Source organism: Haliotis cracherodii, unplaced genomic scaffold (assembly GCF_022045235.1).
Source record: "Haliotis cracherodii isolate W230 unplaced genomic scaffold, xgHalCrac1.p SCAF_5, whole genome shotgun sequence".
NCBI lineage: Eukaryota > Metazoa > Mollusca > Gastropoda > Lepetellida > Haliotidae > Haliotis > Haliotis cracherodii.
The window spans coordinates 23,255,722-23,327,810 of NW_027266308.1; the positions used below are offsets into that span (position 1 = coordinate 23,255,722).

The window sequence follows — 72,089 nt, forward strand, 5'->3', positions numbered from 1 at the left end:
CCTGCATTAACAGTTGCCCTTTCTCCTCCCCATATTTCCAGTAGCCCTTTCTCCTCCCCTGCATTTCCAGTGGCCCTTTCTCCTCCTCTGCATTAACAGTGGCCCTTTCTCCTCCCCTATATTTCCAGTGGCCCTTTCTCCTCTCCTGCATTTCCAGTGGCCCTTTCTCCTCCCCTGCATTAACAGTTGCCCTTTCTCCTCCCCATATTTCCAGTAGCCCTTTCTCCTCCCCTGCATTTCCAGTGGCCCTTTCTCCTCCTCTGCATTAACAGTGGCCCTTTCTCCTCCCCTATATTTCCAGTGGCCCTTTCTCCTCCCTTGTATTTACAGTGGCCCTTTCTCCTCCCCTATATTTCCAGTAGCCCTTTCTCCTCCCCTATATTTCCAGTGGCCCTTTCTCTTCCCCTATATTTCCAGTGGCCCTTTCTCTTCCCCTGTATTTTCAGTGGCCCTTTCTCCTCCTCTGCATTAACAGTGGCCCTTTCTCTTCCCCTATATTTCCAGTGGCCCTTTCTCCTCCCCTGTATTTACAGTGGCCCTTTCTCCTCCCCTATTTTTCCAGTGGCCCTTTTTCTTCCCCTGTATTTTCAGTGGCCCTTTCTCCTCCCCTGTATTTCCAGTGACCCTTTCTTCTCCTCTGCATGTCCAGTAGCCCTTTCTCCTCCCCTGCATTTCCAGTGATCCTTTCTCCTCCCATGCATTTCCAGTGATCCTTTCTCCTCCCCTATATTTCCAGTAGCCCTTTCTCCTCCCCTGCATTTCCACTAGCCCTTTCTCCTCCCCTGCATTTTCAGTAGCCCTTTCTCCTCCTCTGCGCTTACAGTGACCCTTTCCCCCTCCGCCAATCTGGATCTCCTCCCCAGTAACGCGTTAGTTAACTAAGAGCGTCAATTAATCCGTGTTTACACCCGTCAAAAAGCTCTATGTCAGTAACAAGAGGTTTGCACCCATCATATCGTTTATAATTCAACTATTTTTTTTCGGGTTTGTACTGGCACAACTGCGTCAATAGCCTATTACTCATATATATCAAACAATAAGCATATTGGGGAGTTGAACATCAAATAATAAAGGCAGTCATCTATTTCAAATTACTAATGGAATTTCTGGAGTTAAATACTTAAGTTGATTTTAATTTAAATTTTATGACTGAACGATAGAGAAGCAAAGGGCGTGTGTTTCTTTGGCATGACGAAACGACAATACTTCAGAGGATAACGTATGCTTTATCGTTTTCGGGAGAAAACACGTCGTGTTGGTATGTCATAAAGAAATGCCTTTATACATCTATTTTAATAGACAAATGGGAGATATGATCATATTGTCCGCATTCTGTTTCGTGTCAAAAGCGCATCCTTTTCAATGTTTTTGTTTTACCGAGCCTAATGACTGGAGAATGGCTGACAAGCATACAACTGTCCGATTTAACATTGCGCGTGTTTCTGTGTGCGTTTCTCTGTGTGTGGTGTTTCAGTATTTGTGCGTGCGTTTCTGTGTGTGCATGTGTTTGTTTGCGTGTTTGTGTGTGCGTGCGTGCGTGCGTGCGTGTGGGTGCGTATGTTACTGTGTGCATGCGTGTCTGCGTGCGTGTGTGCATGTATGTGCATGCATCTGTGAGTGTATGCTACAAGTCTGCATGAGAAAGGACGCAAGTTTTCAGACGTCCTTAATGAATAAATTTTAACTTCCATACTTTTTCTTACAGTCTTCCAAATTTCATACAAGATTTATTCAGACCGTATAAGGTTATAAATGCAATACAATCTGTCGTTAAAGCTTATCGTTACTAACTCCCCGGAGGCAAGTTATGATGATGATTTCTGACGATATTGTTATTCCTGCTGCTCCCAAATTCACCCTGTCGTTCAATTAATAAGCATTACACCTTTCAATGATTGACACATGTATCCCGGTCACGTATAAGTGGAAAAATGCATTGGGAAAAAGCATGCTGAAAAGACATTATTTTATGTGCCTTCAGGCGGTATACCCCGGTGAATACAGTATGATATTAATCATATCAATGCATGGTGACATAAACCCGTGAAGACCTTATCATATTCACCATAGTAATGCATGGTTACATATATCGGTGAATACAGTATGATATTTATCATTTTAATGCATGGTTACATAAACTGGTGAAGACCGTATGATATTCACCATAGAAATGCATGGTTACATAAATCGGTGAATACAGTATGATATTCATCATTTTAATGCATGGTTACATAAACTGGTGAAGACCGTATGATATTCACCATAGAAATGCATGGTTACATATATCGGTGAATACAGTATGATATTCATAATTTTAATGCATGGTAACATAAACCTGTGAAGACCGTATGATATTTACCATAGTAATGCATGGTTACATATACCGGTGAATACAGTATGATATTCATCATTTTAATGCATGGTTACAAACGCCGGTAAATACAGTATGATATTCATCATAATAATGCAAGGTTATATCTCAGTAAAACAGTATGATATTCATATCAGTAATGTATGGTTACATACACTGGTGCATACAGTATTATTTTCACCACAGTAATGCATGGTTACATACAGTGAATACAGTAAGATATCCACCATAGGTATGCATGATCATACCTTCTGGTGACTACAGTGTGATGTCCACTATATTAATGCATGTTCATACCAGTATCAAGTATGACCCTTCTCGTGGCTATCGTAGGTAGGCGTAGCGGCTGCTAAATGCGGCTTGTCAAACTTTCCTCGCACGTTGAGCTGACACGCAGTGCTGTAATTGAAATGATTTTTTCAGCGACGTGAGACCACTTCATCAAATCTAACAATTTTTGACAGATTACAAACGTGTACTGTGAAGTCAGTAATCTACTGTTTCGTTGCTTACAATGCATTAACAATACATTTATCGTCTCCATATAGTTTTCTCAGATTATAATGTCGGCTCACTCGTGTGTATGAGATTACTTGGATACAAGGATATTTGCCTTGCACCTTTATTTTTCAGTTGTCGAATTGGGAAGAAGTCAGGATTGGACTGACACGAATTTAGGAAACAAACTCGAAAATATTGTGAAATTCAGAAACAAATACCTCAACAAGACGACCGTCACATACATCAACTTTATCGCAATTGTCAATCTTTAGACTCGAATCATAAACGCATATTGCAACATACTGCAAAAAAAGACTATTTCACAAATTAGTACAAGGAATGTTTCAATTCAACAGCGTTTCACAGATAATAACTCAATGCTTCAGGAAAAAACACATAATTTCGCCTTGGCGCTTTATGACTTGTTCGGAATTAGTTAGGATGATATCTTTGAAATTCCAATACATTCCTCGTGCGATATGACTAAAAAAGTGATTACAGTGACACATCAAAGAAACCGCATTTCTCAGAAGCTGCCGCTGAACAGGTAAATCTCCTGTAATCAAATGACCACTAAATGAGTTAAAACAAGGCTGTCGAGCGAGATGAGCTTGATACAGACCGCCATAAACCATACATCGTCATTTTCCTGTGCTTACAAGCCCCTTTGGGGATATGGCGCTCATCTCGACAAGCGGCATCTTAAGATGACCAGATAACTACAGGTAGCCACAGGTGTTCTTGATATCGGCGGCAACAACATCCCTAAATTTACCCACCAACCGTACTCTTTGCACCACTAATTGTTTCGTCACCCGCGGCGTGGCATTGTGATATCTATAGAACAGGTATGTTTACCTGTGTTAACAAGCTATTGTTTTATCGGAACACTATGTCACCCCAGGCAGGTAAATCACGGCATTCTCACCTGATCGTACCTTCTCATTGCCGTCCTGGGACTCGCACAGATACCTACCCCCTCATTAACCTGAGTGTCCAGGTAACTCCTTTGATCATTGCCGGAATTGCCATCTAATTACCTATAAGTGTAATTACTATCAATTTAGCAGTCAATTGAAGACCAATATTGTATTTATTATTTATTTACAGTTCTGATGAGAAACTTCCAATTCTGGAAATCGCCAGATGAAAACAATAATTGTCTGCCGAAATGACATGCAATCCGCTAACATAAGTGGGCTTTAGTTGTTGGTTTTGGTGTGGAATTATAGTGCATGGAACGCGACTGGGTTCATCGTATCGCGATAGTACGGGCATGCATTTTAAACACTGATATACAACTGTGTTATCATAAAGACTATGATCCACGCGGCTACAGTCAAACCTTGTCAGACCGGAAACTCTTCTATCCGAACGAATTATTAAAACATGTACATTTATACAAACGACATTAACAATGTTTTGCTTTCACATTAGATTTTACTCATGAGGATTCTGTTACATACTATATGCGTGCTACACGAATCGGTTACCTTTCTGGAATATGGTCGTGTACTAAACAACTGTGCACCAGAATTGTAGGCACAGAGTTTACTCAATGAGGTCACAGGGCCATAGGGGTGTTTACAAGACACCGTCATGAGACAGGAGTACTGCTGTGCGGCGTCATGCCCCCCCCCCCCCCCCCCCTCCCCCTTTCTTCACTACGACCACGAATATCCCGAATCACCCCGAATCGGAAACTTTCGAAATTCGTTATGATTCGGCCAATAATCCAAACTTTCGTAGAGAATCGGTAGGAGGTACGAAGCAGTTACAACAAACTACGACGGGGTTACGAAAACTCCTGGCTAATCGGGATGAAAAATATGAAGAATGCCGGGAATGGGTTAAGAAACATGTGCGAATTACAAGATTCATGTACGGATCATGCACGAATTGTAAGAATCACCTATGACTAAGTCACGAATATGCCGAATGCATGTACGAATGCAGGACGATCGCAAGGATATTCGTGGTCGAAATTAGGGCATTGGGCAAGAACCAAATACATGTACTTACCCTTTTATGCAAAATTTGTTCGATGCGGGTGCTACCCGTAAAACAGAACGTTTTACCCTTTTCGCGAACACCTGGTGTCATCACTGGTTTCATATGATTTACATCACTTGCCTTTTACGCCCAATGGAATCTGTTTCGGCGTAAACGTATTATGTTGACGTTTTACAATACAGGGAAAACTGTACCGGGTTGTACCACAGTCATACATATGTACCGGGTTGTACCACAGTCATATATATGTACCGGGTTGTACCACAGTCTTATATATGTACCGGGTTGTACCACAGTCATATATAAACCGGGTTGTACCACAGTCATATATATGTATCGGGTTGTACCACAGGCAAATATATGTACCTGGTTGTACCACAGTCATATATATGTACCGGGTTGAACCACAGTCATATATATATGTACCGGGTTGTACCACAGTCATATATATGTACCTGGTTGTACCACAATCATATATATGTCCCGGGTTGTACCACAGTCATATATATGTACCTGGTTGTACCACAGGCATATATATGTATCGGGTTGTACCACAGTCATATATATGTCCCGGGTTGTACCACAAGCACAAACATGTACCGGGTTGTACCACAGTCATATATATGTCCACATATGTGTATAGTACAGACATACACATTCCAGGGGTACTACACGAGGTACAGTGATAGAATGTTTGCATTCGAAACGATGCTGTGGATTTGAAAGTGTCTATTTGATTGCAGAAAATTATATTTAATGTTTGTAGTCACTGTGTACTGATAACATATCATACTCACCTTTGTCAATCTGTACTGGTGAGATTGATCATAAATTACTCACCTCTCAAGATTCACAATTTCTACAGAAAAAAATTATAATCTACCATTTAAAATAAGTGGATATTCAGGCCAAGTTTGTCTTAATTATTATTATTATTTACAGATTAAAATTAAAAATGCAGCAAAAAGGTTTGTGTCATCCTGGCACAGTCAGGCTGGTTAGGCTTATCATCAGCTCAGGGCCCTTGCCCCCTCTACACGCAGCCAAGACAGCGAATGGGACTTCTCCCAGGAAGCGCTGCCTAGTCAAACTCACCCAGAACTTTTCGGAGAATGTGACGACTCCCCAACACTACAGCCTTCTGCATTAACCCGATTATCAGAAGGGCTGTATTCCTGGTAGCCAACCTGATACTCTCCCGATGTCAGTCAACCGATTGGAAGATACCAAACCTAAGGCACCGAGAACAATGGGGAGTCGGACAACTTGGTACTTTGGATGTAAGCGTGACATTTCGAAAGCGAGGTCCGCATATTTGCCATGTTTTTCCTCAATCTTGTCAATCCCATTAGTGTCAAAGGGGACAGAAAATTCAATGATGGCACTAGAGTTGCGTCCATTGGTTTCGAATCTCGGTTTGCCCGATTATGTTTCTAGGTTTGTCACCACCATACCCGCGTTTGTAGGTTTCACCAAAACATCTGAAACCTGCATCACTTCGGACTTTCCTCCCACATTAAGCAGACATGCCGTGATATAACTGGAATACTGTTTGGTGGCGGTAAATCAAACTCACTCACTCACTCATTCATTTTCCTAATCTCAGCTCACTCACCCCAACGGCCATTTGTTGTATATATGCTGTATATATGCTTATAACGAACTACGGTTATAACGAACTAAACTAAGTGGTCCCTTTTAGTTCGTTAAAACCGTAGTTTACTGTATGTGGAATCTTTTGGACATTACTTCTGGATTCGTTGACTTTATGAGACATTTTATTTATATCTATTTACATGATCAGGTAGGGTGAATGCTTATGGAGTTTTAGAATGGACAATTGAACAACAAATGAAATTCATTTTGGGCTCCTTGTGTACAAAGTATAGCCATCTTTCTCATTATATCCATGAAAACCGCTTCTCCCTTTGCGTTAAATATACACCACTGGTGTTGAAACAAGAGGTACCTTTGGCAGTATAAAACACACGTACCAATAGCCAGATGCAGGCTTAACTTGACAGCCTTCATTGAGAGAAGGATAATCCACAATTTCTATATACGAATATAATTTTAAAGTCATAATACACAAAATATACATGAGATTAAAATGGCATCATCGGCAAAAACGACTAGAAAAATAAAACTGTATTCACTTGTTAGCTATAGTAAAATGTGAAGATCCAGCATAAAGCATTGGCGTAGACCCTTTGAATACTCTCCCCTATGAGAGTCTTTAGATGACGAATACACAGATATAACACGTCAACGACAAAGAATAACCACTCTTGAGTACGCGATTGGGCCTAACATAAACAATAGCGATGAAACTTATCAAATGGATCTCTGAAAATCAGTAATGGCATTTACATTAATTATATGGATCAAATATTCCTAATAATAAGTTCATATGGAGCGGAACATCTTGCATGTTTTACACAAAGTCCATAAGCACATGTTGATGGATTCCTTGTATGTCAAATGTGCGAAACGATATTCTTTTACCTGTACCTGGCGTATTCGATTTCCCTTCAACCAACTGATAATTTGTCATATGTCAAAACCTTTGTCTAGTAAGGTACCCGTGACATATTTATTATGTGCGACAGACGATACTATAACAATTATGAAATTGTGTTCATTGTTTATGATAAACGTGAATGAATATCATGAAATAGCAATGATTATTACATTTGTCGAGATTATCAATCACCACGTGAGCATATAGTATGTGGCGTTCAGAAAAAAATATTCTCACCATCTGTTACATAATTACATTATTTTCTACGGCGATGAACAATATAATTAACATATTACAAGGTGTTTTCTTACTTGATGGTTAAGCATTGAGTTACACGATAAATTTTTATACTCATCAGCCACATCGCTTATACACTTTGAAAAGAAAAGCCGATGTTGTGGGGCTTCCATCATTATATAGTTGGGGTACTTGGATGATCGCTGAATGTACATACACATATATAGTCTGGAGATGATACTGATGTATTGCTGGGACAGGTATTGAACGCACACTCATTTTCTTCTCAGGGAACGTATGGCACAGGCATCGAACATCCCGTAATTTGCTTTGCAGAGTTGCGTCCCTGAGCGAACATAAAACTATAATCGTGGGTTCGAATCTCAGATCACTATGATTATTTTGTAGTATCGCGCTGTGCTTGTAAGTTTCTCCAAAGCGGTAAACGTCTGAGACTTGCATCACTGTGGGCTTTCCTTCCACATTAATGTGACACTGGAATACTGTTCAAAGTGGCCTTAAACCCAACTCACTCACTCATCCATTTTGCTAATCTAGACATAGTCGACCGAGGCCATACAAGACCTTCATATTTTACCCCAGTATGTAGTCTGAAACACGTCTACTGAGTACTGGTGTGTTGCTGTGTCACCCCAGAAAGTAGTCTGATACACGTCCCCTGGGTAACCATGTGTTACCCCAGTATGTAGTCTGAAACCCGTTCCCTGGGTACCCGTATGTCACCCCAGTATGTAGTCTGAAACACGTCCTCTGGGTTACCGAGCGTCACCACAGTGTGTAGTCTGAAACTCGTCCCCTGGGTTACCGAGTGTCACCCTAGTAAGTAGTCTGAAACACGTCCCCGGGGGTAACATGTGTCACCACAGTGTGTAGTCTGAAACACGTCCCCTGGGTTACCGAGTGTCACCCCAGTGTTTAGTCTGAAACACGTTCCATGGGTTACCAAGTGTCACCACAGTATGTAGTCTGAAACACCTTCCCTGGGTTACCGAGTGTCACCCCAGTATGTAGTCTGAAACACCTCCCCTGGGTTACCGAGTGTCACCCCAGTGTGTAGTCTGAAACACCTTCGCTGGGTTACCGAGTGTCACCCCAGTATGTAGTCTGAAACACCTCCCCTGGGTTACCGAGTGTCACCACAGTGTGTAGTCTGAAACACGTCCCCTGGGTAACCATGTGTTACCCCAGTATGTAGTCTGAAACACCTCCCCTGGGTTACCGAGTGTCACCCCAGTATGTAGTCTGAAACACGTCCCCTGGGTAACCATGTGTTACCCCAGTATGTAGTCTGAAACCCGTTCCCTGGGTACCCGTATGTCACCCCAGTATGTAGTCTGAAACACGTCCTCTGGGTTACCGAGCGTCACCACAGTGTGTAGTCTGAAACTCGTCCCCTGGGTTACCGAGTGTCACCCTAGTAAGTAGTCTGAAACACGTCCCCGGGGGTAACATGTGTCACCACAGTGTGTAGTCTGAAACACGTCCCCTGGGTTACCGAGTGTCACCCCAGTGTTTAGTCTGAAACACGTTCCATGGGTTACCAAGTGTCACCACAGTATGTAGTCTGAAACACCTTCCCTGGGTTACCGAGTGTCACCCCAGTATGTAGTCTGAAACACCTCCCCTGGGTTACCGAGTGTCACCCCAGTGTGTAGTCTGAAACACCTTCGCTGGGTTACCGAGTGTCACCCCAGTATGTAGTCTGATACACGTCCCCTGGGTTACCGAGTGTCACCCCAGTATGTAGTCTGAAACACCTCCCCTGGGTTACCGAGTGTCACCCCAGTATGTAGTCTGAAACACCTCCCCTGGGTTACCGAGTGTCACCCCAGTATGTAGTCTGATACACGTCCCCTGGGTAACCATGTGTTACCCCAGTATGTAGTCTGAAACCCGTTCCCTGGGTACCCGTATGTCACCCCAGTATGTAGTCTGAAACACGTCTACTGAGTACTGGTGTGTGGCTGTGTCTCTTCAGTATGTAGTCTGAAACACGTCCTCTTGGTTACCGAGTGTCACCCCAGTATGTAGTCTGAAACATGTCCCCTGAGTTACCGATTGTCACCACAGTAAGTAGTCTGAAACATGTCCTCTGGGTTACCGAGTGTCACCCCAGTATGTAGTCTGAAACACGTCCCCTGGGTTACCGAGTGTCACCCCAGTATGTAGTCTGAAACACGTCCCGTGGGTTACCGAGTGTCACCCCAGTATGTAGTCTGAAACACGTCCCCTGGGTTACCGAGTGTCACACCAGTATGTAGTCTGAAACACGTCCACTGAGTACTGGTGTGTTGCTGTGTCACCCCAGTAAGTAGTCTGAAACACGTCCCCTGGGTAACCATGTGACACCCCAGTATGTAGTCTGAAACACGTCCCCTAGGTTACCGAGTGTCACCCCAGTAAGTAGTCTGAAACACGTCCCCTGGGTAACCATGTGTCACCCCAGTATGTAGTCTGAAACACGTCCCCTGGGTAACCATGTGTCACCCCAGTATGTAGTCTGAAACACGTCCCCTGGGTACCCGTATGTCGATCTGTGACCCCAGTATGTAGTCTGAAACACGTCCCCTGGGTTACCGAGAGTCACCACAGTGTGTAGTCTGAAAAACGTCCCCTTGGTTACCGAGTGTCACCACAGTGTGTAGTCTGAAACACGTCCCCTGGGTTACCGAGTGTCACCCCAGTATGTAGTCTGATACACGTCCCCGGGGGTAACATGTGTCACCACAGTGTGTAGTCTGAAACACGTCCTCTGGGTTACCGAGTGTCACCCCAGTATGTAGTCCGAAACACGTCTTATGAGTACTGGTGTGTTGCTGTGTCACTTCAGTATGTAGTCTGAAACACGTCCTCTGGGTTACCGAGTGTCACCCCAGTATGTAGTCCGAAACACGTCTTATGAGTACTGATGTGTGGCTGTGTCACTTCAGTATGTAGTCTGAAACACGTCCTCTGGGTTACCGAGCGTCACCACAGTGTGTAGTCTGAAACTCGTCCCCTGGGTTACCGAGTGTCACCCTAGTAAGTAGTCTGAAACACGTCCCCGGGGGTAACATGTGTCACCACAGTGTGTAGTCTGAAACACGTCCCCTGGGTTACCGAGTGTCACCCCAGTGTTTAGTCTGAAACACGTTCCATGGGTTACCAAGTGTCACCACAGTATGTAGTCTGAAACACCTTCCCTGGGTTACCGAGTGTCACCCCAGTATGTAGTCTGAAACACCTCCCCTGGGTTACCGAGTGTCACCCCAGTGTGTAGTCTGAAACACCTTCGCTGGGTTACCGAGTGTCACCCCAGTATGTAGTCTGAAACACCTCCCCTGGGTTACCGAGTGTCACCACAGTGTGTAGTCTGAAACACGTCCCCTGGGTTACCGAGTGTCACCCCAGTATGTAGTCTGATACACGTCCCCGGGGGTAACATGTGTCACCACAGTGTGTAGTCTGAAACACGTCCCCTGGGTTACCGAGTGTCACCCCAGTAAGTAGTCTGATACACGTCCCCTGGGTACCCGTATGTCACCCCAGTATGTTGTCTGAAACACGTCCCCTGGGTTACCGAGTGTCAGCACAGTGTGTAGTCTGAAACACGTCCCCTGGGAAACAGTGTGTCAACCCAGTATGTACACTGAAACAAGCCCACCGAGTACTGGTGCGTGACTGTGTCACCCCAGTATGTAGTATGAAACACGTCTACTGAATACTGGTGTGTGGCTGTGTCACTTCAGTATGTAGTCTGAAACACGTCCGCTGGGTTACCGATTGTCAACCCAGTATGTAGTCTGAAACACGTCCCCTAGGTTACCGAGTGTCACCCCAGTATGTAGTCTGAAACACGTCCTCTGGGTTACCGAGTGTCACCCCAGTATGTAGTCTGAAACACGTCCCCTGGGTTACCGAGTGTCACCACAGTGTGTAGTCTGAAACACCTTCCCTGGGTAACTATGTGTCATCCCAGTATGTAGTCTGAAACACGTCCCCTGGGTTACCGAGTGTCACCCCAGTATGTAGTCTAAAACACGTCTACTGAGTACTGGTGTGTGGCTGTGTCACTTCAGTATGTAGTCTGAAACAAGTACTCTGGGTTACCGAGTGTCACCACAGAATGTACTCTGTAACACGCCCACTGAGTACTGGTGCGTGACTGTGTCACCCCAGTATGTAGTATGAAACACGTCTACTGAATACTGGTGTTTAGCTGTGTCACTTTAGTATGTAGTCTGAAACACGTCCCCTGGGAAACAGTGTGTCAACCCAGTATCTACTCTGAAACACGCCCACTGAGTACTGGTGCGTGACTGTGTCACCCCAGTATGTAGTCTGAAACACGTCCCTTAGGTTACCGAGTGTCACCCCAGTATGTAGTCTGAAACACGTCCCCTGGGTTACCGAGTGTCACCCCAGTATGTAGTCTGAAACACGTCTACTGAGTACTGGTGTGTGACTGTGTCACCCCAGTATGTAGTCTGAAACACGTCCCCTAGGTTACCGAGTGTCACCCCAGTATGTAGTCTGAAACACGTCCCGTGGGTTACCGAGTGTCACCCCAGTATGTAGTCTGAAACACGTCTACTGAATACTGGTGTGTGGCTGTGTCACTTCAGTATGTAGTCTGAAACACGTCCCCTAGGTTACCGAGTGTCACCCCAGTATGAAGTCTGAAACACGTACCCTGGGTTACCGAGTGTCACCCCAGTATGTAGTCTGAAACATGTCTACTGAGTACTGGTGTGTGACTGTGTCACCACAGTATGTAGTATGAAACACGTCTACTGAATACTGGTGTGTGGCTGTGTCACTTCAGTATGTAGTCTGAAACACGTCCCCTAGGTTACCGAGTGTCACCCCAGTATGTAGTCTGAAACACGTCCCCTAGGTTACCGAGTGTCACCCCAGTATGTAGTCTGAAACACGTCCTCTGGGTTACCGAGTGTCACCCCAGTATGTAGTCTGAAACACGTCCTCTGGGTTACCGAGTGTCACCACAGTGTGTAGTCTGAAACACGTACCCTGGGTAACCGAGTGTCACCCCAGTAAGTAGTCTGAAACACGTCCCCTGGGTTACCGAGTGTCACCTCAGTATGTAGTCTGAAACACGTCCCCTGGGTTACCGAGTGTCACCTCAGTATGTAGTCTGAAACACGTCCCCTGGGTTACCGAGTGTCACCTCAGTATGTAGTCTGAAACACGTCCCCTGGGTTACCGAGTGTCACCTCAGTATGTAGTCTGAAACACGTCCTCTGGGTTACCGAGTGTCACCCCAGTATGTAGCCCGAAACACGTCCACTGAGTACTGGTGTGTTGCTGTGTCACCCCAGTAAGTAGTCTGAAACACGTCCCCTGGGTAACCATGTGTCACCCCAGTATGTAGTCTGAAACACGTCCCCTGGGTTACAGAGAGTCACCCCAGTATGTAGTCTGAAACACGTCTACTGAATACTGGTGTGTGGCTGTGTCACTTCAGTATGTAGTCTGAAACACGTCCGCTGGGTAACCGAATGTCAACCCAGTGTGTAGTCTGACACACGTCCCCTGGGTTAACGAGTGTCACCCCAGTATGCAGCCCGAAACACGTCCCCTGGGTTACCGAGTGTCACCCCAGTATGTAGTCTGAAACACGTCCCCTGGGTTACCGAGTGTCACCCCAGTGTGTAGTCTGAAACACGTCCCCTGGGTTACCGAGTGTCACCCCAGTATGTAGTCTGAAACACGTCCCCTGGGTTACCGAGTGTCACCCCAGTATGTAGTCTGAAACACGTCCCCTGGGTTACCGAGTGTCACCCCAGTATGTAGTCTGAAACACGTCCCCTGGGTTACCGAGTGTCACCCCAGTGTGTAGTCTGAAACACCTTCGCTGGGTAACTATGTGTCGCCCCAGTATGTAGTCTGATACACGTCCCCTGGGTTACCGAGTGTCACCCCAGTATGTAGTCTGAAACACGTCTACTGAATACTGGTGTGTGGCTGTGTCACCACAGTATGTAGTCTGAAACACGTCCCCTAGGTTACCGAGTGTCACCCCAGTATGTAGTCTGAAACACGTCCCCTAGGTTACCGAGCGTCACCACAGTATGTAGTCTGAAACACGTTCCCTGGGTTACCGAGTGTCACCCCAGTATGTAGTCTGACACACGTCCCCTGGGTTACCGAGTGTCACCCCAGTATGTAGTCTGAAACACGTCCCCTGGGTTACCGAGTGTCACCCCAGTATGTAGTCTGAAACACGTCCTCTGGGTTACCGAGTGTCACCCCAGTATGTAGTCTGAAACACGTCCCCTGGGTTACCGAGTGTCACCCCAGTATGTAGTCTGAAACACCTTCCCTGGGTAACTATGTGTCACCCCAGTATGTAGTCTGATACACGTCCCCTGGGTTACCGAGTGTCACCCCAGTATGTAGTCTGAAACACGTCCCCTGGGTTACCGAGTGTCACCCCAGTGTGTAGTCTGAAACACCTTCCCTGGGTAACTATGTGTCACCCCAGTATGTAGTCTGAAACACGTCCCCTGGGTTACCGAGTGTCACCCCAGTATGTAGTCTGAAACACGTCTACTGAATACTGGTGTGTGGCTGTGTCACCACAGTATGTAGTCTGAAACACGTCCCCTAGGTTACCGAGTGTCACCCCAGTATGTAGTCTGAAACACGTCCCCTGAGTTACCGAGTGTCACCCCAGTATGTAGTCTGAAACACGTCCCCTGGGTTACCGAGTGTCACCCCAGTATGTAGTCTGAAACACGTCCCCTGGGTTACCGAGTGTCACCCCAGTATGTAGTCTGAAACAAGTCCTCTGGGTAACCGAGTGTCATCCCAGTTTCTAGTCTGAAACATGTCTACTGAGTAACGGTGTGTGGCTGTGTCACTTCAGTATGTAGCAAGGGTATAAAGGAAAGACATATTTCAGAAGAAACCAAAAAAAACCAAAACGCTTTCATAGTTTTATCAGATTTTATCACAAACAATTGGATCACTCTCCACACAAAGATATAATTACATCAGTAAATAGAAGTAAAGATCTACTGTGTTCCTGCCCGTCTGCTGAGTCTGATCATCACAGAAAACCAGTCGATAATCTCAACACAGTGTCATATGAAGCAAAATCTCCTAAAGTTGCAAGTTGAAAGTGGTGCATTGGAGTTTCCGTATCACCACGCGACCGCCAATGTTTCGTGACAGCTGCCCATCAAGCACATTGGTCACTTTCCATGGTCAAACACACAGTCTCCGTGAAAGACGGTCAGCACTGACGGTCACCGGCGTTTGGCAATGGCCGATGCCGACGTCGTTCGAGCATGATCGGAGTTTGTGTAGAAATGAATACTTCATGTAGCTCCCTGTAAATGCTATGTGTCTAGAGTCCCTTGAGACTGGTTAACAATCAGGAGATACCAACACTGAACAGTTGGCCGGATAAACAACAATGCAGTCGCTCACGGCGGACGTTGCCAGCCCCCTTGACGTCACGTCACGGCTCATATACGGATATAAACAACAGAAAGCAGATATTAGATATAGATTAGAATATTTGAGAGACTTGATAGATCGTTCAACGTTAATGACAAACAATGTAAAACTAACTGAATAGACTTTGCCCCAGGCAGCAGAAAACAAAGTGCGTGTGAGAGCTGGCAGCCATCTTGTCTTCGGTGCGGGCTGATACTCGCTTGAATTAGATTAGTAATCTTTTCATCGGTTTATCTGTTGTGTGTTTAACTTTATTATGCATTGGCAGCTCTTTTATGGGTATACATATGCTTATTCTGGACGACTAGCTGAACATTTCACGTCACACAGACATAGAACTGGATATTTGTGCGTGGAGTAAGATACACATAGACATATCAATACCAACTTCTGTCCACAGTCTATATTAGGATTACTCAATCGAGGAAATGTCTATAGTTGTTCTATGGGTTAAAACTTTATATTTTTTAAACAATAAGTACACGAATGCATTGTTATCGACAGTTGATGAGATCTAAACATGTGTAATTACAGTGATAAATGCATGTTTAAAGATAAATGGTTATTAAAAGGACATGAGAGCAAGACAATAGTAATAAATGTTTTAGCTACACATTTTTACATACTAGTATTTCTCTATCTCTATAAAGCTTGTGTATCACCCTATACCTGTGTCAGGTGATGAACAATAAACGCTAAAGTTTACAAAGGATAAATAACATATTTCGAATAAAACATATATACATATTCCTCCTCGGGGGGTGGGTTAAGTGTTAATAGACATTCGTGAAAATGTATGTGTGGTAAATGTCAGTGGCAGAAAATGATTGAACCACTCGTAATAAATTATTAAGTGTTGTCGTCGCCAGATTTGAACGGCAACTGAAGGGAGGGGAGCTTTCAAGAATGTGTTTGTGTTAGAATAAGAGTTATCTGCCCTTGTGGTGTGCATGAACGGGATACGAATGTGGAACACGTGCTGAGTACTCTTCCTATGATATCAATATAGGACACGTGGAGAGAGTGTTCAAATGATATCAATGTAGAACTCGTGGAGAGAGAGAGAGGCAATCTTCACATATCAATGTAGGACATATGGAGAGAGGTACTCTTCATTTGATATCAATTTAGTACACTTGAAGAGAGTGGTACTCTACATATGATAGCAATGTAGGACACGTGAAGGGAGAGAGAGAGAGGAGCAATCTTCACATATCAATGTAGGACACGTGGAGAGAGTGTTCAATTGATATCAATGTAGGACACGTGGAGAGAGTGATACTCTACATATGATAGCAATGTAGGACACGTGAAGGGAGAGAGATAGAGACAATCTTCACATATCAATGTAGGACACGTGGAGAGAGTGGTACTCTTCATTTGATATCAAGTAATGTGGGACGCTTGGAGAGAGGTACTCTTCATTTGATATCAATTAATGTGGGACGCTTGGAGAGAGGTACTCTTCATTTGATATGTAGGACACATGGAGAGAATGTTACTCTTCATTTGATATCAATTAATGTAGGACACGTGGAGAGAGTGGTACTCTTCATTTGATATCAATTAATATAGGACACGTGGAGAGAGTGGTACTCTTCATTTGATATCCACGTAGGACGCGTGGAGAGAGGTACTGTTCATTTGATATCCACGTAGGACACGTGGAGAGAGGTACTCTTCATTTGATATTAATGAAAGACACGCGGAGAGAGTAGTACTCTACATATGATAGCAATGTACGACACGTGAAGGGGGAGAGAGAGAGGCAATCTTCACATATCAATGTAGGACACGTGGAGAGAGTAGTACTCTACATATGATAGCAATGTAGGTCACATGAAGGGAGAGAGAGGCAATCTTCACATATCAATGTAGAACGCGTGGAGAGAGGTACTCTTCATTTGATATTAATGAAAGACACGCGGAGAGAGTGTTTTTTTCATATGATAGCAATGTAGGACACGTGGAGGGAGAGAGGGGCAATCTTCACATATCAATGTAGAACGCGTGGAGAGAGGTACTCTTCATTTGATATCAATGTAGTACACGTGAGAGAGAGAGGTACTCTTCATATGATATCAATAAAGGCCACATGTAGAGAGTGATACACTTCATATAGTATCAACGTTGCACATATTGTGAGAAACCGCTACGCAATGACATAGCAATTATAAGATTAGGTCTGTAATGGAAGAAAAAGGAAGCGCGGTTGTTGTCATGTGTTCATATAAATGTTGAAAATATTGCAAGTGCTGTACTTGCCATATATACATGACAAATAAACAGTCACGTCGCACATCGTGACTCTTCTCTCAAGTCACGTTTCTCAATGTCTAGTATTCTCTCAAGTCAAGTATTGAATTTGGTATCTTACCTGATTGGGATTGGGAGTGAGTGAGTATGGTTTTACGCCGCAATATTCCTGCAATATCACGACGGGGGACACCAGAAATGGGCTTCACACTTTGTACCCATATGGGAGATCGAAGATGGGTCTTTGGCGTGACGAGCAAACGCTTTAACCACTAGGCTACACCGCCGCCCCTAAATATACTAGGTTTGCCGTTCATCATGTGGCACTTATAGCGGTTGGATACTGTACGAAACAGAAGCGACCAAGGGTTACACATTTCCAAATGATATCCCATGGTTAACATTGTAATATAAGTGACGATATTTTTTTATTTTTTTATTTTTTAAATTTGTTTTAATGTGCCGACATTATCCAAACATCACTTTTTTTAGTTTTACAAACTCACGCTAAATCACGCCAACTCACGCCACCTGGCCCACGTAAACACTCTCGTGCGTCGCCCACAGTCGCCGACAGCAGCCTACAACAGAGCTATCGCTACTTACAAAACACTTCTATCGGTTTATTGCTTTGTTCACAAGTCTTCCTAAACTGAAACTAAATAATGGTACTTTTTAAACGGTTGTGTTTATGCGGTGACATATTCTAGTTGAAATTATGGCTTTATTGAATGTTTGAGCGGGTGGGCTCCACAAACGTCTGGCAAAAGCTGTAAACTCCAATAGACATCAGGTTTCGTTTCCCAACCCGAGCTTGATGGGCCTCTGACTTTGCTATTATGAGGGCTATAGTTGTCACGCTGTAAGAAAGTCTCTTCTCACGTTGAGATTTGTCGCCTGTTAGAGTATCAGGTGATGAACTGCAGGTTAAATGTGCGCAAAGTCCTTACATTAAGTCCGACTCATCAGCTCCAGTTTCAGCGGAACCGCCCATTACAGAGCGATCTTCAGTCCACAGTCAGTAAATCATGGAGAGCGGGACACTCACTGATTTACTGCTAGGGTGGGGATACCGACCCGTGGGTAGTGTAGGTCGAGGGGTGGGGTGAGGGACACTCACTTGTTCCTGCGTGGGCGGGGTTATTAACCCGTGAGTAGTGTGGATCGTGTGGGTGGGGAGGAAAAATAGTTTCTTGCAAGTGCTGGGAGGCCAGTTTGTGCGTGGTGGAAGGCATTGGTTGGTGGGGTGGTGGGGTGGTGGGAGGGAGTAGAGGTGGTCGGGTTGGGTGAAGCGTGGTGTTGGGTATGTGCGTGGGTTGGGGTTGGGGGGGGGGGGGGGGGTCCAGTCTGTAGGGGGAGTAGAGCACAAAATGGGACAGGTCCAGTCTGAGGATGGTGATGGGATGGATTTTGGGTAACACTGACAACGATCCTTTTCAGGGTAGGAATGCTGACATCAGGGTTGTGAGGGACACGGGATAGGGTGGCACCCCGTTTGCCTGACGGTAGGATGGGACATGGGATAACAGAGAAAACCCACGGGGAAATGAAGTCATCATCTGGTCTGTCTCTCCGTCCGTATTTCATTTCCGGAGCATAACTAAGAATCCGTGATTTTTCAGCCAATTTGGTACATGCATTAAACAGGGGCTGAAGTGGTGCCTTTGGCTATTGTCAGGGCCGGGGGGATTTGTCATCTTCTGACGACTCTTGTTTAAAATTTCTACCGTAAACCATTAACCAATGGCAATATTACACAAACGTGTCATATTACCAAGGTATATAATCCTATAGGGTGCAGCCAAGAGAGCATGCGTTGCTGATGTGGGCACACCCCAGTTGGCGTTAGGGTTAGTGTGGCCGTCTAAGACAGCAAAACGCCCATATAAATTTGTTGGTATTCATCTGCTCAAGCAGTGCCCTGTGTGACCTTGACTCGGGACAATCCCGATGGCATCACGCCACGCTTCGCGAATCAAAGTCCGCACAGTTAATTCTCATGATAAACGCTATCAAATACGACTGATCGTGGCTACGATTAAAATTCAAGAGATTTTTTTCTTTTACCCGAAAATGCGTAAAACTCAAGAGTCGCGTCCGTCCTGTAATCTTATAATCAGAAGACCAGACACTTGTAATCCTGGATAAGGTCCGGGATGGCACTGGGGGGACGCGGGGATGCGGACACCCGGGGGAGGAACGCTAATAGTCCCCTCTCTTAATACATTACAACACCACCGGAAAAAGCTTGGACTGATCAAAGGCTGGTGGATACTCATCAGGAATTCCGCGTAACCCTTATCCAGTGATAAAAAACCCACGAGTGATCCACCCAGGCCATCTTTGTCACCCGGGGAAGATGTAATCCAGTAGATGCTAGCAAGTAAAACCTGAATGTCATGTAAACCTAAGGCGAGATGAGAAACAGGATTCTTTCAACCATGACATACACACACCTACTGCGACAGCCAAGTTCATTGTTTAAGCACCCTAGGCTCGCCTCGTCAATACCTGTGTGTGACGTTATAGAGATGTCGGTATTGATAGCAAAATCAGGAGCAAGTTACACAATTAATATAAAATGAATTTAAAATATTTGTAAAAAAAATTTAAAAAATGTTTAATATAAAACTGCTAGTAAATAGTACAACACTGGGATACGTTATAAAATGAGGATCAAAAGAAACTTTACCTCTCAGTTGATTTTATTATGTTTGATTTTCAAATGAAATTATATTACGTTAGCGATATTATATCCAACATGTTAGTCGATATCCAAAGAATTACTTCCACATGGTTTTATTTTTCCAAATCTCATTTGAATTAAAACTTTTAAAGATCATAACGAAATTCGCACAATACACAACAGATGATAGGTATCTTTGACATGTTATATAAATTTGCTTTGTCTCGGTACAAATTTGCAATATTTTAAACATGGTAGGGGTCGTGTGGTTGCTAAACCAATATATTGTTATACAACATTGCCCAGCGACAAATTAAATATTACAAACTGTTGCAGGAATCAGTGGTTAAATAGACTTAATTAAATTTACGATAGTTTTTTCAATTTTAAATTCAATAAATACAACCTCGGGGTACTTACTTTTTCCCTCGGTTAACATAATTTATCTTAATTTTGTACTTTTTTGTTGTGAAATATGAAATTGCTTCCACACAGTGGAATAAGTTATATGAAACATTATTGTACATGACATAGTTGGTATATACACACAAGGCCACGGCAGAGTCATGAAATATGAGTTTGTATAAATCTCGAGGTTAATAAATAATATGAATATATAAACATAAAACACTTTCTGTAAGAAAAATTTGCAGAAATTATACACTTGAAAATTGGATTTGACCCCAAAATTACAAACGTTATGAAAGCGTAACTTGACTGAAAACATTCGCCAAAACACCGCAAACTTAAGGTCCAAAACACAAAAAATGATACCCGTGTCATATTACGTTACCATTGAAAAAACATTTCTTGATTGTTTCATCTTTTACAACCATGAAATATGGGTGCATATTATCCTTAGCTTGGCGATTTATACCTTTGAAATAAACCAGTGGTTGATGGTGTGAGCATCTATCCACATCTTTAGGCACTTATCATGAGTCACTTGCTGTATAGAATGTGTGAGTCGGTCTTTCCAACAAGGAAGCGATTAAGGCTACATGGAATCGTAGTGCAAGCATCGAGTTGACGAGTGGTTTTCATCCAGTATCTATCAATCGAAAGTATGGTTCAGTTGAACACTCATCACAAAGTGTGTTTAAATCAACTACTACACGACACAGCCGGTAAAAACCGAGATTTCAGAAACTGAGAAACGAATAATCAAAACCTGAAGATACATGTTTTGAAAAACATATTCTTTAAAAAAATACTGGAAAAATACTTTTGCATCAGATTTTTAAAATAACAACATAATAAAATGTTCTCTGGCCAAACTGGATATGCTATAAAAACTGGTTTGTGAATTATATTTTGTTCGACTCCTCCTTTAAGAGAAAAAATATATTTTGAACTAATGACTAAAGAAATATCTTGTTGCTAACAAAAATCCCATCTTAAATCAGCTTATCCGACTGCCTAATATATGATGTTTCTGTGTATTATCATACCCATAAACAACCCGTAAAAACGTATACAGTCAATGCATGATTTGCTAAAAAATTTATGTACGAGCAATAACCGTTAATACACGATGTGCTTCATCAATATTATACCGACATCAACATCTAACACAAGACGTGCTTAATCAACATACACACGGCCATAAACGCTTAATACAAGATGTGCTTAATAACTATACACACGAGCATTAAAACCCAGTACAACACGTTCTTTATCAGCTACTACAAGATGTTCGCAAAACACATTAGGTACAAGCATTACAGGAAGTACAAGATGTTTATATGAGCTTATATATGTTATGGTCAACGTGTGAAATATGTGTAAAATGACTGAAATTTTCGTAGGTAATTTACAAAACGACAAAACGTCATTTTATAATTTGACTGAAAGATCTGTTCATTTATATTATTATGATTACGAATTTCAAACATTTTTTATGTTTAATTTCACCACCCTGTGACTGAAAATGATAGGATAAAAAGAGAACGAAAGTCAATATATGTTGTTTTATTTTTGGGCTTCTGATCCTAACATAATTAGTCTATTGTGATGTCTTTAAGCCTTCTTAAGCTTCTTAATTCATACTTTATAGCTGACAAGATGTGCTTAACCAGTTATTATACGAACATATTCAGCGGACAAGATGTGCTTAACCAGTTATTATACGAACATTTTTAGCGGGCAAGATGTCCTAAATCAGCTAATATACGAACATATATTGCTAATAAAAGATGTCCTAATAAGTTATTACCTTACATGTACAACTGACACAAGATGTGCTTAATCAGCTTATATACGAGCATTCGCTGTCGTATGTACTGATATGCGCTGATCTTCTTTTACGAATCTTATTTTTGATTAGGACTGTATTTTATGCAACGTGAATGGAGACATATACCAAGCCTATGTACACATATATACATAGCCAGCATGAGATACAGCGGGAAGTCGGGGGTGACATCCCCCCATGCTGAACTGATGAGGACGACTTCAAGATTTACCGTCTAAGCAAGTAGATTAAAGATGAAATAAGGGGTTTACTTGATTTAATAAAGGCGCTCGTCACCTGGTGACGGACGTGGGAGGCGACACAATGGCTAGCAGCGTTCCGCTCCGCACATCAAAACGCAGGGAACAATGGCGAGATCGCCCAGCAGATTCCTCAATATTGCCATCCACTTTTTGCTATCCGTGGCGGAGATGGGAGAGATACGCCGCTCCAACTCGCATCAATCTCAACCAGCAGATTTAATAATTGTGGATGTGATATGCCATCATCAATTCTCCCCACGAAATGATGGTAAGTTGAGATAGTCGGCTCTGGCGTGTATCGCCCCCTAAATCACATAATTCTGGTTTAATCTTTCCGCGGAACCCCAGTTGTTGCGATGGGTCGCCCTGATTGGCTGATTACAACCCTTGGTGGACTATCTGCTTTTGACACGTCACAGCTGGTTGGTGTGACGTCAGAATCTTTTCACTGCTCCGCGAGAACGGGAAGCATTAGAACCTCATCACTGCGTCGTTAGTCACAAAATTTATACATCATTTATCTTGAATGCAATGCTTTCTATAAAAGCTTTGATAACTGCGATGACGGTCAGGCGTAAGACGGCCATCGCTAAGCATTTAACCCTACGTATCAGGTGACATATTGTGTAGATATTCGCGTCATATTTTGTGATTAGAAAAAAAACCGACTCCTATTTAACTAAAATCTCTTTCCAGGGTAACAACTCCATAGAATCAGCTTCAGTTTCGAAGTCTAGTGCAACATCTGGGTTTAGTTACACCTGTTGTATGAACTGGGAACATTAAGGTCTTAGCATTGCCAAAATAGGCTGTTTAATATAACACGTCAATGCCAAAGAATAGTCTCATTATCGATTATATTTATTGATAATCGATTATTATATTTAAGACATTTTTAGTCAATATTAGTTCTTAGAAGAAACGGTGCAGTCGGGCAGCCTATGGGTTAAATCGTTCGCTCGTCACGCCGAAGACCCGGGTTCGATTCCCCACATGGGTACAATGTGTGAAGCCCATTTCTGATGTCCCCCGCCATGATGTTGCTAGCATATTGCTCTAAGCATGGTAACATCACTCACTCACTCACTACATCACCAGTGATTGATATCATGAGCATTGATCCTCGGAACTGGGATACGATGATATGCATCAACCATGTCAGCGAGCCTGACAACTCGATCCCATGAGTCGCCTCCTACGACAAGCATAGTCGCTTTTTGAGGGCAGGCATGGGTTGCTGAAGACTTATTCTGACCCAGACCTTCACGGGTGCATTAGGTCTGTAAAGACCCGTTTCATTCATTGCATACTGCGTCCTTATGACATTAGGACTGTGGAAAGGTCTCCTTCATTCATTGCATACTGCGTCCTTATGACATTAGGCCTGTAGAAAGGCCTCCTTCATTCATTGCATACTGCGTCCTTATGACATTAGGCCTGTAGAAAGGCCCGGAAGTCAGCCCTCCACTATGTTCACGATACCGTGTGCTGTGGGCGACAGATGGCGACTGGTGGCCAGCGTAAGGAAGGGAGGTAACACATGATCCTTGGAACATAAGAACCCTACATTACGGACGCGCGACTGCTGCGTCAGATTTCAGGATAAGTTACGATAAATTGACGATTTGATTACTTGTGTTGATCTAGAGCTTGTCCATTTAGCTGAGAACTGGCGTGAGTTGGTAGGCGTGTAAAGTATCACTTAGCCAGTGTGGATTAGTAACATTGAAACATACCGCCACACTAGCTAGTGCCTAGACGCACACCACCTGCCTGAATGGGAGATCAGGGGACTAAGATATTCTAAACACGTTCCAGAATCTGTCTTAGGCTGCGATTAATTTCGGTTTCCAAAGTAGTTATAGGCTTGTGGATATGTGTGTGGCTACTTGTTCTAGTCCCAACTAATACCGATTCTATAGTGCTAGCTCATTGAGATACCCTGCTGCAGTTTGACATTAGTACCCGACTCAGACACAGTATACAGACTCCGACCCGACCAGGCCTAGTTTTAACCCCTTAAAGCCGAGCGCCAGGCAGGATAACAACAAGTACCATCTTTTAACGTCTTTTGGGATGACGCGGGTTGGGATCGAACCCCGCAGGTGGTCTTGTTGAAAATGACTCCAAATAGGAATATGCTTATAGATGAAGATGCCATTGTCTTGGTGCATTGTGTGCTGTACTTGAATGTGCTTCACTCGAATTGAATCAACACGTTTGTCCTGTTGATAACGTTGTTCACGAAATGGCGAAATCACCAAGAGATCAACATCAAGCATCAACCATCTGTAACTAAATATGGTGTCAGTCTTGTGTAATGTTATATCTTTCCTGGCTAGACGTCTCATGACACTTCATTGACACTTACTTTCCGGGGTAGACATATGTCATGCTACTTTATTTCATGGTTAGACATGTGTCGTAAAACTTCATTTCCAGGTTAGGCATATGTCGTGGCACTTCCTTTCCTGGCTAGACATGTGTCGTGGCACTTCTTTTCGTTGCTAGACATATATAATGGCACTTCCTTTCCTGGCTAGACATGTGTCGTGGCACTTCTTTTCATTGCTAGACATATATTATGGCGCTTCATTTTCTGGCTAGAGATGTGTCGTGGCACTTCTTTTCATTACTAGACATATATAATGGCGCTTCATTTTCTGGTTAGACATGTGTCGTGGCACTTCTTTTCCTGGCTAGACATGTATCGTGGCACTTAAATTCCTGGCTAAACATATATAATGGCAATTCATTTCGCGGCTAGAGATGTGTTGTGGCACTTCTTTTCCTGGCTAGACATACATAATGGTAATTCATTTCGTGGCTAGACGTGTCGTGGCACTTCTTTTCCTGCCTAGACGTGTGTCGTGGCACTTCTTTTCCTGGATAGACATAAATAGTGGTAATTCATTTCGTGGCTAGACATATATAATGGCACTTCATTTTCTGGCTCGGCCTACGTAGCGGTACTTCCTTGTCTTGACACGTCATTTCCTGGGTATAAATATCGTGGCACATGCTGCATCGACGTAACCATGAGGTGGCTTTTCATGTCCTGGCGAGAGGTATGTCAAGCATTTCATTTCCTGTCGAAACGTATGTCTTGACACATTTCTTGACCTAAAACTCCTCGTCCATACTGATGGCAAGACGCAACACTCATAATTCCTATACGCAGGCCCAGTAAGTCCATGATTGACTCAGCCGTTGATTGTATGGCCATTGGTTCAGTGATCACGGATGGCCGTCATTGAGATACACACTGTTTCTTCATCAGCCCCTTTCACCCATTACGACTCGGCGTTACAGGTTACGATTGACGTTATGGTGGCCAAAGGTAGTTCTACCCCCTTTTCGATGCCGGTCTACAATTCACAGAGCGAGTATATGTCTTCAGCAACCCATGCTTGCCGTCAACCCATGCTTGCCGTAAGAGGCAACTATGCTTGTCGTAAGAGGCAACTAAAAGGATCGGGTGACTTGGTTGATGCATGCCATCGTATTGCGTGGATAGATGCTCATGATGTCAAACACTGGGTTGTCTGGCCCAGACTCGATTATTTACAGACCGCCGTCATATAGCTAGAATATTGCTGAGTGCGGCGTTAAACAACAAACACAGAGCGATGATCTGACCACTGTTCACTACGGAATCCTAGAAGGAACATATTCCGCTGGCGCCCGTACAAAATCAAACAATAAGTGACAAAATTAACCAAATGTCACAATTGGTCAAAATGTCTCTTCTAAGAATCCATAGTTGAACGTATTCGGTACCTAGCAACGGTCGTAGTGAGCGGTGGCAGGGGAATGACGTCGCGACAGTTGACTGTCTACCCCACTTCACAGTGACAGGTGCTGACCTCTGGTGGGTGTCCAGATTGAGATGAGGGTGGCAGGGGAGAGGCGTGCTTCATTTACCAGCGACGCCAAGTTACTGTAATTCAATAATACTTGCTCTAATAACACAATATCCTTATTTTTCTTGACCCCCAGTGGTCTAGTGCCGGAGGCCCGCGTGCCCGAATATAAGAGATACTTGACACAGAACAAAGGGGATCAGATGTCCCCCCTCTAAACAACGGCAACCTCGGGGAAGGATGTGTTAAAGGATTAATACAGTGGCCATTACCTTCGCCAATAACTCGATACCTTTTCCATTACCCTAATCAATGTGCTGGGGCGGAAGTAAACGCGCTATCCCTGTCTGAACTGTTGACACTCGGATGAGATCAAGTAACGCTACTGGCAAGGATTATCAATTAACTGATTTTGAACATAAATTATTTGTTATAAAATGATTTCATCATTACGTATTTCTCATTAACTGATATCATAATTATTTATTTTTTACCAACTGATTTCATCATTATTTATTTGTTATCACCTGATTTCATCATTTTTTATTTTTTATAAACTGATTTCATCATTATTTATTTGTAACCAACTGACTTATTTGATCATTATCTATATGTTATAAACTGATTTGATCATTAGTTATTTGTTATAAACTGATTTCATCAATATTTATTTGTTATAAACTGATTTCATCAATATTTGTTTGTTATAAACTGATTTCATCAATATTTATTTGTTATAAATGATTTCAACTTCATCTATTTGTTATTAATTCAAACAGGTACAAGAAGTAGATGTTGTTGATGGGTCATTGCGAGTTGTAAGAAAACATAATTAAAACAATTTCTAAAATAATATTTCCTGTTGGAACATTATTGTATTGTATAGCTTATACAGTATTGTATTATATATTTTACACTTGATTGAATTAAAACAGGACAGTATTATACAGTTTCTGTACTATTGTATTCTGTAGTTTACACAGTATTGTATTATATGCATTAAACAGTATTGTATCATTTAGTTTACACAGTATTGTATTAAATAGTTTACACGGGTTTAAATTATATAGTTTATACAGTACTGATACAGCTTCCATACTATTGTATTATAAAGTTTACACAATATTGTATTATATATGTCAAGCAATATGTATTATATAGTCAATGCAGTATTGTATCATATATTTTAATATATGGAATTCAATAGTTACACAGTCGTGCATTAATGTTTACACGGTACTGAATTGAATTGTGAGTGAGTGAGTGAGTGAGTGAGTGAGGTTTTACGCCGCTTTTAGCAATATTCCAGCAATATCACGGCGGGGGACACCAGTGATGGGCTTCACACATTGTACCCATGTCGGGAATCGAACCCGGGTCTTCGGCGTGACGAGCGAACGCTGAATTGAATTGTGTATACAATAGTGCATTATATAGTTTACACGGTATTGAATTAAAATTTGTTGTATATTCATATCGAACAAATCTCTTTTAGATGTTAAGTGATTTATGAATCTTTTGTGTCTTATAATTATTGTTTCAGCGTCAAAGTGGGATGCAACCTAATAGTAATTTCCTAAGCCACTTGATCATTGTTTTCCACTTCACATTTTTGCAAGATATCAAAGCAGACGTCTCTACAAAGTAATTCGTGGATCTCATGTATTCGACCGTTGTACAACTAGGTAATGGCAGATATGTGTTAGATGTTCATTATTTGTGAAGATCCCAACCTGCTAAATACTTGGCTGTTAATTCTTGAAGTAAATCCAGTTCATTAAATATATTTCATATTTAAGGACGAAGCTTTTAATGAAGGATTTTGCACATTTACTAAGTTATCGGTGTAGTGAATGTATGAATCGAGTTAACCACGACGTGTTCCATTGTCACCATACAAGAGGATCAGAATACCTCGTGATGTGCAGAGCGGTCATACAGTGATGATTGAATGGCGCTTCCATCAATATCATTCGAGATGACGAACAAATCAGGACAAATTATATCATAATTAATAAGTTTATCTTTAAATGGAAGCTGGTTCCTTTCTAAAGATCGATCGAGTTGCTCCTTAATTTAACATACAACCCTACACCCGAACATCGCCACCACAAATGGGGATGCTATCGATCTCCTAAAGGAAGAGGAGACACCAAGGAGGTTAAAATATACTGACTTGATTATCGTTATCGCTGCGCGTCAACTAGTAGGTGGTCAGTCATGATAACAGAAATAAATGCAAGTTAGTTCATGTGTGTATGTATAAACTTCCAAATAAACCGGCAACCGTCCACCTGCATGTCAATGACATGGTGTCAACAGTTTAGTACTTCGGGTATCAAGGTAATATAACATAGGTAACAAAAAATAGAAATTGAGTTTTTCACACACATTGAAAATATCCTGCTGCGTAAATAGTTTGCAAAACAAGATTCCCCAGTATAAGTTTGTTGTTTAACGACCCTATAACAAGTACATGGAGCGCAAAATAAATATCCAAATTTAAAAAAAAAAAAATTAATTTCATGAGGTACAAGCGACATGCGGTACATTTAATGAGGCATATATCCACCATTCTAAACTAATGGGGTAAATTGGGAAACAAATTATTTTGCTCGCCATTGTGTTTTTTCTTCAAATTTCTGATTTTCATAAATTCAGAAATATTTTAACATAATAATTGATGTTACGTTCAATGTAATAATGTACAACAAAACATGAAATACGAAACGACAACGCAAGATAACAACCAATCCAAATTGCATTATGCGTAAAGGGCAAACTAGCGTACACATTGTAGGAATGGATTAATGAAGGTCAGTGATGACACCAGGTGTTCGAAAAAGGTTTAAGCCTGTCCTAAGCAACCGGTAGCACCCGTCACTCACGCCATTGTATAATAAAGTCATTATTGTTGCAGCAGTTCTCCTACAGTGACATGTTACAAAACAGATGACCAAGGGGTCGCTGAATCAGAAAATACAGTCACACTACAGCGCATTCACTGCTTTTATTAAAACTTAAAACGATATGTTCGTTTTTAATTTCATCTGCTGTTCGGTTTGCAACACATTTTGGGGAAGTGTCTCGCCCCAAACATTTCTTTTGCCTTGATAAACTATGTCTTTCCACGATAAATGAGTCGCCAATTCAGGTCGAAACTAGGTCAAGCCACATTCCGCCATCTTCCCAAGGCATGAGTGTTAACTGACTTTAAAAGTCTAGTTTCCACCCTTTTTTATTCTGTCCGGTTTGTTTGTTGTTTAACGCCGCACTCAGCAATATTCCAGCTATATGACAGTGGTCTGTAAATAAGCGAGTCTGGGCAGACAATCCAGTGTTTGACATCATGAGCATTTTGGATACGATGATATGCATCAACCAAGTCAGCGAGCCTGACCACCTGATCCCGTTATTCGCCTCCTACCGGGACGGGGTCTCATGACATGCATGTACTTTCTATTCAGTTACCCATAAGGCCAAATTTCAATCACCCATAGGTCCCATAGGCTTTTCAGAAAAATATTACAAACAGAAAAAAATGTTATTCAGAATGTTATATCAACACAGACGCATTTAGAAGAAAAATATAATACTCGTATGAATGTATATTCCGTTCACTAGTTCCACTTTTACATGTTTCACTATTATTTTGCCTCATGTGCGGTTATTCCCCGTAATGAATTCTTAAACTCCGAGTCTCACTTTCATTTATGTGACAGTAAGATGTGGACAGTAAGATGTTTTTTGTGTTTTTATTTTTACAAAAATTGCAGATCGCTAGGTTCTGCCACTTGACATTATGTTTTGTGAGTTGACCCGACTTTAATTCAATGTAATTCTGCTCTTTACATTTCTGCTGTAATAACTGAATAAATTCGTGGAACCTGTGGAGGCTTTTACTAATTCTACTGGTGAAGATAAAATATTTAACTTACAGGAATACATACGTTGTTATTTTGGAGGTGGGGTCACCAAAGATGAAATGCTTAACTGTAACTTCAACAGTTCTGGGCCCACTTGCACAAAGCTATCTTAGCGCTACGACTATCGTAAGCCTATGTTAAAGCATGAGAGTTACGATCACCTTAGCGATAAGATCGCTTTGTGCAAGTGGGCCCTGGCTAATTTACTATTTAGTCATTTACTAACTTGCTTCCATAATTTCTTTACAGCAATACAATCTATAAATAAATGACCATATGTTTCAGTAACGTGACCACAACAGGTACAATAATCATAATCAGTTACCTTAATTTTCGCTAAGAATGAATTAGTTGAAAAACTTGTTACTGTTTAATGAAAGAATCCTACATAAAAGGAACGCAATTCAGTTTCAATAGTAGAATAATAGTTCGCTTCATGGTTTGTTTTAAAGTCGAAATCTGTAGGTAAAGACAAGTAACTGCTTCTAAATTCCTGGGTCTTTTAGGTTCTTCTATTACATTTTCTAAAAGCTGGGAATAAACGTAGTTAGTTATTCTTTTTGATCTTCAGAACATCCCTCAGACATTACTTGAAAGACCTTTGTGCGAACGTTCCTCATAGTATCACTCACCAGGGGACAGGTCCTACGTTTCTTAGTTTCATTGTATATGAGTGAGTGAGTATGGTCTTACGCCGCTTTTAGCAACATTCTAGCAATAACGCGACGGCAAACACCAGAAATGGACTTCACAAATTGTACCCATTTGGGGAATGGAATCCCTTCGGCTTGACGAACGAACTCTTTGACTACTACGCTACCCCATTGCCCCACTGATGAAACTCGAGTTGGCAACACAAGAAAGGACTAACATGTCAAACAGTATTTATTTTGACACAGTTGTGTCGAAGTACCATGGTTTCACGTTCCCATACAATCTTCTACAAAAACGCTTGCTACGACTCTTCCCCTTTCTCTTGCATTTGTCACTGTTGAAGTCGCTTGCGGGGCCGCACGATCTGCAGTCGCACCCCCGTCTCCTGTAACGGCAGCCCTTCACACAGTTGCCCCATGATTCCCACTGCTGAAACGCACAGTCTGAGCCGCATGCCTCCTTCTCCTTCCTCGACCCTGTACATTTCCGACCTGTCTGCCCACAGGTCCTGATCCGATTCCTCCATCCGCGTTTACAGTCTGACCACGCTGACCAGGCCGACCACACACCCTTCTGAGTCTCACGCCAGGCACGCAGATTGACCTTGGGCAGTTGACTGCATGACGTGAGGTCGTTCCTGTAACATTCATCATCAACATCAAAACCATTTCCATAATGACTATTTATAGGTGAAAACATTCTGCGTTGTTGGGTAGCACAGTGGTTAAAGCGTTCGCTTGTCACCTCTAAATCTGGGTTCTAAGTCCCACACGGATACCATATGTGAATCCCACCTGTGGATAGCCTAGTGGTTGTCACGCCAAACCCTGGGTTCTATTCCCCACGTGGGTACCATGTGTGAATCCCGCCGGTGGATAGCCTAGTGGTTAATGCGGTCGCTTGTCACACCAAATGTGAGTTCTATTCCCCAACATGGGTACCACATGTGAATCCAGCGTGTGGGTAGCCTACTGGTTAATGCGTCGCTTATCACGCCTAAATCTCAGTTCTATTCCCCACATGTGAATCCAGCGTGTGGGTAGCCTACTGGTTAATGCGTCGCTTATCACGCCTAAATCTCAGTTCTATTCCCCACATGTGAATCCAGCGTGTGGGTAGCCTACTGGTTAGTGCGTCGCTTGTCACGACCAAATCGGAGTTGGGACCCTAGGGGCACCATAATAATCACGAGAGTGGGTAGCTTAGTAGTTAATGCGTTCGCTTGACACGCAGAAATCCGGGTTCGATTACCAACATGGTTACCCTAAGTGCTTCGCATTGGTCTGAGACATGATACTGCCTAACTATTGTTACAGCAGCGCAAACCCGTCTCTCACTTACCATTATCACACAGTCTCAACAAAGTCTGCATCATATACATGTATATGATTATATTTCTAATACCTACATAAACAATGAAAGATACTCGTCATTTATGGTTTTTGCCAATGATTGTGCCTGAATGTTATATTTCATTGGTGAATGTCTCCGAACTTTGTAGAGAACTCACCCTGGTCCAGCGTTTCTGAAGGCATTAGGTTGGATATTCTTGGTCTTGATGTTGTCGCAGACCACACGGGACAGAGACGTGTGGTGGAGTTCAGTCAGCTGATCTGACGGAGGAAATCATTTGCAACAGGTCTTTGAAAGGCATTAAGAAGTGATACACATAAGGAAGAGAAAATATGGATGTCAACTTCTTTATTATGAGGAATACAATGTTTCGGAGTGATTCACCTGATGAAGGAGTAAGCATATACTCCGAAACATTGTAACCCGATGAAGGAATAAGCATATACTCCGAAACGTTGTCACCTGATGAAGGAGTAAGCATAAACTCCGAAACGTTGTCACCTGATGAAGGAGTAAGCATATACTCCGAAACGTTGTCGCCTGATGAAGGAGTAAGCATATACTCCGAAACGTTGTCGCCTGATGAAGGAGTAAGCATATACTAGAAAACGTTGTGTTCCTCATAATAAAGAAGTTGACATCAAGTCATCGTGAAGCAACACGGATTTACTGGTTAAGTTGCATCTGTAATATATAATATTACCTGGAACAACAGATATGCATACCTTGCGTAAATCCGACATACTCGTCATTGGTCTCATACCAGAATCTGTCACCGATCTTTAACAGCTCGAATTGACGGCCGACAATACAAGAGAAAGTGTTTCCCAACAGTCCGCCGTCAACAGGACGTTCTGATATGCCTCCAGAGAACAGATCAATGTCGTCGGGTGATCTGAAATACATAAACGTGTCCACTACATTTTACTACTTAAGTTGAAATATGACTTTAAAAGGGCATACAATTTCAAAACCTTGACTTTGCTGAATACTATCAATTGGTCCCTGGACCGCCTCCGTTGTCTAGTGGCAGAACGTCCGTCCGGAGAGCTGAAGGTCCGGGGTTCGATTCCCGGCCGCGTCACACCAAAAGAAATGATGGTACGTGTTGTTACCCTGCCTGGCGCTCGGCATTAAGGGGCTAAAACAAGAACTGGTCGGATTGGAATCAGGTTACTGTATCCGAGTGGGGTATTCATGTTTAACTGTGGCATTATCTCAGTGGGCAAGCAATATAAATTGGCATTAATCCGGACTAGCACACACACGCACACACACACGTGCATACACGTCGCTGTATTAGCGCAATAATCTTGGACGAGACGTTAAACCTCATTTCTTCTCACCTATTGGTCAATGTCATCGTCATGTCATGTCATCGGGTGCAGTACTGCAAATGTGACGTTAAAGCATAACTCTCTCACTAATGCTCAGTACCTGTACAGCAATTGTAGAGCAGCTGCAGCATCATCAGGATGATCCACAAGACCTCCAGGGCTGGTTTTAAAATCTTTAGCTTCTGGGAATCCACACCATCTTCGCCAAGCATTGTACCCTGGTAGGCCATGGTCGCGGCCACGTTGAATGTTTAAAGCCATCAAATCGAGACTGTTACCTTCATCATCTGGGAAGAGGAAGTCTGTAAGTTCAGGGGAGACGTGTCTGTCCACGGAATTGGCCCTATCGACCAGCAGCCCTCTTGTTAGCTCATTTACAGCAGCACCAGCAGTTGAAAGAATTATGGATGTGTTTCCAAATGAGTCTCTAAGTTGAAGATCTTTTTTACCCCTAAATCTCCTGTTTGGACGACTAAAGAAGGATCTTATCATAGAGTGGCCGAAGCGGTAGGCAGCTGTAGCAAAGGCATTGCGAATACTGGCATCAATACTGGCATTGTAAATATTAACAGGACCAGTCGATGGTCGGAGCCCAAACTTGGTGAGAAACTTTGGTGAGAGGACGAGGGGAAGGAAGTCGGCGTAGGAGATGTGCTGTATCATGGCTCCCAGAATCCTCCTGGTTTCCTGGAACAGCCGCTCATCATCCCAGTGTGGGTTGATACGTGCAAGCTTTCTGGCCACTCTGTTGTGTTCCCGCAGCCAGATGGTGTGCATACTTGCCAGAGACATGTGCTCGTCCACTCTCTCGTCACCTGGACACAGACAGTAGAAGACTAATCCTTACAAATGTCCAAACGTAGGGATAATTTTGGCGGCCATCTTGGATTTGGCGGCCATATAGGAAACATTATAGCAAAGTATCTAAAAAGGATTAAATGAAAGAGAAGTACCATGATGATAAAATGAGAAAGCTATATGAACTACTAAAGGCCTAATGCTTACAAATGTCCAAAAATAAGGATAATTGTGGCGGCCATCTTGGATTTGGCGGACATATCGGAAAACATTGTATGGTCCAAAAGCCATAAATGTTTGTACTTGGATGAAGAACCTTTGTACCAAATTTCATGTTTTTAACGCAAAGTGCACAATTTTGTCATTTGCCACTCCACTATGTAATATGATCCACCAATGTAGACGGAGTCATCGGGACTCTCTATCAGGCAGGTCATACTGACATGTAGTATTGCCAGGGTAACATCAATCGTCAACAATCAACATCAACACATCGTTAACATATCTCCAGAGAAAAAAGTGGTCATGTCTTCTTATGTGCCGTAATTCGCTGTGCAGAGTTGCGTCCCTTGGGCACGCCCGAAACCTATGATTGTTGGTTCGTATCCCGGTTCGCCCGACTTTGTTTCTAGGTTTGTCTCCACCATACCCGTGCTCGTGGTTTTCACCAAAGCGATGTACGTCTGAGACCTGCATCACTTCGGGCTTTCCTCTCACATTAAGCTGACAAGCCGTGATATAACTTGAATATTGTTCAAAGCGGCGTTAAACCAACTCATTCGATCGCTCTACCGAAACAGTAATTGGTATAGTAACAGGTTAGCCAGCTTACCACAGACATCAGCTAAAGATGTTCAAGAGCCACAACGGCAATACCACCGTATGATACATGATAATACCAATGAGAGCTACGTACCGGCCCTGAAACAGAAATTGGGTTGAGCGGAAGTGACACAGTCCGTCGCAGAGTTTCTTGGAAGCAGTTCCGGATTGTCAGATGATGTTCTCAGCAGTCCTGAAAGCATGAAAGTAGAATCAGTGCCATGCACTTCACAGAGAGATAGACATGCACTTCAGCAGCATGTCCCTTATACATTAACATAGCATCCTAGATCGCGAACGCTGGAGTAAAGAATATAAAGATTTCATTCGTGACAAAAATAGGTATTTAGGTGTTTATTAATTTGTCTTTTGCCAAGAACACACTTATATTATGAAGGACATGATAACCATCTGTGTGAATTTCATCAGAGGTGCCTAGAGGGACATTCTTCTTCTAGTGGCATGTTGTTCACATATAGACATAACACGACATTCACTGTCAATACATTTACGGACCGCCTCCGTGGTCTAGTGGTAGAGCGTCCGCCCGGAGAGCGGAAGGTTCGGGGTACGATCCCCGGCGGCGTCATATCAAAAGACGTTAAAAGATGGTACTTGTTGTTACCCTGTCTTGCGCTCGGCAATAAGGGGCAGTATACTGTGTCTGAGTGGGGTATTTAAGTTAAACTGCGGCATGGTATCTTAGTGTGCTAGCATTATAACTCGGCATCAGTCCGGACTACCAATAGCCACACAGACACACACACGTGCATGCACGTCGCTGTATAAGTGCAATAATTTTGGACGCGACGTTAAACCCGATTTCACCTCACCTCAGTACATTTACAGTTATTTTTGAAATCAGAAAACAGAAATCGCAGAATCGTTCATTTTGAGGAATATAACTGTGTCTTCGAAGCTCCACATTTAAACGGAAACTATTACATCTGATCTTTGAGATAAAGTCTGAAGTATATATGTACCTTAATAATGAGTGATGTGCTTATTGAGTTTCTTGTAGACCGCACTGTCGGTTTCTACTTGAAATATGTTGTTAGATTAAACGTTTAAAGAGAATAATCTGGTAGAGTTGGTGTGCCGTGAATTTATTTTGCTTGTCTGTTTGTTGTTTAACGCCGCGTTTCAGCTATATGACGGCGGTCTGTAAATAATCGAGTCTGGACCAGATAATCTAGTGATTGATATGACCACCAGATCCGCTATGTCACCAAACAAATCTAGAACGTCGCCCCCCCCCCCCCCCCCCCCCCCAAAATGTCCAGTTCCCACCCTTGCCGAACTAGGCTGGAATTACTGGGCTCGATCGTAGCGCCACCAGTGGCTATTACCAGTTATGATCCTTCTAAGCCAGTCAAGATGATCTGATCGATAATCAAGTTCTATATTGTGATAAAACGGGTCTTACATTCATCAAATCACGTGAGCGCCTTGATTAAAAACATGAAAAGATTTGGAAAATATCTGCTGACAACGAGTTGGTGGTGCACATGCTTTGCAAATCCTTCAATCGACCGAAATCTGCACGACAGTTTACGAACCGGATTTCGATTTCGGTGCGCGATTTTGATTGGACTATGCATAGACTCGTTAGTCCAGGCTAAATACCAGCCTAGTTTGGCAAGGATGGAAACTGGACTTTTATAGTCAGTTAACTCTTTTGCCTCGGGAAGATGGGTCTTCGCGAAAACACAGCCAGTGCTTGATGTATGACATACCTCCGGTGTCAGCTCGGAGTTCATGTTGTTCCTCTTCTGTGGAGCCATACACCTGCGATGCATCAATGTAAGCCGTCAGTTGGTTCATCTGCTCTGCTGGAACTACAAGAAGATGACAAAGTTGAGTCTGATCAAGGGCATACACCGCCGCCTGGGTGATATCAAGAAAGTTCCAACTCCTACTGAACACCTAGATCATCTTGGTGGAACCCATATTAGAAGTAGAAATAGAAGCACACATTTCACTAGTTCCCATGGATTTCGTATCACACTTTAACCACCCATGTCACGCTGAACATATTACATTCCAAACAACCAAGTCACGCTGAACATATTACGCTGCCACCACCCATGTCACACTGAACATATTACTCTCCCACCACCCATGTCACGCTGAACATATTACGCTGCCACCACCCATGTTACACTGAACATATTACTCTCGAACCACCAATGTCACACTGAACATATTACGCTGCCACCACCCACGTCACATTGAACATATTACACTCCCACCATCTATGTCACGCTGAACGCATTACACTCCCACCATCCATGTCACACTGAACATATTACACTCCCACCACACATGTCACGCTGAACGCTTGCACTCCCACCACCCATGTCACATTGAACGGATTACGCTGCCACCACCCATGTCACACTGAACATATTACACTCTTACCATCCATGTCACGCTGAACATTTAACACTGCCACCACCCATTTCACGCTGAACCTATTACACTCCTACCCCCCATGTCACGCTGAACGCATTACACTCCCACCCCATGTCACGCTGAACATATTACGCTGCCACCACCCATGTCACGCTGAACATATTACGCTGCCACCACCCATGTCACGCTGAACATATTACACACCCACCTGCCTATGACGCCCTGAACGTAACACCCACCACCCATGACACTCTGAACGTAGCGCCCACAAACAATGAATCTCCGATTTTGTACTCACTAATGTCACAGTTTGTGTTGGCCACTTGCACTGATCGGACAAAGTTGAGACATTTGCGGTTGAACCTTCGATCCCCTGGTGGCACGGCAATGTTGAAGCACTGATGTCTGGCAGATAAAAAGGGGAATTGGATTATTGGGTTCACATTTCTCACATTTCTGCATAGTTGGACAGAGAACCATGTGTGGATTCTCTGGACATAGCTCCTGTATCGTTGTACATCGTACTATAGCACGTCCCCAGAGACAAATATAACCTACTCCTGACGACGTGAGTAAGTCCTCGCCATAGCAGGAAAGCGCATAATAATCTTACACCACTTCTTGGTTTGTTTATACGAAATAAGACAATTGATTTGTCCATTTCTGAAAAGAAATATGCAATGTGTCACATATAATACCACCATGCAAATAGATCCTACATATTTAACTGTACAAGTGAACTGACTGTCTTTGGCATATGGTTTCCATTCTTACTTAAAATGTCTTTTAAGTGAAAGTTGAATCTTTTCTAAGTGCAAATATCTCGGAAACATTTTCTTGAAAGTAGTGTGTTCTGTCCTGCGTTATATTTTCCCTCTGGCTACAGGGACCTGTCAGTGAGATTCAAGGCTACAGCAACCCGTCAGTGAGATTCAAGGCTACGGCTACCTGTCAGTGAGATTCAAGGCTACAGGTACCCGTCAGTGAGATTCAAGGTTACAGCTACCCGTCAGTGAGATTCAAGGCTACGGCTACCTGTCAGTGAGATTCAAGGCTACAGCTACCTGTCAGTGAGATTCAAGGCTACGGCTACCTGTCAGTGAGATTCAAGGCTACATCAACCTGTCAGTGAGATTCAAGGCTACAGAAACCTGTCAATGAGATTCAAGGCTACAGCTACCTGTCAGTGAGATTCAAGGCGGCGGAGAGGGTCTCACGTTTGACGTCATCCTCACAACACGTTATGGCGGCTCCATCCGTGCCTGCAGTATCACAAGAGCTCACTATTAGGTATTTGATTCATAAAATTATGAAGACATCATGTACTCACATTCCAATTGTACGATAAATTATAATTGAAACTCACACTTTTGCTTTAAATTGTTTATATAATATTTACCTCAACATAAGGAAATGCGTTTTGTTTGACAAATATGTCGTTAAGTATTTGTCCTTTCCTGAAATTATACTGTTTCATTTAATCAAGCGGAAGGTGATTAACGTTCCCGTCCAGTTTAGGACATGTGAAAGAGAAGTTAGGGGGATCGGGGGTATTTCATTGATGGTGTTCTGGTCCATTCACTTAAGAATTGACTTCAATATTTTTTTGTCTTTTAAGGAAGTATTAACGTAAAACCGGTGTACAAACTGTAATTCTGCGTACTTTACACAAAGGCTGGACATCAGTTTTGACGTTTCCAATTCAATAAACTCAAAAGCAAATTGAAGTCATTTGGTAGAGAAATATGTGGGTGCATGTAGCAAGTCCCCAAACCCTTGTAACTTTAGCGAGGCGGTAAAAATGGTGGCTGGAAAAAAATTAAAATTGATACTATGGAAGGAACTCTCGAGTACATTCCCTTACAATCCCTTACCGGAAGATATCCTGTAAACTGCATCATTGGCGAACGTTTCACTAACTAATACAGTAAACTACGGTTATAAAAAACTCAAAGGGACCACTAATTTTAGTTCGTAATAACCGTAGTTCGTTATAAACATCATATATGCAACAAATGGCCAGGATTAAGGATAAGTTCGTTATATCGGTCAATAAGCGTGTTCGTTATAAACGTAGTTTACTGTAGTTACAATTTCAACTGACCTCGTTCAATAGGGGTATTGGTGATGTCATGATCCAGGAACTGACCCCACTGCATGACCATGTGTGTGACGTCACTCTGTGACGTGGCGTCGACGTCAGGTGTGTGCAGAGTGGTGCTTACTAGACGAGGACTTACAAGCGGGGTCCCATCACTTCCAGTGGTTCGCGGCGATGATATATCTGCAGTCATATGTGAGTGGGTGAGTTGGATATGACACCGCTTTGGACAGTATACAGTTATTGTACGACGTGTCAGCTTACTGTGAGAAGACACCTCAAAGAGATGCAGGTCTCAAACCTTTACCACTTCCATGAAATCCACCTAGAAACATACTTGGGGCGAACCGGGATTCGAAACCACAATCATAGGTTCCTGGCGTGCCCAAGGGACGCAACTCTGCACCGGGAATTGCGGCTCCTTAGATGATTTGGCCACCCTTGTCCTTAGTCATATGTGAAGTTCATTTACAGATTTTCTGTTATTATATGTTTTGTTGCTGTTGTTTAACGCCGTACTCAGCAATATTCAAGTGATACGACGCGGTCTGAAAACATCGAGTCTGGATCAGATAACCCAGTGATTGACATCATGAGCATCGATCCACGCAATTGGATACGATGACAAGCATCAGCCAAGTCAGCGAGCCTGACCCCCCGATCCTGTTAGTCGCCTCTTACGACAAGCATAGTCGCTTTTTACGGCAAGCCTGGGTTGCTGAAGACCTATTCTACCCCGGATCTTTACAGGTCCTGTTATTATATGATTTGAAGAGTCTAAATGAGGTTAACAAAACCTCCAAAATATTTTGAGGACTAGAGGCATGCACCTCAAGACCACCGGTGTATGAACAGATCGATGGCTTCATAACGATGTTATTTCCATTGCTCACCAGCTAATGAACGAAGAAATTCGTATGTCGTATTTCTTAATAGGCATGGCATGTGGCTGCAATGATTCACAATAACATTTTTTAAAATGTTGCCTGAAAATGATATGACTGAGCCTGTCTCAGTATCTTCAGAGTCTACATCCTTGCTCGTTAACAGCTGGATATCTGACATAATGACCAGAAGGGGATGACATTGCATCTGATGGAGAACGTCCTTTCCATGCAGGGACGTGAACTCAGCAGCTCGTGACGTGATACGTGGGAAAGGTAGCGAACTCCCCCCGTGTTGTCTTTGACAGGCATTTAGAAGTTGGAAGAACATGCATACGTGCCACTTTTTGTGGATAGCGACTTCTTTTATTCTTTGTCACCTGATGAAGGAGCAAGAAGTAGCTCTGAAACGTTGTGACACAGAATACAAGAAGTTGCTATCCAAGTTGGCAACGAGGTGGATCTCTGTTTTTTATAGTCTTCCCCGGATCAACTCTCCGGTTTAATATTAGCAAAAAATGGAGACACGTCTCCAGACGTTAAAAGAGAAGCTCTGTGAATGACAGTGCACATCCATTATGTTCGAGAAGGTACTAGAATCGTCTTCCGATATCGTTATATCGATATAATATTGTAATGACGGAGAGATACTTCTTGGTCCCTCTTGCTCCCCCTTGCTCCCCCTTGCTTCTTCTTTCCCCATGTATGTTATGAAGACGCTGAAACTGAACTTAAAAAGCCCCCATTAGAGGTTCTCACACATTACTCACACACACACACACACACACACACAACACACAGATAAACGAATTAAACCATGCATAGAACTCACCATCGTCATACTGTGGCAGAAGGAACCTCCTCATTGGGATAAAGCTCTTTCCCCAGTCAGGATGTCGGATGTTGTTACAGCTGCCGTCCGCTGACCGGAACATGTCGGTGTTGTTGCACACCATGGAGCTGCTGCAGCTGTCACTGACAACGTTGATTGACATTACTTACATATTAACAATCTTGCAACAGAAAAGAAACTAACAATACCCAGCTCACATGAATCTCTAAACACGTGTGGGGGCAGGGGTGGCCCAGTCGTCTGAGGCGCCGCCATTCGCAGTGCAGAGTTGTGTCCCTTGGGTATGCCAGAAACCTATGACTGTGGGTTTGAATCCCGGTTCGCCCCGATTCTGTTTTCAGGTTTGCCAGTACCATATCCGTGCTGGTGGGTTTCACAGAAAGTGGTAAACGTCTGAGACCTGCATCACTTCGGGTTTTCCTCCCACATTAAGCTGACACGCATCGATATAACTGGAATACTGTTAAAAGCGGCGTTAAACCAAACTCACCCACTCACTCACTCATTCTGCACATTGTGTATATTTGCATATACGCGTTCAGTAATGTGTGTATATTCACACCATAAGCAAATTTACACCGTGTATGGAGCAGGTGTAAATGTATATTTTCACAATTTGCACTATATGTATTGTCATGTAAAGGTTTATGCCAACGCCAGAGGACGATCTAATTAATATCGCGGATGATTTCCCGTTACCTTTCTGTATTCTAAAGTTGACGCTATTCAGTAAACATCAATACCAACTTTAATGTGGACACCCAGAGCAGGACGGACAGTGTTTTCTTTGGGTTTCAAGGCGTCAAAAAGTTAGAGATTAACTCCAACACATTTAATTTGTACACAAAAGTTTTGACTCCTTGAAACCAAAAGAAAACACCGTCCGCTGAACACTGTAAATGCGCATAAAAGTTGGCACTGTTGACAATTTGTTTGGTGATGGCAAAAGAACAGATATTAATTAGATCACCCTCTTACGTTGACATAAACGTTCACATTGCAACATATACACACAGTGCAAATTTACATTTTCATTTGCACCTGCTCCAGATACGATGCAAATTTGCTCCTGGTGTAAATATGCACACATGAGTAAACGCGTTCACATGACAAGTATACTCACGTATGCATTTCTACACACGTATGCACATATACACACTTATGTATAGAGGCGCACGATTCGCAGCATAAGACAATAACGGAATAGTGACCTGATCAAATTTGAGGAAAGTTAAATTCGGTGTTCAAGGGAATATGCCCTCGGGTTTCTTGAGAAGGGAACATCACGCAATTGCAGTGGCGTTTAGCATCATCCATGATCGACAGACGTTCACAGGGGCGTGAGCTTTTAATGTTGTCAACATACGCTGTACGCGTTAAATTAATCATATTATTTGGAAGAATACAATGCAAGGCCCTAATGAATGATGAAAGTGTATAATGATACCTGCACCGTAAATAAACTGATGTCCAAAAGAAACTTTACCAACTGAAAATATAAATTACAGACAAAGTATAATTTTTTTTTCGATGAAGTCTATCTAAAACACATAACCTAAATACAACAATAGTGTATGCAGAAAATGTTAATCGTCTGTTACATGTTTGCGAGATAACACGCGAAAAAATGAATAACACGCGCACCACGGACAACTGCAAATGCACGGGTATAAAACGATTGCAACGGCAAGTCAGACATCCACAGTGATAACAAAACACAAAAGAAATGCCACGACTCACAGTCGAACAACGTGAACGAGCCTTGGGTATGGTACAGGTGGGAGCCCATACTGCACGAACCTTCGGTTGCTCCGTGTTGCCGTTACCAACTTGATGCAACGTTACAGATAGACAGGGCGGACCTTTGACAGGCCAAGAACAGACAGACACAGGGTGACCACGCCCAATGATGACCGGTACTTGCATACCTTGCACCTCCGAAATCGCTTCCTGACAGTGACGTCATCGGCGATAAATGCCTTAGGTCACAGGGTTAGTCGACAGACAGTGGCCAGGAGACTCAGGGCTCATGGAATCAGGGCTTTTAGACCATACAGAGGACATCTATTGACAGCGCAACATCGTCGTCTGCGATTGAGATGGGCCCGGACTGTACGACGTTGGCAACGACGTGACTGGCAGAGGGTTGTCTTCACTGACGAAAGTCGATTCTGTATGTTTAAGGCTGATGGAAGACAACGTGTTTACCGCCGGAGGGGTGAACGAACGGCGGCGTGTTGCGTGCAGGAGGTCGTACCAGATGGTGGAGGGAGTGTCATGGTGTGGGGAGGGATCTGTGGGCAGGAGAGGACACCGCTGGTCATTTCTCCAACAGCAGCCACGTGGTGTCATTTATTAGCATGACAACGCTAGGGCCCATACAGCCAGAATTGTCACTAACTTCCTCGCAGCCAACAAGGTCAACGTCCTGCCGTGGCCTGCACGCTCACCCGACATGTCCCCCATAGAACACCTCTGGGACTTGATGGATCGTTGTGTTCGACAACGAACACACTCTCCAGCCAACCGGCAAGAACTGATCTTGGCCCTCCAAGAAGAATGGCGTCAAATCCCACGTGACCTCATCAGAGGACTGACTTTTTCTGTGCGTCGAAGAGTTTTTGCGTGTATTGAGGCATTTGGTGATCCCCCCTTCTACTACTGACTTGTTACTGAACGTGACCGATTGTTTATGTACTCTGCCTATTGTCCATGATTCTGAAAGCTCGAGTTTTGTACCACACCCTACTTTGGGGGGCTCTGACGTCATTCTCGTTCGCGGTATGATTGTCATTTTCAGTGTTGATTATCTTGATATATTGATCTTCTCAATACACTTTACTTCATGCATGTATGTTTTGTTGTTTTTGTGCAAGAATGATTTCAAACTCTGGTAAAGTTTCTTTTGGACGTCAGTTTATATGACGTCAACGCCAGAGAAAAACCAGTCTCGATTATCTGACGTAACAGATTCCAATGGGCGTACAAGGCGAAATAGCAAGGACAATTATATGAATACCTGAAAACCATTGATGACACCATGTGTTCGCGGAAACATAGCCTGCTCTACACGTAGCACCCGTCACTCATACAATTTGCATGAAAATGTGAGTGTGTGTTGCCTGACGCTGCACAGCAGTAGTCCTGCCATGCGGCGGCGGTCCGTGAACAAACCAGACAATTACGTGGTGTACCCGGATATCTACAGACGCGATAGCGCTTTTACTTGTTGTTCAAAATAAAAACGAGACGTTAATTACGACTGCTCTGTACGGCGCAAAGAATTAAACAGTTTCCGAAGTTTCAATAGTGTAGATAGCAATTATATTTGCTCCAAGCCTATACGCTACACCCAGGCAATACTGAGATAAACCCTCCTCTCCAGTTTATCATGTGATGCAACTCTTGAAGGAGGTATGAGAGTCACTATGTCTGCAGCTATCTACGAAAGCGTAATTGTGGCATTTTGGTAGGATCAATTTATTTTTTCAAATCGAAATACTTTGTTATTTAAATTTATTTCTCGAAATTTCGAGTTCTTTCTCGTTACTTCGAGTTATTTCTCGTTAAATTATTTTGTCATTTCAAGTTTAACTCAAAAACTCGAATTTTCGATTTTTTCCTGGTTATATCAATTATTTTCTTGTAAATAAACATGAAATAACGAGAAAATAAAATTATCTTATTTACGAAACAAAAACTCGAAGTAACGAGAAAATAACTGAAATTACGAAAATATAATCGAAATAATAAGAAAAAAACTCGAAATTTGGAGAAAATAAACATATAATTGAAACACTAGGGGGCTTTCTTAGCTATCAAGTCACACAATAATAAAATGTATTTCTTTGAACCCTTTATACTCAAATGACGTTTCGTCGCTCACTTCACAACAAGGGGCTTGTTCTTGTACACAGGTCGGGTGCAGCATGTTACAAAAGTGAGTAGATTCTTCCAGTCGAGCAAACCAGCTTTGAGAATGTACTTCCCGGTTGCAAAACGCTCCAGCAATTATGACTCATTCAAGTTTGAGACCTTGTCTAAGTTAAGGTGATTTATTATGGGTAAAAATACTTACTTTGCTGTGGCTGACGCAGGCCGTGCGTTCAGGGATATTTTCGCGAGAAGTTTCTCCCTGTATATCTTACCAAGGCTTATTGCTTTTGGCTTTGTTGACGTGAACACCGCATGTTGTTCCGACGTGGACATCCCACCGAGCCGGTCAACACCTACAACGTTGACACTGCTAATGTTAAACGTCATACTCTTGCTCCCTCAAAGGAACCACCGACGGTGGTATATGAGTTATATTTTACACATAAATATATACAAACTACAACAAGATAGCATGTACATGTTTCAGAAATCGTGACAAGGTTTTCAGGCCATGTATCGTATAATTCCCAACAAGCTTCTTATGTTTTGACATGTTAGGCCATTAATAATAATAATAAGCACTGATAAATGAAGAACGTTCATTCGCCAGTGCTTTACATCTGTTTAAAGTAATGGAACTCGTCGCCAATAAGGAATTATAGAAACCTTAAGAAGAATAGTTAAAATCACTTCTCCAGGACTGCAGAAACTTATCCTATAAAATTAGAACCACTTTTATCAGTAACATATATACGTGGGGAGAGTTGTATACATGCTTGGGTTGAACCTTGTTTTGTCATTACATGTGGGATGGTGGCTTTCAACATTGTGGTAAGGTCTACGACCAGTGTCATCTTGACATTTTATGACACATTTAGGTGAAACTCCCTTGTATAACAGAATAACTAAAAATACCGAAAACTTCATCAAAGAGTACAATCGGTTACACCGCGCACCAGGTACACGTTGACTAAATGTACATTACATAAAGACTTGAAGTCGATCTACAAGCTACAGGCTACAGGCTACAGGCTAGCGAGGCATTTCAAATAATCTATACAATGTAGAATTTCCCTACAAACATATCTGCACTCAAGCTCTCATGAGTGTTCTCAGAATGTACGCGATAATATTGTTTTGAATATGAATAGTTTTCCGAAGCTAGGATGTCTGCGAAAAACAAGAAATATAGATTGCTATCAAATCAATTCCAAATAAAATGAACCATGTGAACCGTGTGTTTTAAGTGATTGACTGTTCACCATAAGGGATGATATCGCCAATAATACTCGTCTTGTAGGCATTGTTTTAGATGTCACAAATTTGATTGTTGATTTGTTTTTTGTTTAACGCCGCACTCAGAAATATTCCAGCTATATGCCAGCGGTCTGTAAATAATCGAATCTGGACCAGACAATCCTGTGATTGATATCATGAGCATCGATCCACTCAATTGGAATACGATAACATGCATCAACCAAGTCAGCGAACCTGACCAACCAATCCCGTTATTCGCCTCTTACGAGAAGCATGGGTTGCTGAAGACCAATTCTAACCCGAATCTTCACGTTCATATGTAAGTAAGTGCGCTGGTGCGAAGTCCTGGCGAAACATCTCAAACAAAGCGCTTCCTGGTCGAAAGTCGTTTTTGAAGTTTTTAAAGGGTGACATTCACATTTGCGTTCAGGCCAGCCAAGCGAATCGCGGAAAGATTATATGTGTGCTATAAAACACGTTGTACTATTGTATACTTATATACAGAACCTTCTACCGGGGTTATTATTGAAACATATCTTTCGGACAGCTTTATCCGGAAGGGGGGACCAAACAGATTCTGGGGATCCATGTGTGTGTATGTGTGTGCGCGTGCGTGCGTGCGTGCGTGCGTGCGTGCGTGCGTGCGTGCGTGTGTTGCTTGTACTCGTCCTGACTAACGCCGAGTTTATAGTGCTAACCCACTACTGAGATAGGGCAAGATCTTTGCACTTTTAGCGACGTGCATGTGTGTGTGTGCGTGTGTGGCTGCTCGTACTAGTCTTGACTAATGTCTTTGCTAGCGCACTGAGATACCATTCCGCAGTTTTAACATTAATACTCCACTTAGACATAGTATACTGACTCCGAGCCGACCAGTCGCCAGGCAGGCATGGTAACAACAAGTACCATATTTTAACGTCTTTTGATATGATGCGGCGGGCGTTCGAAACCCCCGACCTACCGTTCTCCGGGCAGACACTTTACCACTAGACCACGGAGACTAAGACTATTAAGACTACAGTAGGAAATTCTACCTGAAGATTTCATGAATATTGACTCTTTTGTAAGACATCAAAGATTATTGGTTTTGACAATGTTAATGTAAGGAAGAGAGTTGACGGATGTCAACTTCTTTATTATGAGGAACACAACGTTTCGAAGTACATGTATATGCTTACTCCTTCATCATTCGCCTGATGAAGGAGTAAGCATATACTCCGAAACGCCATGTTCCTCCTGATAAAGAAGTTGACATCAATAAATTCTCTTCCTTATGTGTATCACTTCTCAGAACCTTTCAAAGACTTATATTAGTGTAGACAGTTAACAAATAAAATGCTTTAAACAGAGACATGCTCCTGTGAGAAATATGATTGAAAAATAGCATTGATTATTCGCCTGTATTCACATTGTATCTAATAATAATCTACTCTGGTTATTATCCGGTTGTTATGGTAACTATTATCCTTTAGGATGGGCGTACATATACTGTATGGTGGTGTGTGTTTACTTACCAGACTCCAGAAACTGCTGGTCTTTCTGTGTTTCAGCGAAAGCCGTCTCCGCAGCAGTTGTTGTGGCTGCTACGGTCTGTCCCATGGTCATGGCGACCACCACGAGGAGTAGGAACCTTGGCTGCATGTCTGGAGAGAAATACTTCGAGAATACATACCTGACAATGGCTTATACTCATATATATATACATAGTGACTCGGGACTGGATGCAGCCATGCATAAGGTCTAGACACTCATCTTTTGTCGTGGAATCAGTCCTTGACAAACTGTATTACAGAGAGTATGAGTTTAGTTTGGAGAATTCGGTGCATACACGAGGATCACAGCGGAACGGAATTGATAAAAAATATCAATAATAAACACACACGGTTCTTTAACGAAACAAACATATACCTCTAATTGAGAGCACAAGACATGTCGTGCATTTCCTGATTGAAAACCAGTTACATCTTCCTCAATGTAACATATATCTCTCGTTGTGAACACAATACACGTCCTGTGTTTCGTGAATGAAAGCTAATTACGTGTTTCGTTGCTCTACAACGTAACATAGATCTCTCGTTGTGAACGCAATACACGTCATGTGTTTCGTGATTGAAAGCTAATTACGTGTTTCGTTGCTCTACAATGTCACATAGATCTCTCGTTGTGAACACAATACACGTCATGTGTTCCGTGATTGAAAGCTAATTACGTGTTTCGTTGCTCTACAATGTCACATATATCTCTCGTTGTGAACACAATACACGTCATGTGTTTCGTGAATGAAAGCTAATTACGTGTTTCGATGCTCTACAATATAACATATGTCTCTCGTTCAGTATACAATGCAGTTTTTCTCTAAAAAGAACATATATATCTCACTTTGAGAACTTAATATATGCACACTGTCCAAGAAAGAAACATTTATAAATGTACGAAATTGACATTGATTAACCAAAACCAAACTCTTGATTGTTTCTTCGTCAAAGCAACTTCGTAGGCCACACTACGTTATTATGTTTCATAATTCTGTTTCATTTGCAAGTGACCCGAGAAGATACGGGGTAATATAGGCCTTCAGCAACTCATTCTTGCCGTAAAAGCCGACTATGCTTGTTATAAGAGGCAACTAACGGGATCGAGTGGCCAGGCTCGCTGACATGGTTGATTGCATGTCATCGGATCCCAACTGCGTGGATCGATGCTCATGATATCAATCCATCACTGGATTGTCTTGTCCAGCCACGTGCTTGCCTTAGTTGCCAGGAGATGTGGTCTTTGGTAAGAATTACCGATTTTCCAGACATATTTTCAATTTACTGGGTTTCACTAAAGTTGTAAATGTCTACGACTTTCGCTAGTTTTCGCGATGTGATAATCCGTAGCATTGTTAAATGCGATGTTACATCCCAACTCACTACAATTAGTAGGTCAGTGAGTTGGAGGTTACGCCGCTTTTTGGCAATATTCCACCCATATCACGCTCGGGACACTAGAAATGGCTTCACACATGTGTAAATTCGAACCCGGGCATTCGGCGTGAAGAGCAAACGCTTTAACCACTAAGCTACCTCAGCGCCCCTCAACTTACTTTCAAACGAGAGCAAAATGACAGTGATACTGTACCTTTCGTGATACCCTCTCCAGTTACATGACTTACCACACAGCTCACACCTTTATAAACCAAGACGCGGGGAATTATTTACCTCCACGCGCTTGTCTCTGATAGGCTGAGCAGCTTCTCCGCATCTTATGATATTGCAAACACGTGAGCGGGATGGATCTTCCTGATTCAGTGTATTCATTGACAGTCCCTTGTATCCATAGAGCAGGAAGTAGGTTACATGTGATTGTGCACACGTATGTGTGGAACACAGTTCCGGATATAATCAGTAAAATAATCAAACAATTGTTTCACTTGTAAAATGATTATTGATTACATTTGGGAGCGGGGGATGAAATATGACAGGTAGTTATGCAATATGTACTCAGAGCTAGAAATATATTATCTCATTGTTTGTACTTTCTGTAATATTAACAGCTCGCCTTATCCTCACGCGGGTAGCCCAGTGGTTAAAGCGTTCGCTCGTCACGCCGAAGATCCGGGTTCGATTCCCGACATGGGTACAATGTGTGAAGCCCATTTCTGGTGTCCCCCCGCCGTGATATTGCTGTAATATTGCCAAAAGCGGCGTAAAACCATACTCACTCACATTATCCTCACATGACATCGATATTTGAACACATTTTACATTCGCTACAAACATGTTCAACAAACTTATACTGTTATTTCAGCACCTGCACAGTTGTCATGGTTGAAAAAGAACAAATTGATCATATATAGTCTGTGTTTGTTATTTACTAAAATTGGTTAAATTAATTGTGGTCACAATGATTGAATATGCAGGATATACAAAATAACCTAATCGTAGATTTGCAACAAGTTAGTCAAGTTGGTCATTTTTATACATTATAACGATCCAGTTTAACGGCAAAAATCGTCAGCTGAGTATTGAATGCAACGTTGTGCTCATGTTAACCAGACCCAGAGCAGATCATAATGACAGGGGTTACTCCACATTGGGTCGGATCCGTGAAGATTCCGGGTTAGAATAGGTTTTCATCAACCCATGCTTGCCGTTAGAGGCGACTATGCTTGTAGTAAGAGGCGACTAACTGGATCGGATGGTCAGGCTCAATGACTTGGTTGATACATGTCATCGTATCCCAATTGCGTGGATCGATGCACGTCATTTGAATCATTGGATTGTCTTGTCCAGACTCGATTATTTACAGACCGCCGTTATCTTGCTTGAATATTGCTGAGTGTGCCGATAAACAACAAACAAACTAATGACATGGGATTAAAGAACGTTACTCTGCCTATGAATTACGGCGCTGACTATCATGATAGAATCCCCCCTCTCCTGGTACACCAGGGACTGAGTGAATTTGGTTTAACGACGCTTTGAACAGTATTCCAGTTATATCACGGCGTGCTAGTACAATAACTTTGTCCGGTGCCATGGCAGGAGAAAAGCCATTTTGATATATAATAGTATTGCTACGGTGTCTGGAGTCTCTTACTCTTTCACGGTTTCAGTTTTCGATATACCACGGCTGGGGTTACGGATCGACAGAAGGTGTGCACTGCAGGGCTCCCAACGCAGTTCTACATCGCCGATTGTCTGAACAAATTTTCAAAATCTGTAAACTGATTACTTCCTGAATCACATACCTCCAAATACGTATGGAGCCACGGATGGTCTCGTCGTCTGAGGCGCCGCAATTCGCTGTGCAGAGTTGCGTCCCTTGGGCACGCCAGAAACCTACGATTGTGGGTTCGAATCACGGTTCGTCCCATTTATGTTTCTAGGTTTGTCAGCAATATACCTGTCCTAGTGGGATCACCAAAGTGGTAAACGTCTGAGACCTGCCTTACTTGTGGGTTTCCTCCCACTTTAAGCTGACACACTGTGATATAACTGGAATACTGTTAAAATCAAACTCACTCCAAATACGTTTACTGTATATCATCGAAATTAAAATGATTCCAGATCCTGGGCCCCGGACCCCTTTTGTTTTGTAAGTAACTTCAAGAAACAAATAAATTGACTAAACTATTAAAAAATAATAAGAAGTTGAACGGAATAGACGATATAGTACCGCAGCTGAAACTTTAAATCGATACTGTTACTGTTTACTTCCTTAATGATAAAAATCTTTCTGATTTGTTGAGATTCATGTTTGTATTAGATGCATTTAAACATCTTACGAGCATTTTCAAGCAGAGTGACAGTACTGGCGCGTACCTGCTCAAATGTTGTTGTTTTTATTTACAATCGACGTCAGTAGACTATTCGGAGACGTTATGGTCACTATCACAACAAAGGGAAATACTTACGAATTATTATGCCCTTACATTCGTGTGAGGGTGTCAATACGCTGAATTTCTTGTTTCGTCCAATCAACAACATCAAAAGAATATGAAAGGGCGGATACAGCATCAATATGTGTGGCTTTGGTTTCATTACGAGCGTTCAGTTCTGAACCCTAGAAGTCTTTCCTTGATATGGGCATTCTGGAGTTTGTCCCTAACCTGCATTCCCAAGTGCGTGTAGGCCTGACCTTCCACGAGATGGTCAATAACTCCAGCCCCAAGTAAACTGACTGATCCTCCCTCTTCTACCTTGCCACGTTTCAGATGAAGAATGTTTCATTTGCCAAGTCCAAAAGACATGCAGATGTAATTAGAAATTAGACTCGACAAGGAGAATCTGGGTTTTTTTCAGTGTGGATCCTCCATTGGCAATACGTTCAAGGTCATCCATGTAAAGGTGGTGAGTATGGGGTGTTGGGGATCTGTGCTGAGGAGGTCCCGGATTATTATGTACAAATTAAAATTAAAATGCAGCAGAGAGGGTTTGGGTGATCCTAGCACATTTAGGCTGGTTAGGCTCATTATTATTATTATTAGTAGTAGTAGTAGTAGTAGTATTAAAGATATGACCTCTGTTGCGCGTGTGTGAGGTTTATATATGTAAGAACCGGGTGTTTGACATGCGACCAGACTTAACAGAAAACACAATTTACATCTTCTTTTCATTTACATTAATGTTTAACGTAGAACCCATTTTGAAGTTCAGAGGTATTGTTGGTGCAGATGCTCAAGGCGTTTACGTCTCAACAACTTGGCATTCGTTATAATGAGTATTTGTACATATGTTTGTGGACCGGGAAGTGGATGTGTCACATTTACCTGCTATGTCAGAACTACAAGCTGCCTCGATTCCACGTAACAATCAGTTCCAGGATGTGCACCTGTACAGGTAGTTATTGAAAAGACATTGTATCAACCCAGCCACATGCCCACATTCAAATAATTGTTCGCATGTATTCATTTTGGCGATTGAATGAAATCCGGGAGTAAACGCGACGGTGTTTAACGATCATTTCTGTATCACTGGTAGGGGTGCAATGATACACTGGTGCATACCGAATTATCATGTCACGATACGATACACGATAAAAAAATTCTGTATCGATACAAGAAGATACACTTGCTAAAGTATAATTATTGTTCTTCCTGTCTTCACAACGAGGAAGAAGTTGTGGTCCAATGATGCATCAGGCTTCTCGGGGACATCATAGAGTGGGATAAAAACTTTTTTGGTACGCCTTTTTTTTTCAGCAATTCTAAATTATACTTTTTTTAAGGTACTTTTGGAACGGAATTATACCTTAAACATATAACAATTGCAAAATTCCTTGTGGCCATGGCACAATTTCGCTGCAGTTCCCATGGTCTCAGAATAGAAACCGGCAGGTATTTTAATATTTCTAAAGATGAAAGGACGAGCACTCTTTGTAATGAAGGTTACGTCGAAGATGAATACCATTTTTTGATGGTTTGCGTCTGGTATAAAACACTGTGTGAGAAGTATTCCTACTAAATATTTAAATACTATTTATTTATCAATATATGGTCGTTATCATTCCATTCATATCCTATGAACTAGTGCCCTGTATATAAACAAGAGCGTAGTAGACTAGATACCTGCGCTAAGGCAGCAAACGGCGAGTTCCAGTTTGGATTAAGACATTCCATTGAGAGGTAACTGCCTGCATTAGTTGAACAGTCAAAGCTGTTGAAGAAGAGGGACGGGGAGCAATGTCCGTGACATTGATGGAATATTGCTGAAGGCGGCGTAAAACCATACTCATTCACTCCCTCAAACTCGAGCCTTAGCATCACGACCAGCCGCACAATGTACTGTGGGTCGTTCTGTTTCTAGAATAGATAATGGGTAGCCTAGTGGTTAAAGCGTTCGCTCATCACGCCGAAGACCCGGGTTCGATTTCCGACATGGGTACAATGTGTGAAGCCCATTGCTGGTGTCCCCCGGCGTGATATTGCTGGAATATTGCTAAAAGCGGCGTAAAATCAAACTCACTCACTCACTCACTCATTCCAGGAAATAGAGTATCGGCTGCATTGGGGGGCGATAAATAGATATATACTTAAATATAGTATTGTTTTCAGTACATGTATATGAACATGTGTTGTAAGGTATGTTGATATACAACTGTTATTCCACCATGACACCAGCACAAGTATATGAACATATGTTATAGTATATATTGATATACAGCCGTTATTCCACCAGGAGTACAGTACAAGTATATGAACTTGTGTCATAGTGTATATTGATATACAGCCGTTTTTCCAGCAACAGTACAGTACAAGTATATGAACATGTGTTATGGGTATGTTGATATACAGCCGTTATTCCACCAGGAGTACAGTACAAGTATATGAACATGTGTTATAGGGTATGTTGATATACAGCCGTTATTCCACCAGGAGTACAGTACAAGTATATGAACATGTGTTAAAGGGTATGTTGATATACAGCCGTTATTCCAGCAACAGTACAGGTCAAGTATATGATCATGTGTTATAGGGTATGTTGATATACAGCCGTTATTCCACCACGAGTACAGTACAAGTATATGAAAATGTGTTATAGTGTATGTTGATATACAGCCGTTATTCCACCAGGACTACAGTACAAGTATATGAACATGTGCTATAGTGTATGTTGATATACAGCCGTTATTCCACCAGGAGTACAGTACTAGTATATGAACATGTGCTATAGTGTATGTTGATAAACAGCCGTTATTCCACCAAGAGTACAGAACAAGTACTAGTATATGAACATGTGTTATAGTGTATGTTGATATATATACAGCCGTTATTCCACCAGGAGAACAGTACAAGTATATGAACTTGTGTCATAGTGTATATTGATATACAGACGTTTTTTCACCAACAGTACAGGTCAAGTATATGATCATGTGTTATAGTGTATGTTGATATACAGCCGTTATTCCACAAGGGGTACAGTACTAGTATATGAACATGTGCTATAGTGTATGTTGATATACAGCCGTTATTCCACCAGGAGTACAGTACTAGTATATGAACATGTGCTATAGTGTATGTTGATATACAGCCGTTATTCCACCAGGAGTACAGTACAAGTATATGAACATGTGCTATAGTGTATGTTGATATACAGCCGTTATTCCACCAGGAGTACAGTACTAGTATATAAACATGTGTTATAGTGTATCATGATATACAGCCGTTATTCCACCAGGAGTACAGTACAAGTATATGAACTTGTGTCATAGTGTATATTGATATACAGCCGTTTTTTTCAGCAACAGTACAGTACAAGTATATGAACATGTGTTATAGGGTATGTTGATATACAGCCGTTATTCCACCAGGAGAACAGTACAAGTATATGAACATGTGTTATAGGATATATCGATATACAGCCGTTATTCCACCAGGAGAACAGTACAAGTATATGAACATGTGTTATAGGGTATGTTGATATACAGCCGTTATTCCACCAGGAGTACAGTACAAGTATATGAACATGTGTTATAGGGTATGTTGATATACAGCCGTTATTCCACCAGGAGTACAGTACAAGTATAAGAACTTGTGTCATAGTGTATATTGATATACAGCCGTTTTTTTCAGCAACAGTACAGTACAAGTATATGAACATGGTTTATAGGGTATGTTGATATACAGCCGTTATTCCACCAGGAGAACAGTACAAGTATATGAACATGTGTTATAGGGTGTGTTGATATACAGCCGTTATTCACCAGAAGTACAGTACAAGTATATGAACATGTGTTATAGGGTATGTTGATATACAGCCGTTATTCCACCGGGAGTACAGTACAAGTATATGAACATGTGTTATAGGATATATTGATATACAGCCGTTATTCCACCAGGAGTACAGTACAAGTATATGAACATGTGTTAAAAGGTATGTTGATATACAGCCGTTATTCCAGCAACAGTACAGGTCAAGTATATGATCATGTGTTATAGTGTATGTTGATATACAGCCGTTATTCCACCAGGAGTACAGTACAAGTATATGAACATGTGTTATGGGTATGTTGATATACAGCCGTTATTCCACCAGGAGTACAGTACAAGTATATGAACATGTGTTATGGGTATGTTGATATACAGCCGTTATTCCACCAGGAGTACAGTACAAGTATATGCACATGTGTTATAGGGTATGTTGATATACAGCCGTTATTCCACCAGGAGTACAGTACAAGTATATGAACATGTGTTAAAGGGTATGTTGATATACAGCCGTTATTCACCAGAAAACAAAAACGAAAAGAATGCAACGAATGTAGTCCCGTTAAGGTGAAGGTTCACAATGACACCAATAAAATGCCCAGAATGCCTGAAATATATATTGTGCACACTGTGCTGATATCTAACGTGTGCATCGACATGTTCCCCCCCTGGGAAAATAACAGTATCTATGCTTTATTTGAATATAGCAATTTCACAAAAAATACGTTAGAAATAACTTGAATTTATGCACGAGAACAGAAGAGAAATTTATTTTTCTCAGGACGAGAACCCCGGCATATATGAGGTACAAAACACAGACCCCTTCTCGATTCTGGATTAGAATAGGTCCCAAGCTACTTGTGGTGGTCATAAGGGGTGACTTGTTGGATCGGGTGGTCAGGCTCTGTGACTGGGTTGATGGTGTGGTCGGCGTGGATCGTTGCTCACATTATCAATCACAGGGTTGCCTGATTGACTTGATTATATGCAGGCCGCCGTCATATAGCTGGTATATTACCAAGTGAGAACACACACAGCGAGGGAGAGAGAGGGAGAGAGAGAGAGACAAAGAGAGAGACGGAGGGGAGAGAGAGAGGCGTAGAGAAAGAGACAGAGAGAGGAGAGATAGAGGGAGCTGGACACGGATGAAGAGGGAGACGGAGGGAGAGAGAGAGGGAGGGAGAGAGGGAGCGGTAGGGAGAGACGGAGAGAGAGACGGAGGGGAGAGAGAGAGGGAGAGAGGTGTAGATAAAGAGACAGAGAGAGGAGAGGTAGATGGAGCTGGAGACGGAGGGAGAGGGAGACAGAGGGAGAGAGACGGAGAGACACAAACACACACACGTACGCTCGCAAACACACACGCGTACACACACGCGCACACACACACACCTTCTTGACAGTAGGTTTGTGCCTGCTCTTCACCCACGGCTTCATTCGGGTCTACAAATCGATCTTTTCACGTTTAGATCACAAGATAATGCAATGTGGAACAGTTTAACATTCAGCTGGTTACAAGTCAGTATATCGACTGATCTTTTCAAGCATTTTGCAAGCACTGCTAGAAATGACAGGTATTCCATGATGTCCATGACATCCCGAAACTAGTCACAAGATCTGCATAACCAAACCAGCATGGTTGGACCTTTCCCCGAGATATCTTCACCTGAGGATGTCATCAACAATCTTCAGTAGAATAGATAATGTTAGGAACAACCAAGGTATACAGTAAACTACGGTTATAACGAACTCAAAGGGACCACTAAATTTAATTCGTTATAACCGTAGTTCGTTACAAGCATATATATAGCATATTTATAACAAATGTCCGGGACTAAAAAATAACTTCGTTATATCGGTCAGTTCGTTATAAGCGTGTTCGTTGTAAACGTAGATTACTGTATTTTGATGTCGTGTAAATGATTGAAATTAATGGTTCATTACATCGGGGAACGATGACGCGCATTCAGCCAAGTCCCAGTCGCGTCCTATGACAAGCGAAAACATGCTGGATACCCAGTCTCCTTGGTGAGGTGAGGTGAAATGATGTTTAACGTCCAACATTATTGAACTTATATAGCGACGTGTATGCACGTGTGTGTGTGTGTGTGTGTGTGTGTGTGTGCCTGCTTGTACTAGTCGATTTATAGTGCTAGCTCACTGAGATACCATGCCGCAGTTTAACATGAATACCCCACCCATACACAGTATACTGACTCCGAGCCGACCAGTCCTTGTTTTAGCCCCTTAATGCCGAGCGCTAGACAGGGTAACAACAAGTACCATCTTGTCGGTATGACGCGACCGGGGATCGAACCCCGGGCCTTCCGCTCTCCGGGCGGACGCTCTACCACTAGACCACGGAGGCGGTCCAGTCTCCCTCGGATTTCCACAGGGACATCTGCATGAGGCAGGCAGCCTGTTTGTTTTAGAGATTGAGTACGTGAATGCAGGTTAGATATTAGAATAAAATATTCTGTGTTCTCTTCCTAGACGTACGTTTTAACATTATCAGTAAAAAGGGGAAAGCACATTTCCATAATCATATAATAAAACGACAAAACTCTTTGAACGACTATCCACGTCAGTAGAGTATTCGGAGATGTTATGTCAGTCCGTCAGTATCACATCAAAGCGAAGGTCAAAGAAATACTTACGAATGATTTGTAATAGCTAGGACGCTCTGTTGCGTCCGTGTGAGGTTTATATATGTAACCACCCGGTCTTTGTGTTTGACAGGCGACCGGACCTAACGTGTACTCTCCTCTCCCTCTCTTCCTTTACATTAAAGTTTGACGAACAGTTATTACTAGAACTCCCATTGAAGTTCAGAGGTAGTGTTGGTGCATATGCTCAAGGCGTTTACTTCTCAGCAACGTGTTACTCGTTATAATGAGTACTTCTATATATGATATGCATCCATTGCTTCTTTTCTTTTTTTTCTTCTTTTTTTTAATGCCGCACTCGGCAATATTCCAGCTATATGACGGTGGTCTGTAAATAACCGAGTCTGGACCAGACATCCAGTGATTAATATCATGAGCATCGATCCACGCAATTGGGACACGATGACCTGCATCAACCAAGCCAGTGAACCTGACCTCTCGATCCCGTTAGTCCGTTCTTACTAGCTTGGGTTGATGAAAACCTATTCTCTACCCGGGTCTAACTTTACGAGTTTTGGAAAATAGAATTTGACAAAAACGTAGTTACAGTATTTTTAGTCTTCATTTTGAAGTACAATTTATACAAAGCAGGATACTTGAAAAAGAATTAATTAATTAATTAATTTCTTATATGAACATAAAACGGACAAACAAGTAAAACGTGATCTTCATCTTCGATTTTACAAAAGAGAATGTCCACTCATCTCGTGGACTTTGACACTTGAAAATGTCACATTGATGTCTAAACCGTAGGTGAACATAGAATATCAGATGCAAAACAAAATAGCAGAATTATAAGTATATACATGTTAAACTTTTATTTACATGTAAAGATTTGTAAAAATAGCCCCCAAAATTATTTCCTTTCAACGAAGTTATGATATATAATAAGCCTGTTCCAGTTTATCCAGTGTCTTCTCACATAAGTTACAGATCCTGAATGCGTGCCACAGATCCTGAATGCGTGCAACAGATCCTGAATGCGCGCAACAGATCCTGAATGCGCGCAACAGATCCTGAATGCGTGCAACAGATCCTGAATGCGTGCAACAGATCCTGAATGCGTGCAGCAAATCCTGAATGCGTGCAGCAGAACCTTATCAACTGACTATTATGTTATTAAATTGTGCTTCTTTATTTTACATTCTCTTTACAATAAATCAACCAGTGACGCGGTGTTTATTTAACAGAAGATATCGCTGCAACATCACGTGCACATATGACGCAAACTGGGGGCAACCTGGTTGTGTAAACGTTTGTCATGCTGATGAGGACACTGGCAAGAAGGTACCAACAGTTAAACTGTTCATATTGCTCTGGCGACACATGCGGAAAAATATTTACAGAGCAACAACTGCAAGGGCTAAAGCTAATATTAATGAAGGGCTATGTGCGATTTCGCCGGTGTCATCATCTCATGACGTCATTACACCCAGCCGTTGTTTGTTGATGGTAAATATTTATAGAATAACCCACGAGGTACGAGTGATTACGGAAAATATGTCACGAGTGAAATTAATGTTTTAAGTTCCGAGCTTTAGCGAGGAACTTGAAACATTAATTTCACGAGTGACATATTTTCCGTAATCACTCGTACCGAGTGGGTTATTCTATTTATTACCCATATTCATATTAAAGACAAGTTTCAAGAAAAAAAAAATCAACTTTCGCCGATCAAGAATCAGCTGTTTTGTATCAATTCGCGTGTGAAAAAATACTGTCCACGCATTCCAACCGCATTATTCAATTAACGTGTTGTTACGCGTGAAAAAAAATAGTTCTGTTAAAAAATTGTTAAGATCACATTATTGCAGTTATATTTCTGTCCGATTTAGACAGAATAACATTCTGTCCGATTTAGACCTGACATAAAGAAGACAGGTTTCCAAAAAGGTTCATCAGGTTTTTTAATCAAAGCTTGTTTTGACAAGATCTCGTCACTGACAGACAGCCCCCGTCGTGCATCGGCAGATAGGCTACATGCATTTCACATTGAGAAGAGGAAACTCAGAAAACCTGTCAATTGTTTTATGTGTCATTTGACAAAAATGCAAAAACCTATAACAACGACATAGACGGAATGTACAGAAGTCTTGTTTGTTAGAGAAAAGTTACGAAAAGTAGGTAAACTTTGAAAAGTACGATTGCTGTCACAGTGTCGGAATGAATGACCCGACTTGACCCAGATATGAGACAGCCGAAACCAGGAATGACAAGAGAACCAGTTACAGTTTAATCCGGACAACAAGTTTAATTAACATCGTGTGTGATTTGAGACAAGTGTCACTGATGGGAAACATGTGCATGTGGGATTTCAGGAGTATTTGTCAAACGCGGAATGGACACAGTCAGATGACGGGAGTTTGTTGATATTTTGATGTGATTCATAATGGTCGAATACCTGTTGATAGACAAACACGGTATCTGGATATTTGGCGCCAAGCTGCCCGCATTCACGGAGTTCATTTAGTTCAATATCGGACACAGGATCAGCTCACTGGGGTAAGTTTTCCTTTCCTTGTATTTTTAATTATTTTTGTTTTGATTTCAAAACCTCCGAGTTCAGCAAAGTGCATCGATTTTGCAACCAGATGCTGGTAATCATGTCCATGCTACCCTTCATCTCCTTCAAAGTAGACAGTTCGAATTCTGAACTGTCTGATGTGCATGCCAAAATGATATATTTGCAAAAAATAATATTTAGTTGCACCTTTACTGTGTCATTAACCCTCATAGTCATATTGTCAGCGGACGTCAGTCAGCCTGCTTACCGCTCTGCGCCGTACTTTGCAGACGTCGCGGTTACGAAAAACGTACATTGTATAAAAATTGTCACGTCCTTATTTCTTCACACAACGTTACGAAATTGTACAAAATAGTGTATCTTTATGATGTCTTTCGGAAAGTCTAAATGTCGTTGCAGAATTAATTTGTTTTTATTCTCATGCCATCGTTGAAAGTAGGAGTAGTCATATTTTTCGTGTTTTTCTTTATACATTTGTGAACTAAGTTCATGTCAACTTGTCAAGTCTAGACTTTTTCATTGTGTTTTCATTTTCATTGGCAGTTATCGATGTCATCATCGTTCACAAAGGCAAACCTGTCTATACAAAGTCCGGTTTTTGGATTCGGGTGGTCGAAAAATTCATCAAACAGCAAGCCCTCTAACACAGACGCAAACCAGGACTTGGTGGTGATGATCTTGGCGCCCTAGAAACAGTTTCTGACAACATCACAATCTGAATCTTGGAACTTCAATCTGGCCATATGCAGTTTTGACAAGAAAGACATTAAATGTGTTCAGAGGTTGAATTATACGAATAACTTTTCATGTCAGTCAAATCTCCGTCCGCTTTAACGAGGTCACTTACTTTGACAGGTCTCAAATGGCCAGCCATGTTTGTTTACAAACGGGGCCGCGGACGTAGTTTTGGTTTTTACTGTAAAATGAAAATCATGTGAAATAAATGAAAAAAATGATAATGTGAAATCATGTTGTTAATGAAACTATGTGTCTTGTCTTAAAAATCTCGAATCAGTGAGATTGTAGCACGTAAAACATCTGAAGGGAAAGGCTTGGATTTGTGAATGAATGGGATGAGAAAAAAATAGTTCCGTTGTCCAATGAAAATTGATCTTTGTTCCACTGACCAATCAGCTTCGAGAATCACTAATTGCACACTGTGCAAATATCAAAAAGTTATTACACTGCATATTTGAGCCCATATGGGTAATAATAAATCTTACGCTGAGTTGAAGTGACAAGTCGTTTATGTTTTACCCATATTACATTTTAGCAATATCTCTATGCATAACTTGGACTACCTCCATTGTTTAGTTGACCAGGAAGTTAATGCATCCAGTGTTTTCACTGCATCCTTGACTGGCAACATAGGTTGTGATTGTGCAACATATGGTTTCCCACCATATGTAGGTAGGGTTCCACAACCTTCTGAAACTTGGACCGTCTCCATGGCATAGTGGTAGAGGGTCCCGTAGAGCAGACAGTCGGGGGTTCGATCCTTGTTCGCGCCATACCAACAGACGTTATAAGATATTACATGTCGTTACCCTAACTGGGACTCCGCATTAAGGGGCTAAAACAAGGACAGTCTGAGTGGGGTATTCATGTTAAACTGCGGCATGGTATCTCAATGGGCTAGTACTATTAACGTGGCATGAGTCAACACTATTACAAGCAGCCACATTTGTAGCTATCATCACATAAGGGTGTATACTTTGTTTGAAAGGCAGTTTAGTTGTGTGTTCACATGTCCGTATATCACATTATGTCCGAAGTATCTTGAAACGTTACAGCTGTTGTCCTTGCAGGTCGTCTGGAGAGGGATACATACTCGAAATAAACAGATTGGATTTTATGCATGGATCTAGCTTCACTATACCGACGAGTTAACATAAACATGTGTAGATGGATGCCAATCATCTGCGCGTGGACAACCATCTGGTGGACTCGCAGATCCAGTACCCTATCTCACGCGACATGGATCCCCGATCTATATTATGGATCCAGCAACACTCTGGAGGACGACCTGGAACTAGCAACACTCTGGAGGACGACCTGGAACTAGCAACACTCTGGAGGACGACCTGGAACTAGCAACACTCTGGAGGACGACCTGGAACTAGCAACACTCTGGAGGACGACCTGGAACTAGCAACACTCTGGAGGACGACCTAGAAATAGCAACACTCTGGAGGACGACCTGGAACTAGCAACACTCTGGAGGACGACCTGGAATAGCAACACTCTGGAGGACGACCTGGAACTAGCAACACTCTGGAGGACGACCTGGAACTAGCAACACTCTGGAGGACGACCTGGAATTAGCAACACTCTGGAGGACGACCTGGAACTAGCAACACTCTGGAGGACGACCTGGAACTAGCAACACTCTGGAGGACGACCTGGAACTAGCAACACTCTGGGGGACGACCTAGAAATAGCAACACTCTGGAGGACGACCTGGAATAGCAACACTCTGGAGGACGACCTGGAACTAGCAACACTCTGGAGGACGACCTGGAACTAGCAACACTCTGGAGGACGACCTGGAACTAGCAACACTCTGGAGGACGACCTGGAACTAGCAACACTCTGGAGGACGACCTGGAACTAGCAACACTCTGGAGGACGACCTAGAAATAGCAACACTCTGGAGGACGACCTGGAACTAGCAACACTCTGGAGGACGACCTGGAATAGCAACACTCTGGAGGACGACCTGGAACTAGCAACACTCTGGAGGACGACCTGGAACTAGCAACACTCTGGAGGACGACCTGGAATTAGCAACACTCTGGAGGACGACCTGGAACCAGCAACACTCTGGAGGACGACCTGGAACTAGCAACACTCTGGAGCACGACCTGGAACTAGCAACACTCTGGAGGACGACCTGGAATAGCAACACTCTGGAGGACGACCTGGAACTAGCAACACTCTGGAGGACGACCTGGAATAGCAACACTCTGGAGGACGACCTGGAACTAGCAACACTCTGGAGGACGACCTGGAACTAGCAACACTCTGGAGGACGACCTGGAACTAGCAACACTCTGGAGGACGACCTGGAACAGCAACCTCTCTGAGGACGTGATCGATACAGCAACTTTCCTGACGGCGTCAATGATCCTGCAACCTATCTGAAAACATCATCCATCTACCTACAACTACTGTAGTACAGGGTACAGCCTTACACTTACTTCCACGCCACCCCGACCTCTCTCCCTCTCTCCCCCTCTCTCTTCTCTCGACCCCTCTTTTCTCTCTTCTCTCTCGTTCTTCTCTCTTGTTTCTCTCCTGTCTCTGTCTTCCGCTTTTCTTTCTTTTCTCTTCCTTTCTCTTTTCTCTTTGTTCTCTCTTCTCTCTCTTCTCTCCTCTCTTTTCTCTTTGTTCTCTCTCCTCTCGCTCTTTTCTCTCTTCTCTCGACCCCTCTTTTCTCTCTCTCTCTTCTCTCTCGTGTTTCTCTCTTCCTTTTCTTTGTTCTTTTTCCTCTCTTTTCTCTTTGTTCTCTCTATTCTCTCCTCTCGCTCTTTTCTTTCTCTCTTCTCTCCCCTCTCGCTCTTTTCTCTCTCTCTCTCTCTCTCTCTCTCGCCTCTTTCTCTCTGTGTGTTTAGTGTTCATTTAAATATTAAATGCAAAGACACGGATTCAGATACTTAGTTTATATCAATAAATACAGGTCAACTCAGAGTTTCACATACCGACTATGCCGCACGTACTGCAGTCGCACACCCGTCTCCGCTGACGGCACCCCAGCACACAGCTACCCCAGGCCCCCCACTGGTGAAACTCACAACTCGAGCCACACACCTTCTCCTCCCCCAACCTCCCAAGGCACCCTCCACCTACTCGCAGACACGTCCTCTTGCGGGTCATCCGTCCGTGGGTACACGCTGACCACGCTGACCAGGCCGACCACACATCTGACTCTCGGTCCCGCCACAGATACAGATTAACTTTGGGCAAGAAACTGCAGGGTGTAATTTTATTCCTGTAACACAAAACGTTAAGGGTTTGCCAGTCACCTTTTTTATAATAATCCCTCTATGGTACGACCCAGAATATGTAGAGGGAGTCATTGAAAATGACCAATACAAATTGTTTTGGAATAGGCCCGTATACAGCCCCAGACGTATCCAGGCCAATAAACCTGATCTTGTCCTTTTTGATATATCCAATGAAATATTATAATATACATAATTTATATTATTGAATTTTCTGTCCCTTTTTACACTAATGTGATTGACAAGATTCAGGAAAAACTTCGCTTTCGAAATGTCACGCTTACATCCCATGTACCAAGTTGTCAGACTCCCCATTGTTCTCGGTGCCTTAGGTTCGGTACCTCCCAATCTGTTGACTGACATTGGGAGAGTACCCGGGTTCTCCACCAGGAATACAGAACTTCTGACAATCTGGGTAATGCAGAAGGCTTCAGTGTCTTCTCAGTCTCCGAAAAGTTCTGGGTGGGTTTGAATAGGCAGCGTTTCCCGGGAGAAGACCCATTCGCTGTCTGGGCTGCGTGTAGAAGGGGCCATGGGCCCTGAGCTGATGATGAGCCTGACCAGCCTGACTGTGCCAGGATCACCCGAACACTCTTTGCTGCATTTTTGTTTCAATCTGTACATCATCATCATCATCATCATCATATCATCATCATAATAATAATAATAATAATAATAAGGCATCAGATGCATTTTGGGGAACCCTTTGTATGATGACGAGGAACTGAATAATCTTCACTCACCCTGGTCCTGTGTTCCTGAAGGCGTTAGGCTGAATTCTGCTGATGTTGGTGTTGTCGCAGACCACGCGGGAGAGAGACGCGTGGCGGAGCTCAGTCAGCTGATCTGAAAGGAAGTAAAGAAATACCTAATACACGTTACTACATTTCAGGAGAAGTCAGGATTAGTTTAGTTAACAAAATCATCTGATGTTCACAATGGGTTTACATACCTGGAGTAAACCTGACGACATCATCATTCGTCTCATACCAGAATCTGTCGCCCATTTTCAGCAGTTCAAACTGACGGCCAACAATACAGGAGAATGTGTTCCCTAAGAGACCTCCACCAACTGGGCGTTCAGACACGCCCCCGGAGTTTACAACAACCAGTGTCACAAGGGAAAAAATAATATAAATGCATGATTTTCAACAATTGATTACGCTAAGTACAACTTTAAGATGTGTTATCACTGTCTCTGCTCTTCTCCAGCAGGTGAATCTATGTGCCTTCCCATAACTCCATGCAACCCCTCCCCTGACCCCGTAACCTTACCATATACTATTATTCCCATCGCGACAAAGGAGCACCTCTCCCTTCTTTAGATTATCACGGGATCTCATCAGACCCTTTTTATCTTCACTTCTCATATATACCTGTACAGCATTTGTAGAGCAGCTGCAGCATCATCAGGATGATCCACAAGACCTTCAGGGCTGGTTTTAAAATCTTAAGCTTCTGGGAGTCCACACCACCTCCGCCAAGCATTGTACCCTGGTAGACCATGGTCGCGGCCACGTTGAATGTTTAAAGCCATCAGATCGAGACTGTTACCTTCATCATCTGGGAAGAGGAAGTCTGTAAGCTCAGGGGTGATGTGTCTGTCCACGGAATTGGCCCTATCAACCAGCAGCCCTCTTGTTAGTTCATTTACAGCATCACCAGCGGATGAAAGAATTATGGATGTGTTTCCAAATGAGTCCCTGAGCTTGAGGTCGCGTCCTCTCTTATAACCCTTGTTTCGGCGACTAAAGAAGGATCTTATCATAGAGTGGCCGAAGCGGTAGGCAGCTGTAGCAAAGGCATTGCGAACACTGGCATCAATACTGGGATTGTAAATATTAACAGGACCAGTCGATGGACGGAGCCCAAACTTGGTGAGAAACTTGGGTGAGAGGACGAGGGGAAGGAAGTCGGCGTAGGAGATGTGCTGTATCATGGCTCCCAGAATCCTCCTGGTTTCCTGGAACAGCCGCTCATCATTCCAGTGTGGGTTGATATGTGCAAGCCCCCTGGCCACTCTGTTGTGTTCCCGCAGCCAGATGGTGTGCATACTTGTCAGAGACATGTGCTCGTCCACTCTCTCGTCACCTGGACACAGACAGTAGAAGACTCTGACGTCTCAATACAATTGGAGTCGGAATGAAAAGAGTCTTTTTGTATGATTTATTTAAGTGAGAATCGTTCATCAAATTATGCCTGGTTGATGGCTGATTAATTGATATTTCTTATGTCCAATCAGTTTTCTTGGATACCTCTTAAAGTTTATCTCTAGATTTATATACAAGTAAAGAAATCGTGTGACAGAATTACTTTGTTGAGAATAAGTGAATGGTCAAAACATAACAGATGATGTATCTCGAACATAACTTAGAACATAATGTTACCATCATATCAGTTGAACTAATATATTTTCATCTTGTATTTCTCTCGTCAACTCTGCACCTCTGCAGGGATTCACTGTGTCGAGTTGCGTCCCTTGGGCACACCAGAAACCTATGATTGTGGGTTCTAATCCCGGTTCGCCCCGATTATGTTTCTAGGTTTGTCAGCACCATACCCGTGCTCGTAGGTTTCACCGAAGTGGTAAACGTCTGAGACCTGCATTACTTAGGGCTTTCCTCCCACATTTAACTGACATGCCGTGATATATCTGGAATACTGTTAGTGTAGGAGTGATTGAGACATCTGCTTCAGCCTCACTCATTAGCAAATGTAACCAGTGATGATATTAGTTTATGATATGCACAGTACGAGATACTTATGGTGTGGTAAAACTGAAAGTCTACACATACCAGCCCGAAAACAAAAGTTTGGTGCCGTGAACGTGATACAGTCTGTCACAGAATTTCTGGGCAGCAGTTCTGGGGTGTCAGATGATGTTCTAAGCAATCCTGAAACACATGTGTAATTACAAACATTGCATGATAGAGGAATGCCTTTGACAATCTTCAAATGGGATATATATGACATAGACGCATTAATATATCTGTTATTAGTCCTTGATATGTCACATATGGTCTCAATGAATTCGAGTCCACTATTTACCTGTGTAGACATTGCCACCCACACAGCCTTTTCAACGTCTTATCATTTAATATGTTCGATAATGCTTCAACAAAGAAAGTGTACAAACCGGGCAACCCGTTCTGACCACCCGACCACACGACCGCCCGACCACCCGACCGCCCGACCGCCCGACCACCCGACCACCAGACCACCAGACCATCAGAGAGTCGTCTGAGGCGCCGCAATTCGCTGTAACAAATTGCGTCCCTTGGGCACGCCAGAAACCTATGATTGTGGTTTCGAATCCCGGTTCGTCCCGATTATGTTTCTAGGTTTGTCTGCACCATACCCTGATCGTGGCTTGCACAAAAGTCGTACATTTCCGAGACCTGCTTAAATTCGTGCTTTCACCCCAATTAAGCTGACACACCGTGATATGACTGGAATAGAGTCCAATGCGGCGTTAAACTCACTCACTCACTCTCATTGTATGGTTGTTATGTGCCATACCTCCCTTGGTATCGCGGAGTTCATGCTGCTCCTCTTCTGTGGAGCCATACACCTGCGACGCATCAATGTAAGCCGTCAGTTGGTTCAGCTGCTCTGCTGGAACTACAAGAAGAAGGAATACATTGTCGACTTTAGCACCTTATAACAAAAATCAGCATATATAAGCTAGCTACGCGAAAAGTCGCAAAGAACAAAGAAGAACGAAGCATGTTTATTTCACGATAAGAGATTGTTTTATCGTTACTTCATTTCTGGGGATTCGAATATGCTTGCAACTCGTGTATACTGAACGACGTTATATTTTGGAGGGAAGTGAGATGTAAAAAAACCGCCAGGGCCCAACGATCGCTTCCCAAAGTGGAAGAACTTTAACAATCGGTAATGGGGAAAAGGTACAGATAATCAACGTGAAATTTGTAAGAATGTGAGGGAAATACTAAACTTAACCCCCCTGTTCATAAAATGGACTTGTCCGACAGTGACGAGGTTCGATTCTGTTCAGGGAATCATTATTATTCAAATACGGGTAAATAGTTTTAAAGGTTGTACATTTTCTTATCATCCTTAAAGGGGCTGTACAAAATGTTGATATGTAAAATGTAAATGTGCCCCTCATGGTTTATCCTCCCTGCAGTGATTTATTTTACGATTTTACGTTTATTTCTTAAATCAGAGTTATCTACTCCCATACTCACATCTCGAATGTCATAACCACATACTTTGCAGACAACATAATTGCACCGATATATTCCAAACTGTCCACTTGTATTTGGGGGTCTTCTCAACAACTTACTCCAACCACAGTGACCGCAACATTAACACCGTCTCCTATGAACTTTATATGTGTGTGTGTGTGTGTGTGTGTGTGTGTGTGTGTGTGTGTGTGTGTGTGTGTGTGTGTGTGTTAGTGTGTGTAGTGTGTATTGTGTGTGTGTTTAAAAAATATAGTTTGCTCTACCCTCATGTGTAGTGTAATAAAGTATAATTTTCCCCATATTTCTTCAGTTGTATAGACCAGATTTTCGTGCTTGTCATAACGCCTTAATACACACAAGGTCTTCGCCGCACAACGACTATTCAGGTGTAATGAAAACGTAGTCATGGGTGACAGGCAACATCAGTAATTTGTGTGTCTGAGTGGGGTGTCCATGTTAACTACAGCATGGTATCTCTGTGGGCTACCTGTATAAGACCAGCATTAGTCCGGGCAAGTGCAAGCACAAACAAAAGTACAACTATACGCACGGACGCACGTACGCACGCACGCGCGCACGCACGCACGCACACACATATACATGGACGTCGCACACATATCATATAAGATGAGACTTCCCAAATACATATATGTAACGTTATACTTACCTATACCACAGTTTTCATTAGCGACTTGCAGTGAACGGACAAAGTTGAGACATGTGCGTCTGAACCTGCGATCTCCTGGAGGAACCTCAATTGGGAAGCATTCATGTCTGGCAGAATGGAGAGGTAAGTGGAGGATTGTGTAGCTGAATGTCTTCGTGAAGCTCTATTGCTTTCATTCTAAAATGTTTTCATTCTTGTTAACAACCATAAACTAACTTGATTTTCTGTGTGACAATATATTGATCGAGTTTGTGAAATATCAACCATGGTTTACGTCTGTTTTACCCTCTGCCTACGTTTACCTGTTGGTGAGGTTGATGGCAGCAGTTGGAACACCCCTTTGGACCTCCTCCTCACAACATACTATGGCGGCTCCATCAGTGCCTGAAACACCAACATAGATTTTAATTGAATGTTTGCAAATTATCACATCACGATCGCCTAACAAGATTCGCATCCCGTGAAGATTCGGGTAGAGAATAGGTCTTCAGCAACCCATGCGTGCCGTAGGAGGCGAATATGCTTTTTGTAAGAGGCGATCGGGATCGGGTGGTCAGACTCACTTAGTTGGTTGATGCATGTCATCGCGTCCCTATTGCGTGATGCTCATGATGTCAATCACTAGATTATATGGTCCAGACTCGGTTATTTACAGACCGCAGTCATACATCTGGAATATTGCTGGAGGCGGCGTAAAACAACAAACAAACAAACACGTAGAAATATAATCTCAACTAACCTCGTCCAATGGCAGTGTTTGCGAAGTCGTGATCCAGAAACTGAGCCCACTGCATGACCATGTGTGTGACGTCACTCCGTGACGTCGCGTCGACGTCAGCAGTATGCAGTGTAGTGCTCACGAGTCGTGGGCTTACCAGAGGCCGGACATCACTTCCCCTAGTTCGCGGTGAAGATACGCCTGAGAAAGACACAAGCCCTAAATATGACCTGACAATCATATTTCCGAATAATGCCACATTGTCTCAAATAATATCCCTATGATGCAAATGATCCGTGGCTAAAGCTATTTGTGTATACACTAGTTTTAGCAGATTTCTTCTATATTATGAAATGGGGTGGGGTATCCTTGTGGTTAAAGCGTTCGCTCGTCACGCCGAAGACCCGGGTTCGATTCCCCACATGGGTACAATGTGTGAAGCCCTTTTCCGATGTCCCTCGCCTTGATATTGCTGGAATATTGCTAAAAGCGGCGTAAAACCCTACTCACACACTGTCAATATCATTAAATGTTTTGAGTGTGTTTCGATTAGGTTTACTGGCTATCCAATGTAATCTTCACATCGACAGTGTTACAGAATCATGTATAGAACTCACCATCGCCATACTGTGGCAGAAGGAACCTCCTCATTGGGATGAAGCTCTTTCCCCAGTCAGGATGCTGGATGTTGTTACAGCTGCCGTCCGCTGACCGGAATATGTCGGTGTTGTTACACACCAAGGAGCTTTTACAGTTGCCACTAACAACGTTGATTGACAGTACTTTCATATTAACGCTCGAGCATCACAACAGTGTTTTCATCTGATATAAAACAATCCTTTAAAGTAAATAAATAATTTGTCGAATTTTGAAAATAGAAAATGCTTTGAGATTCTGTTTGATTCCTCTGCATGGACGCGAGAATATCGCGTTTTGCCTACACTGTCATTGACAACGTGGATGAAGATTGATAGTACTTGTAGGTGTGAAGGTAACGAATCAAAGTTGTTTATATGATCATGAGATGTCATATATTTATTTTCTTAAAAGCGTGCAATAAATCATAAGTGCAGATTACTTTTTTTGTAACTTAAAATTAGATATTTGTAAAAATCTAAAAAGGTGGAACGTCAGTAACCTGAAAACCCAATCAATCATGTCATGCACACCACTCGTCCTTACTCTTTCAACTGCCTATATCCAGGATACTATCAATAGTTTTAAATTACAATTTTCACCTATATCGGATAGTCCTCAGTGCATCAAAGATTGGTTTTAATATCTTTATCACTGGATAATACTGACTATTGTATCAAGTTAAAAGTTAATGCCTTAGGGTATCACGAGAATGAATCCACTTTTGAAGTTGATCTTTGTATTCAACACTTTACAATTAAGAGC

General features: G+C 42.5%; 1 protein-coding gene and 1 pseudogene across 3 annotated transcripts; both read right to left on the reverse strand.

Moving 5' to 3' along the window:
• Positions 1 to 31,222: 31,222 nt before the first annotated feature.
• LOC139442006 (salivary peroxidase/catechol oxidase-like) lies at positions 31,223 to 49,884 on the reverse strand. 3 transcript variants are annotated; one of them, XM_071222759.1, is made up of 13 exons: positions 49,829 to 49,884; positions 48,220 to 48,348; positions 45,651 to 45,801; positions 41,552 to 41,694; positions 39,839 to 40,018; positions 38,915 to 38,996; positions 38,033 to 38,139; positions 37,056 to 37,157; positions 35,414 to 35,512; positions 33,800 to 34,514; positions 33,088 to 33,257; positions 32,520 to 32,622; positions 31,223 to 31,646 (listed from the first exon to the last, which is right to left on the reverse strand). In XM_071222759.1, the coding sequence occupies exons 2-13, from the start codon at positions 48,344 to 48,346 to the stop codon at positions 31,241 to 31,243; spliced, it is 2,385 nt and encodes a 794-aa protein (XP_071078860.1). In that variant the 5' UTR covers positions 48,347 to 48,348; positions 49,829 to 49,884; the 3' UTR covers positions 31,223 to 31,240. The 3 variants fall into 3 exon arrangements, with proteins under 3 accessions (XP_071078860.1, XP_071078861.1, XP_071078859.1); XM_071222760.1 differs by having other exon boundaries at positions 41,552 to 41,688; positions 49,794 to 49,838; XM_071222758.1 differs by having other exon boundaries at positions 49,794 to 49,838.
• Positions 49,885 to 63,810: 13,926 nt separating this feature from the next.
• Positions 63,811 to 72,089, reverse strand: part of LOC139443606 (salivary peroxidase/catechol oxidase-like) — a 9,813-nt pseudogene continuing 1,534 nt past the window's right edge.

Coding starts and splice junctions, on each gene's coding strand:
- LOC139442006 (XM_071222759.1), bottom strand. CDS start 48,346: ATGCAGCCAAGGTTCCTACTCCTCGTGGTGGTCGCCATGACCATGGGA. Junction 40,019..41,551: donor TCTGCCACAGTATGACGATG/GTGAGTTCTATG, acceptor ATATGACTGCAG/ATATATCATCGCCGCGAACC. Junction 38,140..38,914: donor GCCTTGAATCTCACTGACAG/GTAGCTGTAGCC, acceptor TTTATCTGCCAG/ACATCAGTGCTTCAACATTG.